Source organism: Schistocerca gregaria, chromosome 9 (assembly GCF_023897955.1).
Source record: "Schistocerca gregaria isolate iqSchGreg1 chromosome 9, iqSchGreg1.2, whole genome shotgun sequence".
Taxonomy (NCBI): domain Eukaryota; kingdom Metazoa; phylum Arthropoda; class Insecta; order Orthoptera; family Acrididae; genus Schistocerca; species Schistocerca gregaria.
In genome coordinates, this window is record NC_064928.1 from 179378354 (window position 1) to 179439301 (window position 60948).

Below are 60948 nucleotides of genomic sequence, written 5' to 3' on the forward strand. Positions count from 1 at the left end.
TTTTATGACGTTTCAATGTATTATAACTTATTTAGTAAACTCAGTCGACAAAAAATACGTTAGAAGTTCACTAGCAGGTCTTATACATGTACAACATTGCGCAATGCTGTATCATAAAGAGTAATGGAAGTGGAGCATCTGGTGAAGTTGTGATAACAGAACAGCCGAAGTATTGTATAGAATCAATTCACTGACGTCAATCATAATCGCTATGTATCTCACATGACACGATTACTCGCATTTTTCAGGAAACTAAAGGACCATCTGTTCTCTACAAGGACATTACAAGACTCATAGAAACGCTACCGAATGATGTGCGACACTGCTCTGCATGAATCGTTTTATTGCACAGAGCTTTAACACCGTTACGAGGCCAAGAATGAACGGCTAGTCTCCACTGCTTCTCTCCTAAGATCTTTTCTCCGAGACGCCTTAGAGGTTTCGACACCTTGAAGCTTTCGATGTAAGCATAGAGCCCCCCGCGGGGAGTGTGCGACATCGACAGCGAGTGATGGGCGAGATCGCCTGATCGGCTGTGCCGTGTCTGGTGCGTGAGCAAGACGAGGTCGGACCGTTTCTCGTTGGGGCGTGTGTCTGATGGCTGCCGTATTATGGTTCTGAACTCGTCTGGGAATCAGCGAACATAAAGTGGTTACAGCATCGGTGATTTCAGCCGTAAATAGAAATATTAAAAAGAGGTAGGAACATTTTTCTGTTTAGCAAAAGTGACAAAAAGCAGATTTCAAATTACTTGACGGCTCAACACAAAAGTTTTACCTCAAGTACAGATAGTGTTGAGGATCAGTGGAAGAAGTTCAAAACCATCATACAATATGCATTAGATATGTGCCAAGCAAGATCGTGAGAGATGGAAAAGAGCCACCGTGGTACAACAACCGAGTTAGAAAACTGCTACGGAAGCAAAGGGAACTGCACAGCTAACATTAACACAGCCAAAGCCTTGCAGACAAACAAAAATTACACGAAGCGAAATGTAGTGTGAGGAGGGCTATGCGAGAGGCGTTCAACGAATTCGAAAGTAAAGTTCTATGTACTGACTTGGCAGAAAATCCTTAGAAATTTTGGTCTTATGTCAAAGCGGTAAGTGGATCAAAACAAAATGTCCAGACACTCTGTGACCAAAATGGTACTGAAACAGAGGACGACAGACTAAACACCTTTTTCCAAAGGTGTTGCACAGAGGAAGACTGCACTGTAGATCCTTCTCTAGGTTGTCACACATGACAAAATGGTGGATATCGAAACAGCTGACAGAGGGATAGAAAAACAATTAAAATCGCTCGAAAGAGGAAAGGCCGCTGGACCTGATGGGATACCAGTTCGATTTTACACAGAGTACGCGAAGGAACCTGCCCCCCTTCTTGCAGCGGTGTACCGTAGGTCTCTAGAAGAGCGTAGCGTTCCAAAAGATTGGAAAAGTGCACAGGTCATCCCCGTTTTCAAGAAGGGACGTCGAACAAAAAAAAAAATGGTTCAAATGACTCTGAGTACTATTGGACTTAACATCTATCGTCATCAGTCCCCTAGAACTTAGAACTACTTAAACCTAACTAACCTAAGGACATGACACAACACCCAGCAATCACGAGGCAGAGAAAATCCCTGACCCCGCCGGGAATCGAACCCGGGAACCCGGGCGTGGGAAGCGAGAACGCTACCGCACGACCACGAGATGCGGGCGGACGTCGAACAGATGTGCAGAACTATAGACCCATATCTCTAACGTCGATCAGTTGCAGAATTTTGGAATACGTTTTATACTTGAGTCTAATAACTTTTCTGAAGACGAAATCTACTCTGTAGGGATCAGCATGGGTTTCGAAAACGCCGATCGTATGAAACCCAGCTCACGCTATTCGTCCACGAGACTCAGAGGGCATTTGGGGAAGGAGACCAGACAGCGAGGTCATCGGTCTCATCAGATTAGGGAAGGAAGTCGGCCGTGCCCTTTCAAAGGAACCATCCCGGCATTTGCCTGGAGCGATTTAGGGAAATCACGGAAAACCTAAATCAGGATGGCCGGACGCGGGATTGAACCGTCATCCTCCCTAATGCGAGTCCAGTGTCTAACCACTACGCCACCTCGCTCGGTTTTGCTGTAGTCTGGTGGTCCGATGTCTGTCGGGGGCTTAGTGTCGTCGTCCTCCAGAACCAACACAGGTTTTTTGAGCGTTTCCAGTGGCACTGCTGCTGGTGTGCTGCAAGTTTGTTTACCGTGGGACAACCCTTTCTGAGGCCCTATGTATTCTGGCTGGAGGACTGGACATATGGTGTCACACTGTTGAATGTCATTATGAATTTGGGCTTTTGGTTGCATGTGTGGTGATGCTGCCGGCACGTACATGTCCTGGATAAGTGTGTGAACACGGTACACTACTGCTGGCAAGTCAGTGTGAGCTGTGTCGATTGTAGGCAGTGCAACGTATGTGGGAGCAAGAGTATTTCGCCATATAGGATCTCGGCAAGTGGTACATGGATGCCATCTTTGTGTGCCGACTGAGGAGCACCAATGGCAGTTTCTCGGTCCAGGACCCACTGTGGCACACCAGGGACGCTTTCGTAGTCCTGTGCCACCTCTCGACCAAAAAGCTGACTATTTATAGCCTCTATGTAATACTATCCCTCATCCACATAAGGTAAAACCTAGACACCTACAGCAAGAGGCAACATAATACCCGCAGCAAAGAAGACATAAATCTACCATCCTGCCAACTGTTCAAAACAAGAGAGTTTTCCGGTGATCGCTGTGGGGATGTTCAACAAACTACCTGTTGAATTGCACACCCTTCCGCTGAACAACTTCAAGAAACAAATTGCTGAAGGCCTAAAACAACGGCCGGCCGGAGTGGGCGAGCGCTTCTAGGCGCTACAGTCTGGAATCGCGTGACCGCTACGGTTGCAGGTTCGAATCCTGCCTCGGGCCTGGATGTGTGTGATGTCCTTAGGTTAGTTAGGTTTAAGTAATTCTAAGCTCTAGGGCACTGACGACCTCAGAAGTTAAGTCCCATAGTGCTCAGAGCCATTTGAACCTAAAACAATGTCCACTATACTCGGTCCAAGAATTCTTTGACTGTGAAGAAAGCGAGTGGACACAGTGAACATGAAATAGTCTATATACATTACCTGTATAAAGTTTAGATGTTATTCTGTAATTCATTATATTGTAAATCACTTGATTGTAACTGTGATGCAGTCTGTCCAGCCATGGCTGGTGAACGACGAAGACCTGATATTCACATCACATCAAGCTCACCAATGGAGGACGTCGGATGCAGATAGGCGTAGAATACACTATACACATCCAGTATATGGAGTAATAGCGATTTCATTGTCACAAATGTACACAGACCAACTGGACATGACATAAGCACAGTGTGCACTCTACAGTCAGAGTGAGTCCACACAGTCGTTCTTGTTGATAAACGATGTTGGTGTTCGCAAAGAACTCCTCCCCCCCTCCCCTGCCTCATCCCCCATAGTGTGGAGCATGGCTGTGAGAGAGACTGGGCTGACAACTCGTCTTTTTCGCACAGATGGGCCTGACCAACCATGGTGTGGGTTGGAGTAGAAACTGGACATTGCTGGACAATTTCTCTTCTGAACAGCACCACCGTCCCTGGGATAGAAATTGGACGTGTCTGGACCGTTTCTCGTGAGTATCCTTCTCCTCTGACCGACCGACCATGTAGGTTTGGTTCTCATAGGTTCTGTTGACCTTCCACATAGACCATCGTCTTATGTCTCGAATCGTGACCAGAAAGGAACTTGGCGCACAATTCCACAATGGTGGCTTTCGGCAGACATGATGCCCCGAACACGTTCTTCAGTTCGAATGGTTCAAATGGCTCTAAGCACTATGGGACTTAACATCTGAGGTCGTCAGTCCCCTAGACTTAGAACTACTGAAACTAACTAACCTAAGGACATCACACATATCCATGCCCAAGGCAGGATTCGAACCTGCGACCGTAGCAGCAGAGCATTTCAAGACTGAACGCGTAGAACCGATAGGCCATAGCGGCCGGCTCATTCTTCAGTCTCTGATGGATGTGTACCAGCGTTTATCCTTCAGTGGCCAAGAAAAGAATAACGGCACGTTGGTCTTGTTTGGATCCCCTCAGTAATAAGTCGCGTTAGTCCACGTTTCTGCATTTACTGGACGCATGCCGGAAAGATACGAATCTTGAAGTAATCCCTTGCCTACTTTTTGGTGCTTACATTCATACATCGGTGTCGCGCTATATTGCATTATGCAGCAGCAACTGCCTCAAACGGAAATATCTTGATCTCCCCTTATATATCACTTACAGAAACCATTTTGAATATTGCTACGCTATCTGTTGCAGGGAACGGAAATTTTACATATGCATTCGGAAAAGTTCATACAGTTCATACCTAACGTTTCATTTTCGTAACATTGTTGTAGGGTGACATAAATAAAATGTCAGGCATTACTTTCTGGGCAACCTTCGCGTACTTTACATACGTTTCTATACATAAGCTACTACTCCTTCTTGTTCTCCATGTCTCTTGGGGTTGACCCTTTCAATGTTGCAACGCCATTCAGAACGAATCTGCTTCGTTTCAGGGTGCAGTCATATCGTCATCAGGTCGTTCTTCATGATTCTGCTCCATATATTTAGTGGGCGCCCGGGAATTCTTTTCAGAGCTTTTACTCTAAGTGCTATCCTTGACATACGGCTCGGTTCACGGCTCATGACATGCCGCTACCAGCCTAAGCGATTCTCTTGCTTTGTGTGCCACCTTAAACGACTCACTGATGTGATAGCTTGTTGCTGTGCCTTTCACGCTCACTTCTCCAGATCAGCTTAGTCTTTGTCTCTGTAAGCTGTAACTTTTCCTTCGTCTGGTTTGGGCATGGCCTAACTTTCTGAACCGTACATTACAAATGGTCTTACCACTGGTCTGTACATAAATGAATTGTGGAGCATCCTGTATATACATGTTACACACTTATAGAGGTTGTAGAGGGGACTTAGTAGATCGAGTTTTACATAGGAACCCATGTCCCGAAACATCATCCACCGTCAAAGTTGTAGGCACCTGTTCCTGTAAATGTAACTACTTCCAGGATGATTCCTTGATGATGTGTCTAGCTTTCAAGGATGATGGAGATAGATACATGCATGAATCTGAGGTAAGGGCCCCTGTACCGGAGACGAACGAGTCGAAAGTTCTGAGCGAAAACCGCTCTGATACCTCTGGCTTGTTGTTAACATTGCAGGATAGGCAACTTTCAGAGGTAATAGCAGATGACTCCTGTTAATGACTTCCATTTCAACACCCACTTTTATTCCGTTTTTCAATGTCTTGATCAGTCATTACTTATTGATTGATGCACTACCCCTCAAAATTACCTAGATACATCACACCATTTTTCAACATAATCAACAAGTCTCTGCAAACAACGGTCGGAGCGTTCTACGAATTGTTCAGTTCCTGGACCATTGAAGTCTTCTCCCTGGCTGCTGAGTCACTAGAGAACCGCTGTATGAACTTTCGCATCGTTCGAATACCTCTTTCTTCCTTTGTGTTCTTGCAGCTTTGCAAAAAGATGGAATTCGCTTGGTGTAAGCCATATACTCGACTATGGTGATGCTATTCTCCAAGTACTTTCATACGAAAGCTCACGCAGGTTGGAACTGGCGATGAATGCCTGTGAACGCTACATTTGTGACATTCGCTTTATCGACCATATCACTTCTACCTACAAACAATTGTAATGGCTACATGCACTAGGTGTAGAGAGTATCATACCCTATGCTCGCTCTATCGTCTTCTTATCATTGCACTACCTGTTACTTACCGTCAACTTCTATACTACTACCTGAACAGCACAGCACGAACACTAGCTCTCAACAAAGTGAAATCCTCCCTGCACCAGCACCTAACACTCACATACTCTCTAAGTAATTCTCCGTATCAGGAACCCGACTCCGGAACAATCTTCCACAGCATATCAGAGAAACCAAATCCTTTCCAAGCCTCAAAAGACAGCTAATGGCCCACCTTCTATCACAACAGCCATCTCTTCCATACTCAGATCAACAGCTTAGTCTCGCAAATTCCCTCCATCCTACAACTCCCACTCCATCGCCGCCCCCCCCCCCCCCCCCCACTTTTGCCAGCAGAGTTCTCTGTTTGTATTTTATTGTTTCCTGCCTTCTAGTGCCACTGTCATTTCAATCTTCTCCTTCATCTATATTCTTTTAGCTCCTAATAACTCTAATATAGACTCAAAGGTACCCAAAAATGTATGTAATTCCTTATGCCATTGACTATTATTATCATTATCATTGTTATTATTGTTATTATTATTATTATTATTAGTGCCATCTTTTTTATTATTACAAATCTGTTATCATTGTTAACATTATTATGACTATTATTACTGTGAATTTTTTGTGAAATCTTTGGTATGTGTTGTTCCTGGTCAGATGTAAGAGAGCGTCTTAAGGCCCTAGTCTGGTCACGCTAAATAAACAATAAATAAATAAATAAGATAAGGACTTTCCGTTCAAAGAAAAGTGTGTGAAATCTTATGGGACTTAACTGCTAAGGTCGTCAGTCCCTAAGCTTACACACTACTTAACCTAAATTGTCCTAAGGACAAACACACACACTCATGCCCGAGGGAGGACTCGAACCTTCGCCGGGATCCGTTTAAAAATTTGGAAATTTGTGGTAAGGTCTTATGGGACCAAACTGCTGAGGTCATCGGTCCCTACGCTTACACACTACTTAATCTGACTTAAACTAACTTACGCTACGGACAACACACACACACCCATGCGCGAACCGTTCAGAATCACCCACTTCTGTATGGGCTTGGTCAATTTGTTGACACCATACCACCACAGCTGGACGCGATACTGCATTTGGTCTGTATACCAACTGAAATTCACTTTGAATTTGTCTGATATCCACACGTGTTGCTCAGAAGAATCATACTGTCCCACATGCTTCAGATCTGAAGTACGTTTCCAGTTGATGAGCCATTTCGCTCTCAGCCTGCGATGCACCTGTTATCCATACCGCAGCAGAACTCTCTCCACAGGAAACTAGAAAGATGTACCTTCTCCTGATAATGCGCCTCTCCTGTTGCACTGCAGTCCTAGTGTGGGACGATAAGTATAACTAACTTTTTTCATATTTCGTCGTACAGTCAATCAGGGCGCAGTGATACATCCCATTCCCTGAATGACACACAAGAGATGGAGCCCCTCCACGCCCACACTGGCATGATGGCCAACTCAAAAGGTCTACTTCCATCTCTGTATAAGGGTTAGTTTTCACTAAAGCGAGGTGTCGCAGGATGTGGGTACTGCGATGTTTCCGACGGTCTGGTTAAGGCTACCCATTAATACGCGCTTATCTGGAGATAGATTGGGTCGAAAGTCGAACGAAGGGTAGCGGTTTGAAGGGCAGAGGGAAAAAAGTGCCAAGGCAAGAGCCAAGGGGGAAAAAAACCTCTGCGTTAGTTAGGTCGGGTAGTGAGAGCAGTAGCGGATGTCCTGCTGCCTGCGACAGTTCATGCAAGGGTAGGCTTTGTTAGTAGTGGTTATCATGCAGGTCGATACCTTTGACGTTGAGCAGTGCTGTTGCTCGGCGGTTACCGCTGGGTGCTGGCGTTGATCTCACGGTCAGCGCCAGCAACCTGTAACAGGTTCATCACAGTTTTGTGTCCGATATGTCATATATCAGATGCAGAGTGTAGGGCGATGTTGGCGATTTGTTTATGCGTCATTGGGCGAGCTCGTCTGTTTCCCTGCTGTAGCCTGTTGGTCGGCTTTAATATCAGCTGGTATATCCAGTCAACGTTGCTGATATGCAGGGGCTTGCCGACGTTTGTCGCTTGGTGTATTTTAGCTTGCCATAGGTGGTTATGCGCTAGCTAGTAGTGCCTTTGGCCGCTTATGCTTCCACCTTCGGCTGTTCCCTGAATGAGAGTTTCCCTGAGCGAGAGGTATCACGTCTTTAAATACCAGGTGGTTATAATTAAACTTCCCCATTTAACACGTTATAGCCGGCCGATGTGAGCGCTTCAGTCTGGAACCGCGTGGCCCCTACGGACGCAGGTTCGAATCCTGCCTCGGGCATGGGTGTATGTGATGTCCTCATATTAGGTTTAAGTAGTTCTAAGTTCTAGGGGACTGATGACCTCAGACGTTAACTCCCATAATGCTCAGAGCCATTTGAACCATTTTAACATGTTATAACACGGAAACTAACTACCTTACGAGTACCAAACTTGGCAGCATTAATGTCCAGAGTATAGGGCATCTGATTACCATGTGAAACAGCGCCACCGTCCAGTTCCAAGTGCGGCCACCAGGTGCCGGGATCAGTCATCTTGATTCACAGTCTCACACACCTGACCAGTCACAGTACACTTGTTGATGTGCAACATGAGTGTGGACAAAAGGAGCAGGCCACTATTAGTGAGTATCTACTATCAAAACAACAGTAATGCTCCAGCTGCACTGGAAATGGAAACGAGCGTCTGGTGTCATTGGCCGGGAGGCCCCTTGCGAGGCAAGTCTAGCCGCCTTGGTGCAGGTCTTGCTAAATTCGACGCCACATTGGGCGACCTGCGCGCCGGGTGGGGATGAAATGATGATGAAGACAATACGTCCCTGCACGAAGAAAATCTCCGATCCACCCGGGATTCGAACCGGGGCCCGTAGGACAACACTCCATCACGCTGACCACTCAGCTATCGCAGCTGCACTTCGAGAATATCACCGGCTGAAAGGATTACGGAAGGGTCCTCTCTCTCCACCTGCTGTGCGGTGCACGATGAAGAAGTTCGATTCAGCTGGAGAACTGGACGACGCTCCGGGAAGAGAGGTGGTTTATGAAATCGTTGTTGCTATGGCAGACAACGCAACGGGCAACTACCAGTCGTCAGGACGGCGCGTGCTGTGTCACGACAGTTGAATAACCATGGTCCACTGTACGGAAAGTGCTTCGAACCACTCTCAAATGGTATCCGTACAAGATCCATATCGTACAGCAGCTTGCACCACCGGACGCACAACAACGTGTTGACTTCGCCCTCCACTTTCTCGCAAGGATTGAAGTTCCGTACTATTGACAGACGAACATTTTTCTCTGGCGGGTGATGTGAACACACAGAATCGCCGAGTGTGAAAATCTGAAATCTGTACTTCCAGTCACTGTACATTAAGTTCGTGTGGTGAACGTGTCACCGTATGGTGTGGCTTCGTAGCTACGTTCATCATTGGCCCATTCTTTTTTGAACAGCTTGGCACTCAAGGATCAAGGACGTGCAGTGCGACTGGCCAGCGTTACTGCGATATTCTTCGCCAGTATGCCATACCCGCCCTACAGGAGAGAGACGCACTTAACTCAAGTTTTCATGTAATATGCCCCCCCCCCCCCCCCCTCGCCGCACATCGCTCGTGAAGTTTACCTGCTTCTCCCAAACACATCAAATTATAGCCGATCGTCTCCAAATGCTTGACCGGCACAATCACCTGAACCCAATCCTTGTGATTTCTAGTTCTGCGGCTACCTGAAGGACAGAGTTTAGCAGGGGAACATTCACTAATGCGCTGATGTGAAGCGCAGGCTGTCAAAAGAAGTAGCCAACATACCTACGGACATGCTTCGTTCTGCTGTGCAGAATGCAATCTTGCGCTTTGAAACTCTTCTGGACACTGATGGGCGCTATATCGAGCCCTTTTTGTAGCAGTAATGGTACCGGTGTGTAATGGTATAATGTACCGTAGCAGCACATTAAAAGTGTTTCAACTGAATTGATTTTGCATTATTTCTCTTCCACATGTTCTTGAAATTTATGCTACCATGTTTGGTACTCGTATGGTAACTAGTTTCCGTGTTTTAAAGTGTTAAACAGGGCAAATTTAATTTTAACCACGAGATACATAGGTCAGAGAAAACAATTTTCGTGACCGACTTAGAAAACTGCTGCGGAAGCAAAGGGAACTTCACAGAAAACATAAACATAGCCAAAGCCTTGCAGACATACAAAAATTACACGAAGCGAAATGTAGTGTGAGGAGGGCTGTGCGAGGGGCGTTCAATGAATTCGAAAGTAAAATTCTGTGTACTGACTTCGCAGAAAATCCTAAGAAATTATGGTCTTATGTCAAAGCGGTAGGTGGATCAAAACAAAATGTTCAGACACTCTGTGGCCAAAATGGTACTGAAACAGAGGTTGACAGACTAAAGGCCGAAATACCAAATGTCTTTTTCCAAAGCTGTTTCACAGAGGAAGACTGCACTTTAGTTCCTTCTCTAGATTGTCGCACAGATGACAAAATGGTAGATATCGAAATAGGCGACAGAGGGATAGAGAAACAATAAAAATCGCTCAAAAGAGGAAAGGCCGCTGGACCTGATGGGATACCAGTTCGATTTTACACAGAGTACGCGAAGGAACATGCCCCCCTTCTTGCAGCGGTGTACCGTAGGTCTCTAGAAGAGCGTAGCGTTCCAAAGGATTGGAAACGGGCGCGGGTCATCCCCGTTTTCAAGAACGGACGTCGAACAGATGTGCAGAACTATAGACCTATATCTCTAACGTCGATCAATTGTAGAATTTTGGAACACGTATTATGTTCGAGTATAATGACTTTTCTGGAGACTAGAAATCTACTCTGTAGGAATCAGCATGGGTTTCGAAAAAGACGGTCGTGTGAAACCCAGCTCGCGCTATTCGTCCACGAGACTCAGAGGGCCATAGACACGGGTTCACAGGTAGATGTCGTGTTTCTTGACTTCCGCAAGGCCTTCGATACAGTTCCCCACAGTCGTTTAATGAACAAAGTAAGAGCATATGGACTATCAGACCAATCGTGTGATTGGATTGAAGAGTTCCTAGATAACAGAACGCAGCATGTCATTCTCAATGGAGAGACGTCTTCCGAAGTAAGAGTGGTTTCAGGTGTGCCGCAGGGGAGTGTCATAGGACCGTTGCTGTTCACAATATACATAAATGACCTGGTGGATGACATCGGAAGTTCACTGAGGCTTTTTGCAGATGATGCTGTGGTGTGTCGAGGGGTTGTAACGATGGAGGATTGTACTGAAATGCAGGAGGATCTGCAGCGAATTGACGCATGGTGCAGGGAATGGCAATTGAATCTCAATGTAGACAAGTGTAATCTCATGCGAATACATAGAAAGATAGCTCCCTTATCATTTAGCTACAAAATAGCAGGTCAGCAACTGGAAGCAGTTAATTCCATAAATTATCTGGGAGTACGCATTAGGAGTGATTTAAAATGGAATGATCATATAAAGTTGATCGTCGGTAAAGCAGATGCCAGACTGAGATTCATTGGAAGAATCCTAAGGAAATGCAATCCGAAAACAAAGGCAGTAGGTTACAGTACGCTTGTTCGCCCACTGCTTGAATACTGCTCAGCAATGCGGGATCCGTACCAGATGGGGTTGATAGAAGAGATAGAGAAGATCCAACGGAGAGCAGCGCGCTTCGTTACAGGATCATTTAGTAATCGCGAAAGCGTTACGGAGATGATAGATAAACTCCAGTGGAAGGCTCTGCAGGAGAGACGCTCAGTAGGTCGGTACGGGCTTTTCTTGAAGTCTTGAGAACATATCTTCATCGAGGAGTCAAGTAGTATATTGCTCCCTCTTACGTTTATCTCGCGAAGAGACCATGAGGATAAAATCAGAGAGATTAGACCCCACACAGAAGCATACCGACAATCCTTCTTTCCACGAACAATACGAGACTGGAATAGAGGGGAGAACCGATAGAGGTACTCAGGGTAACCTCCGCCACACACCGTCAGGTGGCTTGCGGAGCATGGATGTAGATGTAGATGTAGATTAGTCGATAAATGGTGCGCGCCCACTGTTGGAAGGTCCTTTAAATCGCAGGTGCTGATACCAGTGATAATGATCCAGTGACTGTAAGAAAATGGGTAGCAGACAGACGGCTCTACGTGCTGAGATGTGGATGGGAGTTCCATGGAGCGGGCAGTGCGCAATGTGAAAAATAATAAATGTATTGCAATTGTTAATTATCAAGTTGAATATCAGATCTGTTACGTACGTAGCGCAGAGAGGCAGTATACGAGTTGGTAGCTGTCGTTTATCATGTATTGAGTTCTAATTTTGAAGATAATAAGAAGGTAAATTATTTCTGTGGAGTGAATGAGGGATGATTACTCCTTTACTCCAGAAGAGCGATTAAAGGAGCCAACATTGCTATGTCCAAAAAGGGCAATCGACGAAAATGTGGAAACTACAGAGGCATCAAGCTGCTGTCACACACCCTGAAGCTGTTAGAAAAGATCATGGAAATAAGAATTAGAAGTATAGTAGATCCTTTGCTTGAGGAAGAATAAAATGGGTTCAGGAAAGACCGAGGTATTATGTATCTTCTTTTTGCCGTAAGAATGCTGACAGAAAAGTACTGGGAATATGGAAGAAATCTTGTGATTGTATTTGTGGACATTGAAAAAGCGTATGACAGTGTTCCTCAAAACAAGGTATGGGAATGTTTGGAAGGCCTAAAGGTGTCAAAATGGTATGCCAAAAGTGTTACACCTGTGTCCAGATAGGTAACGGACGATCAAATGGTTTGAAACAAAGAGTGGTGTCCAACAAGAAAATGCCCTATCACCACTGTTGGTAATAGTAATGGACAATATCATACAACCTGTCAAGAAAATAGACAATGAACCAAATGCCCAGCTTTTGCTGATGATTTGGTAGTATGGGGACGGACAGAAGTTGAAGCACAGAAGAAACTTAATGATTGGAACAACACATTCATAAATTTCGGACTAAATGCAGCAGAAAGGACTATCAACAGGCAAGGAACAACTTCAAATACATTTCTGGAAGGAGTCAAAGTAGAATCTGTTTCACATTTCAAGTACCTAGGAAGCATGATCTCAAAAGACAACACCATTAAGTGGGAAATAATGAGCAGTATATGGAAAGCATCCAGTTTTTACAGTCAAATCAGAAATCTTCTCTGGGATGATAAAATGCCACGAAAAGCAAATGCGACCGTGTACCATACCCAATTTCGTAACAATCCTAACATATGGTTTAGAAACATGTACCCTACTAAACAAAGACCTCATCAGAATTCAGGGAACAGAATGATGATGATCAGTGAATGAGAACGAGAAGTTAATTTTCAGCAGCTTTATGTGCAACCTGAAAGGAGGCGATGTCTGAGCCAAGCTGAAGGAAGAAGGCACACGAATTCAGGGCACAGGCTAGCAGGCTGAACCCCGTCTAATAATCCTTAACCGCCATCGAATATTCAGTAAGCAACATTCATAGTACATAAAAGTAGTGGCAACTTCTTTTAGTCTGGAAACAGCCCCCAGGGTGTGGCTAAGCCATGTCTCCGCAATATCCTTTCTTTCAGGAATGCTAGTTCTGCAAGTTTAGCAGAAGAGCTTCTGTAAAGTTTGGAAGGTAGGAGACGAGGTACTGGCAGAAGTAAAGCTGTGAGGACGGGGCGTGAGTCGTGCTTGGGTAGCTCAGCTGGTCGCTGGCACGGTAACTCAGCGTGTTCGGTCCGGGGGTTCGCTGCCCTCAAAGCTCCCCAGTTCGAGTCTCGGTCCTGCACACAGTTTTAATCTGCCAGGAAGTTTCAACTTATTTAAGTGTTTGGTGCATGAGGTGAAGGATAACAAACTACCACCCGGCCCAAGCCGACCTGAAGTACTTCAAAGTTAATTTTTACCACTCAGGTTTTAAATGGCTATTGCTCTGCCTACTTACATTTTTTTTGTACTAACAATTTCATTACCTCTATGGTTTCTTGTTAGTATTTCAGTTGTATTTCCACCTTCTTACAAGCTCTCATGCTTGTGATTATCCTTTACTTGCGTTGGCTGTGAATTAAGTTGAGTACTGCCAGGCCTATACAAAATCTTGTTACTTTAAAGTAAAGCTCCAATACTGAATAAACGCTGTTTGTTTCTACTTCTTATTAACACCTGATTTCCTTCTGGCATTGTTTGAATTTACCCAGAGCAATAGATACAGGAAAAATACTATTTTTTTTATAAGATTGGTCTAGCCCTAAATGGACAGTATAACTCTGTACCAGCATTAAAACAGAAATTTTACTCTAATTGGGCATAGTCTGTGTACAATTTCTCTTTTCCAAGCGCTCAGTAACAATAGATGTAAAATGTTACATGTCTGCTGTGGTGTGTAGCTTATTTTGTATGCAGTATTTTCAAAAATGGAAAAAAGTGGCACAACGTTAACCCCACTGACTGCACGTGAGGGAGAGGAATGCTCAACATAAATAGAGCTGTGTGGTTAATAATTACTCACGAAACGGAAATAAATCTGCGTGAATCAGTGTATAAAATCAGCGAATTTCAGTTAATCCTTATAAAATGGTTGAGACATGAGTGCTTAAAATTTTCGTTTTGTAACCAAAAACCACCTTTTCTTGCTGTAACCTATTTTATTTCTTCCAGACGCGTTCCGCCTTTTACTTTAAGGCATCGTCAGTGGTCTCTAGAACCATACAGTGTTGTTTTAGTATGCGATATTTCTAGATTATGAAACAGTTCACGTCTTGTTTCTTACGTAAGTGATTGCTTAAAGTTTAATAGAGTTTTTGGTTGGCATCTGCGTTTCTTCACATCTGGTCACATGCGGGAGGTCGCACTATTACTTTACTTACAAACCATAAACATGTTTGCGTCTTATAACTCCCCTCGCAGTTTTCATATTGTTTAACTGCTGTGGAGCACTATTAGTCTCTTGTCACTACTTGTAGATATGTTACCGAAACTGGGCTTTAATGTCGTAATTACTGCCCGCAGCTGGTGGTCTAGTAGCTAGCGTTGCTGCTTCTGTACCACAGAGTCCTGGGTTCAATTCTCGAACGGGTTGGGGATTTTCTCTGCCTGGGGATTGGGTCTTCGTGTTTTCTTCATCATCATCATTAGTGAGACTGGCTACATTGGATTGAGTAAAAAAAAATAGACTGTGTAAAAATTGGGGCTTTGTACGGGCGCTGATGACGGCGCGTTTGAGCGCCCCACAAACCAAACATCATCATCGTAATTACTGTGTTCCCATTGTTTCAACCTATATTGTGCTTGTTTACGTACATGTTACCAACCTAATGAAATATATGCTGAAAACTAACGTCAAGTCATTTCTGTTCTGTTTATATCTGTGTGAGTGCGTGACCGAGCGAGGTGGCGCAGTGGATAGACACTAGACATTGGAGGACGACGGTTCAATCCCGCGTCCGACCATCCTGATTTAGTTTTTCCGTGGTTTCCCTAAATCGCTCCAGACAAATACCGGGATGGTTCCTTTGAAAGGGCACGGCCGACTTCCTTCTCCGCCCTTCCCTAGTCCGACAAGATCGATGACCTCGCTGTCTGGTCTCCTTCCCCAAAACAACGAGTGAGTGCGTGTGTTGGTTGGCTGGTTGGTTGTTTGGAGAAAGGGGCCAAACAGCGAGGTCATCGGTCCCGTTGGATTAGGGGAGAATGGGGAAGGAATCCGGCGGTGCCCTTTCGAAGGAACCATCCCGGCATTAGCCTGAAGCGATTTAGGGTAATCATGGTAAACCAAAATTAGGGTGGCCCAACGCGGGTTTGAACTGTCGTTCTCCCGAATGCGAGTCCAGTGTGCTAACCACTGCGCCACGTCGGTCGTGTGTGTGTGTGTGTGTGTGTGTGTGTGTGTGTGTGTGTGTGTGTGTGTGTCTCTCTCTCTCTCTCTCCTCTCTCTCTCGGGAGATGTAAGAGAGATAAAGAGTATATACGTACGCTTTTGTGTGCGATTTGTATGTGCGTGTGCGTGTGCGTGCGTGCTTGTGTGTGTGTGTGTGTGTGTGTGTGTGTGTGTGTGTGTGTGTGTGTGTGTGTGTTTGTATTGTTGGTTATTCAGGGCGAATTGTAGAATGTTGACTATGATTGTGTTAGCTGCCAGATGGTGGTTGAAGGTTGTTTTGGTTCAGCTGATTTGTGTTTTGGTCTACATGTTTTGTGGAGGCTTTCATGGACAAGGAGTCGAAAAGGGGTTTGTGGTAATATTATTATTATTACTCTTTGTTGGAGTGCTACTCTATTATTTTATCTGTTACCATAAGCAATGAGCTGTTTGTCATATGTACTTGCTCATCCAACAGAGTTTTCTTTCGTGTTTTGGTTTTCGGTACGTGGTGGTTTCCTTGCAGAGTTAGGAGGTGCTTTTTGTTGTTGATTCTAATTATTTTCATGTCTTTTTCTCTAGAGGTTGGTTTGTGGTTCTGTTCTGTTGGGCGTTCTGCAAATGCCAGGTGATTTGTCCCATACTTCCAGCAAATGTGTATTCTTTGTAACTAACATCCAGTGTTCTTCCTGTTTGTCCTACATATCTGCCATCACAACTGTTATTTTGTAATTGATATATACCTGCCTTCTGGTATATGTCTGTGTCTTTTGTTAGTTTTGGACCGGCCGCGGTGGTCTAGCGGTTCTAGGCGCTCAGTCCGGAACTGCGCGACTGCTACGGTAGCAGGTTCGAATACTGGCTCGGGCATGGACGTGTGTGATGTCCTTAGGTTAGTTAGGTTTAAGTAGTTTTAAGTTCTAGAGGACTAATGACCAAAGATGTTAAGTCCCATAGTGCTCAGAGCCATTTGAACCATTTGTTAGTTTTGGAGCGTATTTTTGGACAGAACTGTTGTGTACGCTATGTTTATGTTCTGTCTTTTGAAAATGTTCGTGATTTAATGTGTGAGTTTGTGTTTGTATGGCATTAGAAACCATCTTGTGTTTTCTCTTAAAATTTATGTACATCATAGGTAATTGGCCGGTCGCGGTGGCCGAGCGGTTGTAGGCCCTTCAGTCCGGAAGCACGCGGCTGCTACGGTCGCAGGTTCGAATCCTGGCTCGGGCATGGACGTGTGTGATGTCCTTAGGTTAGTTAGGTTTAAGTAGTTTTAAGTTCTAGTGGACTGATGACCAAAGATGTTAAGTCCCATAGTGCTCAGAGCCATTTGAACTATTTGTTAGTTTTGGAGCGTATTTTTGGACAGAACCGTTGTGTACGATATGTTTATGTTCTGCCTTTTGAAAATGTTGATGATTTTATGTGTGAGTTTGTGTTTGTATGACATTAGAAACTATCTTGTGTTTTCTCTTAAAATTTATGTACATCATAGGTAATTGGCCGGTCGCGGTGGCCGAGCGGTTGTAGGCCCTTCAGTCCGGAAGCACGCGGCTGCTACGGTCGCAGGTTCAAATCCTGGCTCGGGCATGGATGTGTGTGATGTCCTTAGGTTAGTTAGGTTTAAGTTTCGGGGACTGATGATCTCAGCTGTTAAGTGCCATAGTGCTTAGAGCGATTTGAACACATCGCAGGTAAATTTGAACATAGCTCGTCCGAGAGTGAACTCAGAGCGATCTGAAAATTTGGTGTTTGCCATTATGCAGCACAACCAGCCACAATATTGCGCAACACTGCGTCAATCGAAAGAAAAAAATAGAGCACTTGGCAGGTAAGTTCTGAGCGCAGTAGGAGCACTCAAAGGCATGCGGGCAGTACGACCTATCCTAGTAAGGGTGTAGACCTACTCGCGATTTATCGATATCGTGCAGACAGGTCTCAGGAAGCTAGTTTGCTTTCGTAACTTTGCGTAATAACTTGGGCAAGCGAGGAGGGAGAGATGCTGGTGGAACAGGGGCGCTGTGTCAAGAGGTACGGGGCTTAGCGTTTCCACGGCGCTGCTTTCCGGCTTTTTGGTGTTGCTGGACGGTAGGACTCAGTGCGCGGGCGTCCGTTAAGCGTACGGGTCCCGACCGCATGGCGGGCACTGCACGCGTGTGACCTTGAGGTAGTGCCAGCTCATCCTGTGCAAGGTCGCGCCGCGCGGATATATCAGCCGGGCGATCGCTGGGAGCCTCATTCCCACAGATACTGCAGTACCGATAGCACGTTACTCACCGACATCTACTGTGCCGGCGTCCGTAACAGGTTGGTTTCACTCATATTGATATTCCGCTTTGTTGTTGTTGCAGTCTTCTACTTCTACATCTATGGTCTGCAAAGTACCGTGACGTGCATGGCAGAGGGTACATTCAACTGTAGCAGTTATTAGGTTTTCTTCCCGTCCCATTCACGGATGGAGGGCGCGAATAATGATAGTGTGGTGTCACCGCCAGACACCACACTTGCTAGGTGGTAGCCTTTAAATCGGCAGCGGTACGTCGGACCCACGTGTCGCCACTATCAGGGATTGCAGACCGAGTGCCGCCACACGGCAGGTCTAGTCTAGAAAGACTCCCTAGCACTCGCCCCAGTTGGACAGCCGACTTTGCTAGCGATGGTCCACTGTCTACATACGCTCTCATTTGCAGAGCCTTCAGCTACGTCATTTGCTACGACCTAGCAAGGCGCCATATTCAGTTTCTGTTCTGAACAGATAATATTGTGAATCATGTACCGTAAAGTGCGACGTTCATCATTAATGGATTAAAGTTAAGTATGAAACTAATTACGTCCGCTTTCTGAATTCTCATTCCTTGTCATGTTCCAGACCTCACGTCAGTATAGTTCTTCCCTCCTCACGCCAGCCTGCGTGAGCTAAAACGCGTGCATTTCGCCCTCCTCTAGTAACACGGTGTTGGCTCTTCTGCCACCACAACAGAAATGTATTGAGATAACTTACAGAATCTGTAGATGTGTCATTTTGTAGTAAACTACCTCAATTTTGATTCGCATAGTGCATCAGTATCCCATTCCGCCACTATGGTTTTCATGCGTCTGTGCTGCATGAGCGATGTGTAGGGGGTTGTAGTACGTCCCGAGCCAGTTCTTGATACTTAGGGCAGACTTTCTCACAATTGTTTACGTCTCTCTTCAAGGGTCTGCCAGTTCAGTTCCTTCACCTACATCCACGTGATTACTCTTTTGTTCACAATAAAGTGCCTGGCAGAGGGTTCAATGAACCACCTTCAAGCTATCTCTCTACCGTTCCACTCTCGAACGGCACGCGGGGAAAACGAGTACATAAATTTTTCTGTGCGAGCCCTGATTTCTTTTATTTTATCGTTCTGATCATTTCTCCCTATGTTGGTGGGTGCCAACAGAATGTTTCCGGAATCGGAGGAGAAAACTGGTGATTGAAATTTCATGAGAAGATCCCGTCGCAGCGAAAAACGCCTTTGTTTTAATGATTGCCACTCCAATTCACTTATCACGTCTGTGACATTATCTCCGTTATTTCGCGATAACACAAAACGAACTGCCCTTCTTTGTACTTGGCACAGCAATACTCCAGAATAGGGCGGACAAGCGTGGTGTATGCAGTCTTTTTAGTATACCTGTTGCACCTTCTAGGTGTTCTGCCAATGAATCGGAATCTTCGGTTTGCTCTACCCAGAATATTATCTATGTGATCGTTCCAGGTTCGAATCCTGCCTCGGGCATGGATGTGTGTGATGTCCTTAGGTTAGTTAGGTTTAAGTAGTTCTAAGTTCTAGGGGACTGATGACCCATAGTGTTCAGAGCCATTTGAACCATTTTTTGATCGTTCCAATTTAGGTTATTTGTAATTTTAATCCCTAAGTATTTAGTTCAATTTACATCCTTCAGATTTGTGTGACTTCTCGCATAATCGAAATTTAGCTGATTTCTTTTAGTACTCATCTGAATAACTTCACACTTTTCCTTATTCACAGTCAATTGCCACTTTTCGCACCATAAAGATATCCTATCTAAATCATTTTGCAAGTCTGTTTGATCATCTGATGATTTTACAAGACGGTAAATGACAGCATCATCTACAAACAAGCTAAGACGGTTACTCAAATTGTCACCTATGTCGTTAATGTAGATCAGGAACAATAGAGGGCCTATAACACTTCATTGGGGAGCGCCGGTTATTACTACTGTTTTACTCGATGACTTTCCGTCTATTACTACTAACTGTGATCTTTCTGACAGGAAATCACGAATCCAGTCACACAACTTCAGTTTCTCTGTGACAGTCTCCCACGGATTAAACAAACCTGTGACCATTCGTGCAGCCCTTCTCTGTATAAGTTCAATATCCGCTGTTAGTCCTATCTGGTGCAGGTCCCATAAACTTCATTTGTGAGCAATCCCTTTTGTAGACTGATTGCACTTCGCCACTATTCTACCAACAAACCTAAGTTCACCACCTGCTTTACCCACGACTGGACCTATGTGATCATTCCATTTCCTATCCCTTCAGAGTGCTACACCCAGGTATTTGTACGAGTTGGCCGATTCCAACAGTGTTCAAAAATGGTTCAAATGGCTCCGAGCACAATGCGACTTAACTGCTGAGGTCTTCAGTCGCCTAGAACTAGGAACATATAAACCTAACTAACCTAAGGACATCACACACATCCATGCCCGAGGCAGGATTCGAACCTGCGACCGTAGTGGTCGCTCGGCTCCAGACTGCAGCGCCTAGAACCGCACGGCCACTCCGGCCGGCTCTAACAGTGTCTCATTGACATTATAGTCATAGGATACTACGTTTTTTCGTTTTGTGAAGCGCAAAATTTTACATTTCTGAACATTAAGAGCAAATTGCCAATCTCTGCACCACGTTGAAATCTTATTAAGATCTGACTGGATATTCAAGGAGCTTCTCTCAGACAATACTTCATTATAAACAACTGCATCATCTGCAAAAAGTGTAATTTCATTATTAATATTGTCTGCAAGGTCATTTATATACTACGTGATCAGCAAGGGTGCGAACACCCTCCCCTGGGGCACACCCGAAATTACTTCTACATCTGACGGGTCTTCAGTCGAACCGTTGTTTTGAAGCGGCCCTGTATCCAGTGCAAGTTTCTTCATTTCTACACAGCTTCTGCGACTTAATCCGCAGGAACCTGCTTACGAATGTCTGCATCCATTTCCTTCCATTGCCAAACTAACTATTCATTGGTGCCCAAGTACGCGTCGTATTATCGGTACCAACTTTACGTTGTTTTGTTCCACATATCCCTTTCTCATCAGCTCGATTCAGTACTTGAGCTACCCAACCACTTTAAGCATTCTTCCGTTACAACAGACTTCCAAAAGCTTTTATTCCCCTCTGGCCTATGCTGTTCATCGCACGCATTTCTCTTCCATACGAGGCAACACTTCACACACATATTTTCAAAAACACTTCCTAATATTTAAATTTATATTAGAATACGGACTCCCCTCCTCTCGGCTGCACACGGATACGTCTAAATATCTACGATAGAATGATTTGTCTGGCGTAGCGGTAATTACATTATCATAATATTACCACGTGAACACGAAAACTGAACTACCGGCTTTTTCATATTAATTATACACGGAGACCAATGAAACTTATATAATTTGAAAGGCACTTTGCCATAGATGTGCACAAGGAAAAGGTATGTACGTAGCCGCTAAGAGTGGTAAAGGGAAGCAGATGCTTCCACATTCATTACTCTGATGACACCTTCCCTACCGCGCATTAAAGTCTCCAGTACATGAACATCGAAAATTGAAGTGCTAGCAATTTCCACCCTGTGTACTGACCAGGCGCAACGATAGGGATAACACATGAAGATAAACAACGTTTCGTGAAAATGCATTCTACGGATTCTCATGTTTAAATGTTACAGTTATTTCATTTGCACTCACACAAGCTCACCGGGCATCTACAATGCCACAACTACTACGTTGCTGAAGTTGTCAGCAGTGGAAAGCGAAATGTAGTAACGAAGCGGTCAGGGGAAACAAACGTTGTTTATTGTCGTCGTTCCTTCATTTCTGTCTAAGAGTAAACGGAGCTAACCTTGTATTCGTTAGTCGTTGTCACCACAAACTTTGAAGTGTTCCTAATCTTCAGCCGGCCGGTGTGGCCGAGCTGTCCTTGGCGCCACAGTCTGGAACCGCGTGGCTGCTACGGTCGCAGGTTCGAATCCTGCCTCGGGCACGGATGTGTGTGATGTCCTTAGGTTAGTTAGGTTTAAGTAGTTCTGAGTTCTAGGGGACTGTTACTTCAGATGTTAAGTTCCATAGTGCTCAGAGCCATTTGAACCTAATTTTCAATTTCTTCACTTTGATGGCTAGGACTTCCCATATTATTTGGAGACTATATTTGTTTTAGGTTATGCCTTGAAGAAGAACACTACAGGGTCGGGCTTAAAGAAGAAGAGCTAGAGAGACACAATTTTTGCACAGACAAAATAATACGAGTAACGATAACATTTATAATGATAATTCTGTTGTCGTTTTCAAGGATACATTTAAATTTGCACTGAACGTGATTCTAAATAATTTTAACAGTTATAATTGCAGTTTCATGAATGTACAGTGCATATTTCATAACGCAAATTATTTCAAATCAGAGGCTACTGTACCGCAATACAATGGCATTCACACTACGTTGCCATAAAGGGGAAGTTAGCTTACCCCTGTTAACACACAATGTACTCTTCAACGCACTATATCAAAGACTCACTTCAAATGATCGGACAATTAAAGCGAAATCAAAGAACTGTTTCAAGAGTACTAGTAGCTACTATGCAGCATTTGCTATGGGTCAGTTCTCAGGCTAAAATTTCAGCAACAGTTTTACGTGGAGTATATCACTTTAAGATACATGGCACTTTTTATCCCAGATTGGATCCACTATCTCAGTTGGTCGAAGTTCGACCACAAGCTATACTACCACTACTAAATCCCCGACCCCTGATTCTTTAAAGAGTCGAACTGCCATGTATAAAACGCCTTCAAATGTGTGATTCCTTTACAAATGAGTCAGTGTGCTAAAGCACGAATATATATCAATTCTTGTAAATGCCTATAAACCCTTATCCTTATTTTACATTTATTGATATTCATCATATAACCTTTCTTCAAGACACAATCCATTCTGTTCATCTGATCTCCCAAGTCCTTTGCTGTCCCTGACAGAATCTCAGTGTCCTCGGAAAAAGACTGAATACTAATTACATTTACAAATTTCTTTTGTATTTCCTTTATTGCTTGCTTCATGTACACCGCGATTAGCATGAGGGATAGGTTACAACCCTGATCCACAACCTTCTCAACTTCACGTTCGCCTCAGACTCAACGCCTCTTACAACTGCTGTCTTATTTCTGCACAAGTTATAAATTAACTCCTATTCTACGTAATTCATCCCTCACAATTTCAGCATTACATAGATCATATTACATTTAACAGTGTTTCGGTGTAGGTTTGTCATTCAACCTGCGTACTAACAAGGGGAGGCCATGACATTGGGATCACGGACTTACTTTAAGCTTTGTACACGTTTAGTACGCTATTAAAACAATATAATGTGCAATTAATAAGGTGCACTACTCTAGCAAATCCGAGAAAATCGCAAGAGAAGTTTTACGCGTCTACTATAGACTGAAGAGCCAAAGAAACTGGTACACTTTCCTAATATCGTGTAGGGCTCTCGCGAGCATGATGAAGTGCCACAGCACGACGTAGGATGGACTCGATCCATGTCTGCAGTAGTGCTGGAGGAAACTGACACCATGAATTCTGCAGGTTTGTCCATAAATCCGTAAGAGTACGAAGGGGTGGATATCTCTTCTTAACATCACGTTGCAAGGCACCCAAGATATGCTCCATAATGTTCATGTCGGGAGAGTTTGGTGGCCAGCGGAAGTGTTTAAACTCGGAAGAGTGTGGCTGGCGCCACTCTGTAGCAACTCTGGTCGTGTGGGGTGTCGCATTGTCCTGCTGGAATTGCCCCAGTCCGTCGGAATGTACAATGGACATGAATGGCTGGAGGTGATCAGATAGATTGCTTACGTACGTATCACCTGTCGGAGTCGTATCTACGCGTATCAGGGGTCCAAATCACTCCAAAGGGACACGCCCCACACCATTACAGAGCCTCCACCAGCCTGAACAGTCCCCTACTGACAAGCAGGGTCCATGGATTCGTGAGGTTGTCTCCATACCCGTACACGTCCATCCGTTTGATACAATTTGAAACGAGATTCATTCGACCAGGGAACATGTCTTCAGTCATCAACAGGCCACTGTCGGAGTTCACGGGCCGAGGCAAGACGTCAAGCTTTCTGTCGTGCAGTCATCACGGGTGCACGAGTGGGTCTTAAACTCCGAAAGCACATGTCGATGATGTTTCGTTGAATAGTTTGCGCGCTGACACTCGTTGATGGCCCGCCATTGAGATCTGTAGCAGTTTGCTGAAGGGTTGCACTTCTGTCACGCTGAACGATTCTCTTCAGTTACCGTTGATCCCTTCTTTGCAAGATATTTTTCAGGACCCAGCGATGTCGGAGATTTGATGTTTTACCGGAATCCTGATATTCACGGTACGCTCGTGAATGGTCGTACGGGAAAATACCCTCTTGATCGCTAACTCGGAGATGTTGTGTCCCATCGCTCGTGCGGCGACTATAACAAAGCATTTAAACTCTCTTAAATCTTGATAACCTGCCATTGCAGCAGCAGTAACCAATCTAACAACTGCGCCACTTGTCTTATAGCGGCACTGCCAGCCGCAGCACCTTATTCTGTCTGTTTACATATATCTGTATTCGAATACAAATGTCTATACCAGTTGCTTTGGCGCTTTAGTGTACGATTGCTGTACCTTTGCGAAGATACTGGCCGTAAGGAGTCACTGTGGTTATATGGTTAACGTTCGCGCTTTGGGAGAGGAGTGTGGACGTGGCGAAGGTTTGCAATTGATATTTTTTCACCACTTGTCACATTATTAAATTTACATGACATTTGAGAGGTAATATAACAGAAAAAAACTCTAGTGAATATAATACATTATTTGATTAATCAGTAATATAGTAAGTACAGTGTGCCAAACCACAAGAGTAATATACAATTACTCGTCGGATGTGCTCTCGACATCACACATTGCAGGATGTTATTTTGTCACACAGACATGGAAAACATATATTGAAACCTCATGCAAACAAACGTGGGTTTTTGCATTATATTACCTCTCAAATGTCACATAAATTGAACAATATGACCAGCGATAAAAAGCTACACTTGACCACCATGAATTCTAATGTGCCGCACTTAGGCACTGATACTTAAGTCACATAACCTACGCGCGAAACTTCTCTTGAGGTTTTCTCGCAATTTTCAGAGTAGTGCACCCTACTGGTTGCATATTATGTTGTTTTAATGGCCTACTAAATGTGTACAAAGTTTAAAGTAAGCCTGTGATCCCAACGTCCTGTCCTCCCCTCGTTGTATTATTCGAAAGTTCTGTGCTGTCTCACGTGTACTGTCTCCTACATTTCTCCTGAACCCAAACTCATCATCCCCGACGTCGCCTCCTACCAATCATTCCCTGTTTCGGCCAATCGTGTGTATATTTGCCTCATTAAAACGTCCGCTGCTCGTGGTCTTGCGGTCTTCCCGAGCACGGGGTCCGGGGTTCGATTCCCGACGGGGTCAGGAATTTTCACTTGCCTCGAGATGACTGGGTATAATTGTGTCGTGTTCATCATCATTATTCATCCCCACTACGTTCGGAGGAAGGCAATGGTAAACCTCCTCCACTAGTACCTTGCCTAGTACGGCGGTGCGGGTCTCCTGCATCGTCCCCTACGCTCTGTTACGGAGTATGGGACTTCATCATCACCTTATTAAAACGCAGATTTTTCGCGACATATACCTTCCTCGAAATCAGACCGATTCATGGAATTAAATTTCAACACTGCCTGGGAAACAGGAATAGAGAAAAGTTATACCAGGTCTTAGTCTCATCAAGTAAACTATGCAGTCGTGTTATAAATTTCAAGCTGCAGCCTGTCAGTGACAGAGTTTATGCTCTATTATGAACATGTAAATTTCCCAGACACACCGATTGAACGTGGCACTCAGTTCTTGCGAAATCATCCTTTTACAAATGCACTTGGTATTGAAATCACTTTACACATTTTAGTGGAAACTCAATCTTTCACAGATTTGTATCATGTCTGCCATCAAGAGACGGCTGACGGCAGCCTGTCAGTGACAGAGTTTATGCTCTATTATGAACATGTAAATTTCCCAGACACACCGATTGAACGTGGCACTCAGTTCTTGCGAAATCATCCTTTTACAAATGCACTTGGTATTGAAATCACTTTACACATTTTAGTGGAAACTCAATCTTTCACAGATTTGTATCATGTCTGCCATCAAGAGACGGCTGACGGCAGCCTGTCAGTGACAGAGTTTATGCTCTATTATGAACATGTAAATTTCCCAGACACATCGATTGAACGTGGCACTCAGTTCTTGCGAAATCATCCTTTTACAAATTCACTTGGTATTGAAATCACTTTACACATTTTAGTGGAAACTCAGTCATTCACAGATATGTATCATGTCTGCCATCAAGAGACGGCTGACTGCCCGGATCAATGTGTGACACTCATAGAACAGCTGGGAAGAATTCCGTCCTCACCATTTTAGCACACAGGGGCCACAGAATTTTAGTAGTCTGTAATATATAATCAAAATTAAAACAATTGTTTACGTTCATCTCCATTTTATCTCACGTAACTGATGCCTCTATTGCACGTGATCAGGCATCCTTGCAGATTCTGATAATAGTTCATTGGAACCTGCATATAGCATAAGTTGAAAACAATAACAATAATAATACAATTTATTGCAATGTGAACACAGATATCACATATTTACTCCTATTAAGATAGTGGAATGTATACAGTATTCCTTTCTAGTGCAATGATGATATAGTAGCAGAAAAGCACTGCGTCAAATACAAGGAATCAAGTCTCCCGAAGAAGTCAATATAGTAGAGCAAGAAAGGTAAACAGCAGGGAGAATTTTGAGGAACTAAAAATAATAGCATAAATTTAGAAGAACGAAATAATAGGATAAAGTTAGAATAACGAGAGGTAATAGGACAAAACTGAAAGAAACAGTGATTAGAAAAACTGGGTGGAGTATTGGCGATGTGAGAGAAAGGACAGAGGCCACGTAACTTGGATAAGCTGATAAAGAAGCTACGTCATTGATAACAGGAAATGCAGTTGTGAAACTTACATCTCTGATAACATGAGAACATTTAGTTTCGTCTTCTGTGCACCGTGGTTTTGGATATGAAGCAGTTAGGTCAGTAAGTTGTGCTACACGCGCAAAGCAGAAATAGGGAATGAGGTGCAAAATGATTTTGCGTCATGAATAGGTACATTAAATGTTGTTACAGAATGACGACAGTCATTTGATGTGCAAAGTGAAACACTGCATTGACAGATTGGTTGTACGGTATTGTCTTGCAATAATGCTTGCACGTACGTAACGCAACCAGATGTTTAATTTTTCTCGAAGCATTTCGACCCATTAGTGTTAATCCTCGGATTTCAAGACGTAGATGTAACTAGGGTATTATAAAGTATTAATTAGATCCTCATTAGTCTATTGAGATACAACAGTCTTGACAAGATTATAAAATCTCACTTTCCAAAAAGCTACATTTATAGCGACACTTATCTTTTATAATCTCCAAGATGTTGCAGGTAACTTAATAATGGTTCAGCACTCATCTCTTAGGCTTATTTCATTGTACTGTAGTAGCGTTATTTACAATTAATTAAGCATGTGACAAAATTTAGTGGAAAGTGAGGCAGATAACAAAATTTGATTCTAACTACCTATCTCCAGTGATTGCGGCTCGTAGTTAATTTGCGGATACAGCCATGGTGTTGATGTCTAAGAGTTCCCCAAGTTTCAATTGTTTTAAATAAAATTCTAATTGTAATTTCATTATTTATTCACAGTCTGTTCACATTTTATAGGAAACACACTTCACACTTCCTTTTTAACAAATAACACAGGACAAAGAGATGAAGACAAAAGACATACAGCTGTTGCGTCTGAAATTTGAGCAATAAATGGCCTGGTTTTTGTAGGTATTAGAGCAACGAATCAACTGACTTACACTTAGCGCTCAGTCAACCATTACAAAAACTCTGCTTTGGCGCGAGAACGATCAAAAAAATAACTTACTCAAATGTTGACAAATTATAAAACATATGTTAACCTAAAGTGTTTATGATAACTTTATAAATTTACAGTTCCAATACAACGAAACAGTAATATTTATTATGTAATTTAACATTGTTTCGTTTACGAAATTTCTAGAATATAAAATATATGCATATTTGTTTACATTAATATTTTGAAGAACATTTCTTTAAATAAATTATTTCCAATAAATTTACCCGCGTTGTTCCAGTTAGCAAGATGAACAAAAAGTAATGAATAATAAATTAAAATATTTAATATTTGAAATAAAACTTCGACTATAATTACGAATTACTCAATTCATACGTGGAAGGGAGCATAAAAGAAAAATTATTACTACTGCCACAAAAGCTACAATTCTTCCATGTTTGAATGTTTATTTGTTCCAAATGAGATAATAGCATGACGAACTTTGTTTGAGAAATCTTACGTTTAAGTATCGTACAAGGTATAACAAATGACTACTGACATTAAGTGCTGATGGGAACAGATGTAACATCTGTGTTAGCCTAAATCGTAATTCAGCTGTAAACAAGCGCTTACACTACTAATCCCAAACTGTGATACCGATATCATGATATTGTTAATTTAGTCTGTCCCCTGCTGCGTTACATGGTCGATATCGTATCGCTCTCTACAAGAAATGGAAAGAATAACACACGTACAGTATAAATATTATATATACAGTGTGGAAAAGAAACCGCACAACTATTTAGAAGTAATTAATTACATATTTAGTACTAAAAATGTTCCCAAAACTACGAACGCAATTGATATCCTCATAAACACCTGTAAATCTTATTTCTAGGCTTCGTTTTTCTATATTTGAGTTTCTGGAGCACTATTACATCTTGGTGACTGGTTCATCTACGTTGCAGGATTTGACACACACAGTGAACGGTGTAGATGATGTGTGCGTTTCTAGATAACAGGACACTCAAAATTTACATCTTCCACTGCAACTATGAAGCAAAATCACAATGAAGACCAAAAGCTATTGCAAGTTAACATTAAACTTAATTATGGTTTTAGAACATTTTAGTGACTTACACACAGGAAGAGTAGCAATGAATATGTAAGATATAAAAATAAATGTTAACCCGCCAGGTAACGTGCTGCTTCCTGGATTCGGGTAAGCGCGCCGACTCGGATTAACAACGACAGCTGGTGTGCTGACCAGCCTGGGTGTTGTTTTTATGCGGTTTTCCACATCCTCCTAGGTGAATGCCGGGCTTGGCTCCACGCCCCGCCTCCGTTACACGACTCGCAGACATCTGAAACACTTTTACGCTATTTCACGTTTTGCACTAGACGCAGACAGCTGGGCTACACTACTTCTGCCCGGGGGGGTATGGTGGCAGTAAGAGCGTCCGACCACCCCTTTACATTAACCATGCCAGTTCCGTCTTAATCCTGCCGACCCTGCACACAATGCGGGATAAAGGCAGTAGCAAAAGAAAGATACAAAAATAAATGCCATCCATGTGGAGCACGTATTGGTCTCACCGCCGACTTCTAGTCACACACAATTCATATCATCAAAGTGTATGGGCCTGAAGATGGCGTTGACGCAACGTCGAAACTAGTAGTCAAATAAATATGAAATCTTAAGTACAGCAGGAGGAGTTTCATTTTTAATAAAAATTATACCAGCTGATGTCCCACCATCATCCAATTTAAATATGGATGTATGAAGAAGCTCAGTGTCGACAGTAGCTCTACTCTCTATATGCATGTGCCATTTGTTGATGGCCCTAATGCAATGTCTCGATTTCAGGATGGAGATGACCCACATCTCGGTAGGTGCCCTGGTGCTGGTGCTGATGTCACTCTCAGAGCCGTGCGAGTCGGCTAAGATCCTGGGCCTGATGAGCACGGCGTCGCCGAGCCACTACCACTTCAACCGCGCCCTCATGCTCGAGCTGGCCCGCAGGGGCCACCAGGTGACCGTCTTCACCCCAGACGTGGAGAAGAGCCCGGTCCCCAACTACCGGCTCATCCTCTCCGAGAGGGGCTACGAGGGCCTGCGGGAGGGGGAGGAAGAGCAGTTCGAGGACCTGGCGGAACGCAGCCACTGGTACCTGGCCAAACAGCTGTTCGACTGGGGAGAGATGTGCTGCGACCACGCCATCAACTCCGAAGGCGGCCGCCGGCTGATGGAGCTCACCAAAAACGAAACCTTCGACTTGATCATCGCGGAAGTGATGATACAGGAGTGCCTCTTGGGATTCGTACACGAGTTCGGAAATCCCCCTCTCATCGGGATCATAGCCTACGGGAGCCCTCCGTGGGCCAACGAGCTGGTGGGGAACTTCCACAACCCGGCCTACGTGAACACCTACACCTTGCAGCATACGGACCACATGACGTTCCTGCAGAGGGTCCACAACTTCGTGTTCGACACAGCTGTCGGCCTCTACCGCAAATACCACTACTTGCCAGTGCAGGACGAGATCGCTCGGAAGTTCTTTGGCAAGTCCGTGCCTCCGCCCAGTGAAATAGAGAAGAATTTTCAGTTTGTGATGGTGAACTCGCACTTCAGCTTCGACTACCCGAAGCCTCTGGTGCCGGCCATTATAGAGATTGGTGGATTGCAAGTGGAACCACCGAAGCCACTGCCTAAGGTAAAGAAAAACCTAAGATATTTTACTTAAATATTTCGAATGCGGCTGCGCTTCAGCAACGGCTAGAGATCAGTAAACGAATGAAAAGCAGCCCACCTGTCGCAATGAAAGGTGGTTTTATTCAACCTTTTACCATGGTTTAGACGGATGTAAACCAGCCCTCTTCAGAAAAACGTGTAGACCGAAGACAATGCAACAGCAATAACTACATACTCGGAAACATACCGGGTGACAACTGTTGAACTACATGAAATAAAACCTCATAACTTCAGAACGGTTAGCTTTAGGACGTTCAAATTGCACGGCTCGTCGCGTGGCATAGGCAATCAGTATGCGCTGTATGGTTTGGGTTAGCGACGAAGCCCATTTTCATTCGGATGGGTTCGTTAATAAGCAAAATCGTAAAGTTTTGAAAAATACTTTGTGTTCCAAAATAAATATCTAATTCGTAAAATCAGACTTAGAGGATTCAGTGTAAGAAACTGGGAAACTAGAATTTTTTAACCTTCCTTACATAAAATATCGATTTTCAGTGTATTCTATATCTACATGGATACTCTGAACATCACACTTAAATGCTTGGCAGAGGGTTCATCAAACCACCTTCACAATATCTGTTACGATACGTTGTCTTGGGCTGACTGCGATCTGATTACAAAGCATTATTTACAAAGCATCTTCTGTGGTTACTGGTGTTTCTTTACATAATTTGCTCCTTCCCCTCTTGCTAGCAGCCGACAGGCTCCACTTCACACCTGCACTTGGCAGTTTTTGGCATTCCGCGTTATTTATTGTGCTGCACTATTTACAGTTGATTTCTTAACTGTTTAGAAATTCTTCCAATCCATATGTGGCATACAGCAAACCAGTGCTTAACAGTATTGGTTAAAAACAGTCTTGGTTGCAATTTTAGTTTTTTTTATTTTTCAACGACGCGTTTCACCTTATTTAGGCATCTTCAGGTTATCGCGTCCATCTAGAAAAAAATAACCTGTAGATGCCTAAATAAGGCGAAACGCGTTGTTGAAACATAAAAAAATAAAATTGCAACCAAGACTGTTTCTAACCAATAATCTTAACTTTTTTTCATTATTCACTGCCACAGATAAACACTGTGACAATGAAGAATAAAAAACAGTTAAGAACGTCCCTATATAAGTTGCGTCCAAATATTTTCGAATTCGGAGGGGCAAGCTGGTGACTGAAATTTCGTGAGAAAATTCCACCGCAGCGGAAAACGCCACCATAAATCCTGTATCATCTCAGTGACAGTCTCTCCGCTATTTCGTGATAATACAAAACGTGCTGCTCTTCTTTGTACGTTCTCAATGTACTCCGTTAATCCTATCTGGTAAGGATTCCAGACTGCACAGCAGTACAGTACTCATGTATATATCTGCCACTATATTGCGATTTCTGAGGCCGTGTGCGTCATTTCTCCGGTTCGGGGTTACTGCGACCATTGGCCATTGTTACCCCAGGATTACAGATACACAGTTTAATAAACATCGTTGGTGTAAGGACAGTATGGATTTAAAGTATACAAAAATTAACCATCGGGAAAGCTCATTTGTAAGTGTTAATCTGTGTACAACTAAGAAAGACAAATGCCAGTCATGTATTGCTCAAATTGCAAGTTGTTGTAGTTCAGGCAGTGATTCAGGTACAACATATAATGTCGAATATCTCCGGAAACATGGAATGAAGTTTGTTTGTCCACAAATGCCAGATATTATCTCGACGAGTGAAGAACAGACAGCATTATTCTAACTACAATGGATGTTCTGAAACGAGGATTTAGGTCTAATATGAAAGAAAATGAAGGTATAATCCTTAGCTAAATTTGGAGCTATGTGTGTGCTATTCCATCTTAGTATCTTTCATTGTATTTATATACCGTACTAGGTCTTCCCTTTCATAAGACTTAATAAAACAGTTAAGAAAACTTTAGATCGAAGTATTTATTTCTGGGTGGTCAAAGTATCATTTCGTTCATTTCAGTACACATGGAGCGGTAGCTGAGGGTAGTGGTGGAAGAATAGGGCGGTCATTGTATCCCCAAATCCATGCTAATTTTGCCCGCATACATTTTTTCCAATTTCTTCCTCCGCATATTAGAAAATGTACTGTCCTAATTAGTATGTAATCCTTTCATTCAAGCCCCTATGTTCACTAACATAAATACCATAGAAGCTAAAAAAAACTGACCGATTTTCACATTTAAATGTGATAATCATGACTAAGTATACCTGGTTTACGTTAATTTCTGAATGCGTCTGCCGTATTATTAACGAGCAAAGAGTATGAAGTCGCATAACTAGCAAACCTTGTGGGTTTGGAACATTTCTTCTCAGTTCTTTCTCCGTGTAAAACTAATGTATCCCTCACGTAGTACGTTAATAGGTGTAGTTGTAATAACACAAAAATACAAGTAATGAATCAAATATATGCAAAATTTGGTTGAAATTGATCAGTTCATCCCTGACTCGTGCTTCTAGGTCGCCACCCCCAATTCCTATGGGAGGTTGGTGTTTCTTATCCAAATGATGCTCCTTTCCAGGCGTTTAAGTGATAAACGTACCAACCAAATTTTTCTGAAATGGATCCAATGGAAAATTGTAAGGCGAAGAAATGTAGTTACTGCTGTTGCAAGCCCGATACCAACAGACAAACACATTTCCGGCTTGTGGCGGACTTTTCACATCATTTTCTCTCTCTTTGCCCTTTCCTCTTTTGCTAGTGGTAGAGGTGTATAAAACAGATACTATGTGATCAAAAGTATCCGGACACCCCCAAAACATAAGTTTTTCATATTAGGTGCATTGTGCTGCCACCTGCTGTCAGGTATTCCATATCAGCGACCGCAGTAGTCATTAAACATCAACAGAGAGCAGAATGGGGCGCTCCGCGGAACTGACGGACTTCGAACGTGGTAAGGCGATTGGGTGTCACTTCCACACTCCTAAACATCCCTAGGTCCACTGTTTCCGATGTGATAGTGAAGTGGAAACGTTCAAGGGACACGCGCAGCACAAAAGCGTACAGGCCGACCACGTCTGTTGACTGACAGAGACCGCCGAAAGCTGAAGAGGGTCGTAATGTGTAATAGGCAGACATCTATCCAGACCGTCACACAGGAATTCCAAACTGCATTAGGATCCACTGCAAATGCTATGACAGTTAGGCGGGAGGTGAGAAAACTTGGATTTCATGGTCGAGCGGCTGCTCATAAGCCACACATGAGGCTGGTAAATGCCAAACGACGCCTCGCTTGGGGAAGGAGCGATTGAACAGTGGAAAAAAGGTGGGTGACGAGTCACGGTACACAATGTGGTGATGCGATGGCAGGGTGTGGGTACGGCGAGTGTCCGGTGAATGTCACATGCCAGCGTGTGTAAAATTCGGAGGCGGTGGTGTAACGGTGTGGTGGTGTTTTTAATGGATCCCTTGTTGTTTTTCGTGGCACTATCGCAGCTCAGACCTACATTGATGTTTTAAGCACCTTCTTGCTTCCCACTGTTGAAGAGCAATTCAGGGATGGCGACTGCATCTTTCAACACGATCGAGCGGCTGTTCATAATGCACAGCCTGTGGTGGAGTGGTTACATGGAATAACATCCCTGTAATTGACTGGCCTGCATAGAGCCCTGACCTGATTCCTACAGAACAGCCGGCTGCGGTGGTCTCGCGGTTCTAGGCGCGCAGTCCGGAACCGTGCGACTGCTACGGTAACAGGTTCGAATCCTGCCTCGGGCATGGATGTGTGTGATGTGCTTAGGTTAGTTAGGTTTAAGTAGTTCTAAGTTCTAGGGGACTAATGACCACAGCAGTTGCGTCCCATAGTGCTCAGAACCATCTGAACCTACAGAACACCTTCGGGATGTTTTGGAACGCGGACATCGATACCTCTGCTCAGTGCAGCACTCCGTGAAGAATGGGCTGCCATTCCCCAAGAAAAACTTCAATCACCTGATTGAATGTATGCCTGCGAGAGTTGAAGCTGTTAACAAGGCTAAGAGTGGGCCAACACCATACTGAATTGCAGCATTACTGATGGAGGGCGCCACGAACCTGTAAGTCATTTTCAGCCAGGTGTCCGGATACTTTTGATCACATAGTGTAAGGTTTCCAAGCGTGTCTAGCAAGAGTTCAAGGCTTCATTTGGCCGCCCAGAATAAATTTGTTGTGGTTTCTGTAAATCGCTTACCGCATTCACTGGTGTGACTCATCTACAAAGAATATCGCCAAATTTTTCCCGGCCCCCGCCCTTCCCGTTATTGTGCTCCGTCAATGACAATGTCGTTGAAACGTTAAGCTCTGCTTTCATTCCATTTCTGTTTTTTGAATTATGTTCCATTGTGGCGACTAAATTATTTACTCTTATTCGCAACATTTGTTTTGTCACATTATTAACAGACATTAAGTTGTGGGCTGTCTGGGACTGTAACTTCTAGGTTACTGGTTTATATTTCAATAATCTAATTCCGTCTCCAGTCACAATATGTTGATTTTTTAAATATCGTCCAACACGTTTCGGAGTCAGACCTCTAATTTCAAGGACCGTATAGGCGTAAAGGGGGCTTACGCCTGCTTCATCGTTTCACCTAACAGTAACACAACGACACGAGTTTCTCAGGTGCGATTAATGAGAGAAATGCAAGAGAAATGAGAGCACTAAAGTCTAGAAACATATTACCTACATTACGCTACTTCGTCTTTTGCTTTGGTAAAATACTGCCACATTTTGAACGAATTAGCTTATTTATAACATAACTACATGATCAAAATGACGCTTACTTCACGTGTTGTCCAGTTCTGTCATGGAGTATTGAATTTATTTTTATTTCCGGTTACGTAGAGTGACAAAAGAAAATAAAAAATTAAAATATTAGTTGGAGGAGGCACATTTAACAATTTTAGTTTCACATTATTACGCATGCAACTCGAGTTTTGACGTGCTTACTAACATACAGAGTAGCTGAAAATACTCATTACAATTTACTGGTTCTAGTGTCAAGTGTGTAATTTATATTTGTTGATCTCGTAACATAGTAATAACTTCATACTATTCTAGTAATCCAAAGAAATTACGCATACAAATGAAATGAAACCGCCTGCAAAGTGACTGTGGGAGCTAGAGAGAGGGTGGAAGGATGTAAAGAGAGAGAGAGACAGAGAGAGAGACTGAGACAGAGACAGAGTTAGAGAGGGAAAGGAAAGAGAGAAAGAGACCAGGGTAGTTGGAATGCCATGTGGTCGCCGGCCGCAGTGGCCGTGCGGTTCTAGCCGCTACAGTCTGGAACCGCATGACCGCTACGCTCGCAGGTTCGAATCCTGCCTCGGGCATGGCTGTGTGTGATGTTCTTAGGTAGGTTTAATTAGTTCTAAGTTCTAGGGGACTGATGACCTCAGCAGTTGAGTCCCATAGTGCTCAGAGCCATTTGAACCATTTGAGCCATGTGGTCACCAAACACATATAATGTTACATTACTTGATTTCTCCTATTTCTTTACCATTCCTCTCAGTAGTACCGAGTGAGAATGTCTTCTCGTTAAGTCTAATAATTCTGTCGTTCTGCTTCTGATAAATGAAAAACTAAAGGATTTGTGACTCCCATTGTGTTTGAACAGTCCTTGAAAATGGAGTTCTGGATCCGAAACGCGTTGGATAATAATCAGAAAATAAGAATACTGGAACTGAAGACCGAATTTATCCAATATAATTATTTTGTCTGATTCGTTAAGCTGGATGCACATTTGGAAGAATAATTTGCTTAGCAGTGAAGCTAACTGAACGTTCTTGCGTCTCTTTTGAAGGACATAAAGCAGTTCCTCGACGCGGCGACGGAAGGCGTCATCTACATGAACCTGGGCACCAACATCCGCAGCGACATGCTCAAGGACTACCAGCGGAGTGCCTTCCTCGAAGCGTTTGCAGAGCTGCCCTACAAGGTCCTCTGGAAGTTCGAGGCTGAAGACTTGCCGGGGAAGCCGGCGAACGTCAAGATCATGAAGTGGATTCCGCAGAACGATGTCCTGGGTAAGTTAACAATTTGAAATTTTGATTTTTTTCCTTGACGAAGTAATGTCAGTACGTGAGGGTAAGCCACTTATTACACTACTGGCCATTAAAATTGCTACACCACGAAGATGACGTGCTACAGACGCGAAATTTAACCGACAGGAAGAAGATGCTGTGATGCTTTTCAGAGCATTCACACAAGGTTGGTGCCGGTGGCGACACCTACAACGTGCTCACATGAGGAAAGTTTCCAACTGATTTCTCAAACACAAACAGCAGTTGATCGGCGTTGCCTGGTGGAACGTTGTTGTGATGCCTCGTGTAAGGAGGACAAATGTGTACCATCACGTTTCCGACTTTGATAAAGGTCGGCTTCTCGCCTATCGCGATTGCGTTTTATCGTAACGCGACATTGCTGCTCGCGTTGGTCGAGATCCAATGACTGTTAGCAGATTATGGAATCGGTGGGTTCAGGAGGGTAATACGGAACGCCGTGCTGGATCCCAACGGCCTCGTATCACTAGCAGTCGAGATGACAGGCATCTTATCCGCATGGCTGTAACGGATCGTGCAGCCACACATCGCTGCTGCCACATGTAGAAGGAAGAAGAACCACGGCGTAACCACAGCAAGGGCAGGAAACCGAACACAGATAGACAGCCAAGATCACGAAAACGCATAATTGGGAGTGAGCACGGCTCACAAGTTAAAACATGTATTGCTTCTAGAGACTGTGGACTTTGGCGCATTTATATTTTAAACAAAGTGGCAGCACAAATTTTAAAGTGAATTCGACACATGGTTCGACTAACTGAATCACACCGGACCACAAAAAGCAAACCCTTCTAAACGCTCAGGGCATGCTCCACTTAATTTACAATAGCAACAGCTCTAATCTTTAGGTTAAATCGGCGTAGTGGCCTTATAGTTTAAGAAACCAGGCTCTACTAAGAGCCGCTTGAGGACCACGTGAATACTTCTAAAGACTCAGTTCATGCTAAACTTAAATTACAAATAGAGCAACAGTGCCGGCTGCCGTGGCTGAGTGGTTCAAGGCGCTGCAGTTCGGAACCGCGCTGCTGCTACGGTCGAAGGTTCGAACCCTGTCTCGGGCATGGATGTGTGTGACGTCCTTAGGTTAGTTAGGTTTAAGTAGTTCTAAGTCTAGGGGACTGATGACCTCAGATGTTAAGTCCCATAGTTCTTAGAGCCATTTGAACCATTTAGAGCAACGGTTCTAATTTTTAGACTAAATCGGTGCGACGGCCGTTTAGTTGAGGCAACCAGGTTCTACTAAGAGCCACTAGGAAACAAGTCAACAGTTCTAAAGCTTCCGTACATATCACTTTTAAATTATAAATAGAGCAATAGTTTTAATTTTCAAGTTACACACTGGACAGTTTTAAGCAAGTAACCATTAGAAATTACTCAAGGCGAGCTTGAATTTTACCCGGGTCTCCAGCCGAATAACAACCTTCACTACTGGCCATTAAAATTGTTACACCACGAAGATGACGTGCTACAGACGTGAAATTTAACCGACAGGAAGAAGATGCTGTGATAAGCAAATGATTAGCTTTACAGAGCATTCACACAAGGTTGGCGCCGGTGGCGACACCTACAACGTGCTGACATGAGGGTAATAGGAAAGGCGTGCTAGATCCCAAAAGGCCTCTTATCACTAGCAGTCGAGATGACAGTTATCTTATCCGCATTGCTGTAACGGATCGTGCAGCGACGTCTCGATCACTGAGTCAACAGATGGGGACGTTTGCAAGACAACAACCGTCTGCACGTACAGTTGGACGACGTTTGCAGCAGCATGGACTATCACCTCGGAGAGAATGGCTGCGGTTACCATTGACGCTGCATCACAGACAGGAGCGCCTGCGATGGTGTACTCAACGACGAACCTGGCTACACGAATAGCAAAACATCATTTTTTCAGATGAATCCAGGTTCTGTTTATAGCATCATGATGGTCTCATCGTGGTGAACGCACATTGGAAGCGTGTATTCGTCATCGCCATACTGGCGTATCACTCGGCGTGATGGTATGGGGTGTCATTGGTTACACGTCTCGGTCACCTCTTATTCGCATTAACGGCACTTTGAACAGTGGATGTTACATTTCAGATGTGTTACGACCCGGGGCTCTACCCTTCATTCGATCCCTGCGAAACCCTACATTTCAGCAGGGTAATGCACGACCGCATGTTGCATTTCCTGTACGGGCCTTTCTGGATACAGAAAATGTTCGACTGCTGCCTTGGCCAGCACATTCTCCAGATCTCTCACCAATTGAAGACGTCTGGTCAATCGTGGCCGAGCAACTAGCTCGCCACAATACGCCAGTCACTACTCTTTATGAACTGTGGTATCATGTTGAAGCTGCATGGGTAGCTGTACCTGTACACGCCACCCAAGCTCTGTTTGAATCAATGCCCAGGCGTATAAAGGCCGTTATTACGGGTACTGATTTCTCAGGACCTATGCACGCAAATTGCGTGAAAATTTAATCACATGAAAATGTAATCACATCTCAGTTCTAGTATAATATATTTCTCCAATGAATACCCGTTTATCATCTGCATTTCTTCTTGGTGTAGCAATTTTAATGGCCAGTAGTTTAGTTACACAATTTTATTGCAATGAAATAGGAAACTTACAAGAGCATCATTTTTCGACATAGTCTCCTTGCGTTTCGACGCACTTGGTCCATCGTTGTACAAGCTTCCTGATGCCCTCATAAAGGAAGTTTCACGGTTGAGCGGTGAGCCAGGAATGCACCGTTTCTTTCACTGCAAATCGACGGCCCCTTAATGCCTGTTTGAGTGGACCAAACAAGTGATAGAAAGGGAAAGATTGGGACTATATGGAGGATGATCCAGTTTCTGGAGCAGTTTGGGCAGCAGTATGCAGACGGGCATTGTGCAACAACAACACACCTTTTGAGAGCAATCCTCGGTGTTTGCTTCGAGTTGCAGGCTATAAGCTGGCAGTAAGCATTTCACTGTAACGTACATTGTTTATTGTTGTGCCCCTTTCCCCATAATGTTCCAGTACTGGACCTTGTGCGTCCCAAAAAATCAGAAGCATCAGTTTTCCTGCGGACGGTTGGGACTTGAACTTTTTCTTGCTGGCGAATTTGGATGTTTCTATCATTTCCTCTCCGTCTCGTAATGATGGATCCATGTCGGGTCACCAGTAATGACCTTGTCTAAGAAGATGTCCCCATCGTTGCCATAGCGATCCAAATGTTTTCTGCAGATGTTCAAGCGCGACTGTTGTTTTGGGACCCATATTGCACAAACTTTCTGATACCCAAGTCTGATGTCGATGATTTCGTAGGCAGAACTATGACTAATTTGCAGACGATGTGCCACTTCATCAATAGTTAATCGTCTGTCTTACAGAATCATCTCATGTGAACGCTCAATAGTTTCTTCATTTGTGGCGGTAAACGGTCGTCCGGCTCCTTTATCGTGCATAACACTTGTGGGACCATTTCGGATTTTTTCAGTCCATTCGTGCACACTCCTTTGTGGCAAAACACTGTTCCCGTACTGTACCGAAAGTCTATGATGAATTACGACCCCTGACACGCCTTCCGACAACAAAAAACCGATCACTGAAAGTTGCTCTTCTTTGGTGCAAATAGACAGCGGAGCAGCCATGATTAACAGCACGGCAGCGATAACGAAACTAATCTAGCAGCTTGAAAATTGCAAAGATATAACAACAAATAAACAAAGCAGTGTCATCCACGTAGAACGACAGTACTACCAACATAAACAAAAATCTAGCTAAATTGCAAATAATAATTGATTTACCGTCGAATACCGCTTGAGTGCCTCTCCGAGGAGGCTTCACGTAGATTTTCTCTGGTGGTATTTGCAGATCTTTTTTTTTTTTTTGTGACGTGAAGAAAGAGTCAGCACTAAAAGTGTACTAATCAACACGTATTTCATGGGGCCACCAGTGGAAATGTACACATGACAAAAGTCACGTGATCCATCCTAATACCATGTCTGATCTCACTGCAACTCGACATGGCATGGACTCAACAAGCCTTGGAACACTCCAGCAGAAATATTGAGCCATGCTGCCCCTACAACCGTCCGTTATTTCGGAAATGTCGCCAGTGTAGGGTTTTGTGCGCGAACTGACCTCTACATCTGCATCTACATTTATACTCCGCAAGCCACCCAACGGTGTGTGGCGGAGGGCACTTTACCTGCCACTGTCATTACCTCCCTTTCCTGTGCCAGTCGCATATGGTTCGCGGGAAGATCGCCCGCCGGAAAACCTCCGTGCGCGCTCGAATCTCTCTAATTTTACATTCGTGATCTCCTCGGGAGGTATAAGTAGGGAGAAGCAATATATTCGATACCTCATCCAGAAACGTACCCTCTCGAAACCTAGACAGCAAGCTACACCGCGATGCACAGCGACTCTCTTGCAGACTCTGCCACTTGAGTTTGCTAAACATCTCCGTAACGTTATCACGGTTACCAAATAACCCTGTGACGAAACGCACCGCTCTTCTTTGGATCTTCTCTGTCTCCTCTGTCAACCCGACCTGGTACGGATCCCACACTGATGAGCAGTACTCAAGTATAGGTCGTACGAGTGTTTTGTAAGCCACCTCGTTTGTTGATAGTCTACATTTTCTAAGGACTCTCCCAATGAATCTCAACCTGGTACCCGCCTTACCAACAATTAATTTTATATGATCATTCCACTTCAATAAGCTTAGTGTGTGTTTATTTTTATTTCTTGACAATGTTCTTTCAACTAAGAAATTTTACATCGTTATTCGACTTATAACTCATTGGTTACTAATGATATCATACTGTCATAAGTGGACGGAGTCTCCATTATATATAGTAAGACGTGCACTGGTTTCTCCAGTAGTGATTCTCCAGCGTCAGAAGGAGGTTCTTACTCATTGGTAATTCATCATTTTATAGTTTTATAACTTTATGTATTTTCTCTAATGTATGTAGCCCTCTAATTAAAGCTTTGTATACGACTTGTAGGTCTGAAGATGACCACAGTAGTGGTCGCAACCGGTCACCATTATACATAAATTGTGATCAAGACTGTTTTTTAATAGTAAATATTTGACATACTGGATAAATGGCTTCGTGGAGTATGCACCACAATCGAAGCCTACCATCAGCTCTTACCGAGTGAAATCGCTACCTATTTGACCGGACTATGGTTTTCCAGTCGTCTAGGAACAAACTGAAAAGGTCACAAGCCCAGGAGAGGCGCTGCAGGCGATTTCGTGCTGTTAGCGTAAGCACATCGTCTGACGTGACAGTCTTTGCCATTCCATTTTCGCAACTACTTCGTTAGGAAGAAGCCTCTTTACACTGGCGTTTATCCTCAGCATGGCAACCACTAGTTTGCCTATCGATTTTACAACAGCTTCAGTGGAAAGAAGCCTGCTGCTGATCATCTGTTACCATAGCTCATTAACGCCACATTTCGCAGCGCTGTCCTAACGGCTACGTTCATCGTACGTCCCACGTTAATTTCTGCGGTTATTTCACGCAGCGTTGCTTGTCTATCAGCACTGACAACTTACGCAAATGCCACAACTCTTTAGGGAAGGCCGTCGGCCACTGCGTTTTTCGTCGTGGGAGGTAATGCCTAAGATCAGGCATTCTCGTCACACTCTCGACGCTGTGGATCTCGGAATAATGATTTCCGTAACAAATTCCGAAATGGAATGTCCCATACTTCTAGGTCCAACCACCATTCCACGTCCAGAGTCTGTTAATTCTCGTCGTACGGCCATAATCACGTAGGACACCTTTTCACGTGAATCACCTGAGTACAAATGGCTGTTCCGCCAATGCACTGTCCTTTTATACGTTGTGGACTGGGGACTGATGACCTCAGAAGTTAAGTCCCATAATTCTCAGAGCCACAGACACACACACACACTTATTTACAATGAACACATTACTGCACTGAAATTGTGCAGAAGTTAGTTCTACTGAGAAATTCATCAATGGTGTAGAAGGAGTTGGCCACCTATAAATCCTTTAGGCTTCTCTTAAACTCAATTTCAGCTTTTTATGGCTGCTAGTAAGTTATTGAAAATGTGTGTTTCTAAATAATGCACACCTTTTTGTACCAGACTAAGTGACTTTAAATCTTTGTGAATATTATTCTTATTTCTAGTATTGATTCCATGAATTGAGTTGTTGGTTTGAAAATGTGATATATTTTTAACGACAAATTTCATTAAGGAATATTTATTATATATATATATATATATATATATATATATATATATATATATATATTAACGACAAATTTCATTAAGGAATATATATATATATATATATTGGGAAGCAGTAGTTAGTATCCCTAGTTCCCTAAATAGGCCCCTGCAGGATGTTCTTGAGTTCACACCACATATAACTCTTACTGCACGTTTTTGTGCCCGGAAAACTTTAGCTTGGCTTGATAAATGATGAGGAAATTCAGCCATTCACCTATCCGCGATAGGGAGGGGCAACAACTACATGTAACGATACTGCATGCAGACGGCTGACGATTGATGTCTCCCGTGATAAAAATTCCTCTGCCAACTGCCGGCAGTGTCATCGGAGAATGGATGAGCCGGCGGAGGTTCCACGGCACCGTATTGCCCTTGAGGTGAGAAATCGCTCCTAGAACCGACTGGATTTGGTCAACGGCACTAAGATGTAGAAACCAGCGGTAAGCCACTGCATTATTATCCCTTTTGTAGCAATCATGCAATCTTCTCCATTTGAGAATTGGTATTGATAGTATACGAGCACAACGATGTGGTCACTCAAGAGAGTAGGTCTACAATGTAGATCAGAAGGACTTCTGTCATCACTTAGTAGGCCTTCATTAATAAGAAACAGCTCCTGAGGGGCGGGCACATGAGAATTAAAACTAGGGAAGTATTCATCAAAACATTTGTCTACAGTGCAGTGAAACGTTGGTCCTAATGAAATGCGATGTACAACACCTGGTAGCAATGGAAATACTGTGAGGGGACAATGTCGAACGAGTGGGATCTCAAGGAAGTGGATGAACCAGCTCAATTGATCACAGCCATCTGATACACTCCTGGAAATGGAAAAAAGAACACATTGACACCGGTGTGTCAGACCCACCATACTTGCTCCGGACACTGCGAGAAGGCTGTACAAGCAATGATCACACGCACGGCACCACGGACACACCAGGAACCGCGGTGTTGGCCGTCGAATGGCGCTAGCTGCGCAGCATTTGTGCACCGCCGCCGTCAGTGTCAGCCAGTTTGCCGTGGCATACGGAGCTCCATCGCAGTCTTTAACACTGGTAGCATGCCGCAACAGCGTGGACGTGAACCGTATATGCAGTTGACGGACTTTCAGCGAGGGCGTATAGTGGGCATGCGGGAGGCCGGGTGGACGTACAGCCGAATTGCTCAACACGTGGGGCGTGAGGTCTCCTCAGTACATCGATGTTGTCGCCAGTGGTTGGCGGAAGGTGCACGTGCCCGTCGACCTGGGACCGGACCGCAGCGACGCACGGATGCACGCCAAGACCGTAGGATCCTACCCAGTGCCGTAGGGGACCGCACCGCCACTTCCCAGCAAATTAGGGACACTGTTGCTCCTGGGGTATCGGCGAGGACCATTCGCAACCGTCTCCATGAAGCTGGGCTACGGTCCCGCACACCGTTAGGCTGTCTTCCGCTCACGCCCCAACATCGTGCAGCCCGCCTCCAGTGGTGTCGCGACAGGCGTGAATGGAGGGACGAATGGAGACGTGTCGTCTTCAGCGATGAGACTCGCTTCTGCCTTGGTGCCAATGATGGTCGTATGCGTGTTTGGCGCCGTGCAGGTGAGCGCTACAATCAGGACTGCATACGACCAAGGCACACAGGGCCAACACCCGGCATCATGGTGTGGGGAGCGATCTCCTACACTGGCCGTACACCTCTGGTGATCGTCGAGGGGACACTGAATAGTGCACGGTACATCCAAACCGTCATCGAACCCATCGTTCTACCATTCCTAGACCGGCAAGGGAACTTGCTGTTCCAACAGGATAATGCACGTCCGCATGTATCCCGTGCCACCCAACGTGCTCTAGAAGGTGTAAGTCAACTACCCTGGCCAGCAAGATCTCCGGATCTGTCCCCCATTGAGCATGTTTGGGACTGGATGAAGCGTCGTCTCACGCGGTCTGCACGTCCAGCACGAACGCTGGTCCAACTGAGGCGCCAGGTGGAAATGGCATGGCAAGCCGTTCCACAGGACTACATCCAGCATCTCTACGATCGTCTCCATGGGAGAATAGCAGCCTGCATTGCTGCGAAAGGTGGATATACACTGTACTAGTGCCGACATTGTGCATGCTCTGTTGCCTGTGTCTATGTGCCTGTGGTTTTGTCAGAGTGATCATGTGATGTATCTGACCCCAGTAATGTGTCAATAAACTTTCCCCTTCCTGGGACAATGAATTCACGGTGTTCTTATTTCAATTTCCAGGAGTGTATGATCACTGCCATGGTAAGGAAAAAAACAAAATTTATCCGCCACACGGTATGTCGCAACGAATTGACGACCGTCCTGCAAGGGAAGGTTTTAGGGAAGAAGAAGAGGAAGACCGAAGAAATATAATCTGGCTTCTGTGATGGATGGACTTAAATTGAAGCAGTACGCTGAACTGCAATGTTCACAAAGGAGAGAAAAATTAGGTTGCTGCTCAAAGGCCTAGCCTTTAGAAGGTTATGATGATACAATTCCCTATGGGCACATATTTTGCCACGTTTACACACATTTCTTATTTTTCAGCCTTTGTTTCGGAGCATAAGCTGATTACGGAGCGTGTCAAACGCTTCTGACAGCCCACGGGATATATCGGTTCCTTCTAACGCATTTGCTACCAAATTAAGTGTATTACCACTATACCTATCAACTAGCTTAACGCCCACTGCTTCGCTCGAATAGACTAAAAGGTCTGCACAGATTTCTTATATTTTTATTTACTTAAAGTTTTACATTGTTCACATATTGCAATACGTTTAAATCTTCCACAATAATTAAAGCCATGAGAGCATGGTCTTTTCTGAATTTACTTCAGCCCCAAAAAGCGATTCTGGTAGCTGCTGTGCTAGGTTTTTGTTCATTATGCCTTTTGCCTCCTTGTAGTGAATTTCCATCGAAATTTTCATCTCCTAACATGTATTTCTTTATATTTAACCGAGAAGTGTAACACCACTTTCGTAGAATTAGGTTTAAAAGCTTTTTAATACAACGAAATATTTTCTTAAAAATTTTCAACCACTGTTTCACTCCCTTAGGGGTGAGTTTCCAAAAACAGTGAAACACGTATTTTTTTATTTCTAACAGAGAATCCAAATACAGAATTAATAGATTTAGCGTCTAAAATGCTTTCATAATCAAATAATTTCATAAAACTTTTCATCTCCTATTTCACTCGCTTACGAGATGGAATTCCCAAAATCATCGAAATATGTATTTTTTTATTTCCAACCGAGAAGTCAAACACCATTTTTCATAGATGTAGCATTAAAATGCTTTAGTAGTTATTTAATGATTCATTTTAAAAAACTTGTCACCCTCTACGTATTTTACTCCCTTAGTTGTTGAATTTTAAAAAATGCTAAAACATGTATTTCAACAATATTATGAAAAGGATAGATTGCTACTCACCGTATAGTGGAGATGTCGAGACGAAAAGGCCTTCTTCCGAATCACACACACACACACACACACACTTTGCAACTCACACACGCTTGACCGCAATCTTGGCTGTGTATTTGTGTTTGGTCGAAATCTTACTTGTTTAGCAGTCTTTTTATTGTGCCTATCTTCGAATCGACATCTCCGCTATATACTGAACAGCAGTCTGCTCTTTTCACAATACTGTCAGTATTCCATCCTGGATTCTCCACTCTTTGAAACGTGTAGTTTTTTATTTATTACTGAGAAACCAATACTAATTTTCGTAGTTCTAGCTTCAAAATCACCTTAATTCCAACATGTTTTAAAACTCCTTTCATCCCCCATTTCTTCCTCTTAGGAGTGGAATTTCGAACAATCGTTCCGAAAAGATGCCTACAGTACAAGATCCACACTCTCTCCTAATTACAAGTTTGTATCCTTAGGGGTTTGGACTCGACCGATGAATCAGCCTTTCCCTAATTTACTCACTTACGTACTGAATTTCCAAAATAGTGAAACACATATTTTTTCATTTCTAAATGAGAAGCCAAATAACAATTTTCATAGTTGTATATTTAAAAATGCTTTAGTAGTCCTTTAATAATTTATTTTCAAAACCCTAGCTTTAAAAATGCTTTCACTATGAAATATTTTCATAAACCATTTCACACCCTTAGTGGGTGAATATACAAAAACAGTAAAACATGGATTTTTTCACTTCCAAATGAAATGCCGAATACTAATTTCACAACTTTAGCTTTAAAAATACTTTCACAATGAAATATGTTCACAAAACATTTCACCGCCTTAGGGGCTCAATTTCCGGAAACAGTGACACATGTTTTTTTAAAAAAAAAAAAATTCCAACGGAGAAGCCAAATTCAAATTTTCATAGATTTAGGTTTAAAAATGCTCTCATGATGAAATACTTCGTAAAACATTGGTTGAATTTCCAAAAACACTGCAACATGTATTTCTTTCCCTTCTAACTGAGAAGTCAGATTCCAAATTTCATAGATGTAGCTTTAAAATGCTTAAGTATTTCTTTAATAATTACTTATTTAAAAATAACTGTCACCCACTACTTTACCCCCATAAGGGCTAGATTTTCCAAAATGATGAAACAAGCACCTCTTTTCTCGACTGAGAAACCAAATACCTATTTTCGTAGGTCTACCTTCACAGTAGCAAACTGGACAGGCATTTGTGAGGATGACGGTTCAATCCCGCGTCCGACCATCCTCGTTTACGTTTTCCGTGACTTCCCTAAATCACTTCAGGCAAATACGAGGATGAGTCCTTTGAAAGGGCACGGCTGACTTCTTTCCCTAATCCGATGAGACCGATGACCTCGCTGTTTGGTCTCCTCCCCCAAATCAACCCGACCCTTTACCTTCAGAATTACTTTAATAGTGACATACACTACTGGCCAATAAAATTGCTACACCCGACGAATATATTATAGTACCCAGAACAACCACCTCCGGCCGTAATAACGGCCTTGATTCGCCTGGGCATTCAGTTAAACAGAGCTTGGATGGCGTGTGCAGGTACAGCTGCCCATGCAGCTTCAACACGATACCACAGTTCATCAAGACTAGTGACTGGCGTACTTTGACGAGCCAGTTGCTCGCCCACCATTGACCAGACGTTTTCAATTGGTGAGAGTTCTGGAAAATGTACTGGCCAGGGCAGCAGTCGAACATTTTCTGTATCCAGAAAGGCCCGTACAGGACCTGCAACATGCGGTCGTGCATTATCCTGCTGAAATGTAGGGTTTCGCAGGGATCGAATGAAGGGTAGAACCACCGATCGTAACACATCTGAAATGTAACGTCCACTGTTCAAAGTGCCGTCAATGCGAACAAGAGGTGACCGAGACGTGTAACCAATGACACCCCATACCATCACGACTGGTGATACGCCAGTGTGGCGATAACGAATACTTCCTTCCAATGTACATTCACCGCGCTGTCACCAAATACGGATGCGACCATCGTGATGCTGTAAACATAAAAAATGACGTTTTGCCATTCGTGCACCCAGGTTCGTCGTTGAATACACCATCGCAGGCGCTCCTGTCTGGGATGCAGCGACGAGGGTAACCGCAGCCACGGTCTCCGAGGTGATAGTCCATGCTGCTGCAAACGTCGTCGAACTGTTCGTGCAAATGGTTGTTCTCTTGCAAACGTCCCCATGTGTTGATTCAGTGATCGAGACGTGGCTGCACCATCAGTTACAGCCATGCGGATAAGATGCCTGTCATCTCGACTGCTAGTGAAACGGGGCCGTTGGGATCCAACACGGCGTTCCGTATGACCCTCCTGAACTCACAGATTCCATATTCTGCTACCAGTTATTGGATATCGACCAACGCGAGCAGCAATGTCGCGATACCCATAAACCGCAATTGCGATAGGCTACAATCCGACCTTTATCAAAATCGGAAACGTGATGGTACGCATTTCTCCTCTTTACACGAGGTATCACAACAACGTTCCACCAGGCAACGCCCGTCAACTGCTGTTTGTGTATGAGAAATCGGTTGGAAACTTTACACATGTCAGGACGTTGTAGGTGTCGCCACCGGCGCCAACCTTGTGTGAATGCTCTGACAAGCTAATCATTTGCATATCACAGGATCTTCTTCCTGTCGGTTAAATTTCGCGTCTGTAGCACGTCATCTTTGTGGTGTAGCAATTTTAAAGGCCAGTAGCGTACTTTCAAAAAACCTTTCTTTGCCTCTTTCGCCCGCTTAGGGATGGAATTTCCAAAAAACTCCTCTTAGACAACGCCTACAGTCTAAGATCGACACCACCTGCAAATTGCACTTTTCTATCCTTGAAGGTTTGGGCTTGACGATGAGGAGTCATTGGGTGAGTCAGTCAGTCAAAACACAGCTTTTTATATGCAGCGATAACGTTCTCAATAAACAATCGTTTCGGTGAAGATGTTGCGTGCAGAGCTACCTGGAGCCTAGTTAGCACGCCTCTTTCCACTGCCCGCAGCCCACCCCAACGTGAGGGTGTTCCTGGCGCACGGCGGCCTGCTGGGGACCTTCGAGACGCTGTACCACGGGGTGCCGGCAGTGGTGGTGCCGTACATGCTGGACCAGGCGCTCAACATGCACAAGCTGGTCGCCCACGGCGTCGCTGTGGAGCTGGACCCTCTGACTCTGACCAAAGAGAAGGTCTTGGACGCTCTCAACAGAGTCCTCAAGGATCCCAGGTATGTCGAGAACATCTCCTCTACACAAAGCGTCCCAAGATTCTGCAGACGGTAGGCGATCCTACAGGGTTTGCTTCGAGAGCAGGTGATAACACAGGTTTTCGTGCTTTAATGGCTGTTGCCACTGAAGGTAAAATCTTCTGTTAGGTAACGTCATTTCCATCTTCAAACTTCAACACTGGGCGTTTCGATCCGCCTACAGGGATTTTCTTCATGAATCTTCTTCAGAAATAGTATGGTATAACTGGGAGGCTGAATAAAACCAGGGGATATCATAAGAGACCCAAACAGAGGACTTGATGCGTCCAGTATTGCAGAAGTTTGAAGAGGCATATGACACGACCTAACAACTCAAGACTTCATATCGAAGAAACAATACAGCCCAGAAGACCAAAAATGGTCGTTTAGGAGAAATAAATCGTATAGTTGCAAATTTTGCATAGTGCTAGGAGGGAGTGTCCTGAACAACATAATAAAAATCCTGACCAGTGAGTGCTACGGTCGCAGGTTCGAACCCTGCCTCGGACATGGATGTGTGTGATGTCCTTAGGTTAGTTTGGTTTAAGTAGTTCTAAGTTCTAGGGGACTGATGACCTCAGAAGTTAAGTCCCATAGGGCTCAGAGCCATTTGAATCGTTTTTTGAAAGGTGAGGTGTGAGCGTCGTGATGAGGGGGGGATTGTAAGAAGGTCACTTCATAAAGATATTCTTGAGTACCTTGAAAACCGCGGCTTCTAGCAAAAATGTTTCCCAGCACAAAATTAAACTACATCAAATTTTCCTGCAAAAAAAGTCCAAATCTTTTTTTCTTTAGGACTAGTAGTTTCCACACTGCATATTGTGCTGTCTGATTACAGTTAATGTTTGTCCTCCAATGAAGTGCGTTAGGACCAATATTAAATGTGTGTACCACATTTAAGTGCAGTAGAGCCATAATAAGGGATAAATTGTAATCCAGGGGTGTAACAGTGTGGAGAGGGTAGATGTGTGGCATAAAAGCACAAGGAAAGGCAGGTCGCCGGGTTGTGTTCGTACACCTGTCCTCACTCAAGAACTCCAAAGGTCGAACAAGTGATTCCTCACACATGTTCCTCACTGCGTCATAAGAAGCAGCTACAGGGTGTTTCACAAAGTTATACGGACACTCCACAAGGCACCTTGTGAACCACTGGTGCAGACATGCCTGCTGAGTGTTTATTTTCCACAAGGTGCGTTAACGAAAGATCGAAGGTAGACATGATTTACTAACAGCACTAACGCAAGTAATGCATATGTACAGAATCTACGTAATTTTATACACTGTATTGTATGTTAACCGTGGCCTAGAAACGACGGAGAGGCTCCGTCCCCGCCGCAGCCGCAGTGGTCCACAACCCCACGACGACTACCGCAGTCCACTTCACCCCTCCGCCGCCCCACACCGAATCCAGGGTTATTGTGCGGTTCGGCCCCCGGTGGACCCCCCCAGGGAACGTCTCACATCAGACGAGCGTAACCCCTATGTTTGCTTGGTAGAGTAAGGGTGGTGTACGCGTACGTGGAGAACTTGTTTGCACAGCAATCGCCGACATAGTGTAGCTGAGGCGCAATAAGAGGAACCAGCCCGCATTCGCCGAGGCAGATGGAAAACCGCCTAAAAACCATCCACAGTCAGGCCGGCTCAGTGGACCTCGACACAAGTCCGCCGGGCGGATTCGTGCCGGGGACCAGGCGCTCCTTCCCAATCCTGAAAGCCACGCGGTAGACGGTACGGCTAACCGGGCGGGAATTCTATACGTACTATTCTACACTGCCAGAGGGGAAATTTATGTTTAGCCATCCTGTATGGAAGCTGTAGTGTTCTTCTGGGACAAATGACTTCCTCCACAAAGACCGCTGCTCGATTCTCAGTTTACAGACTGCATCCCCCAAATTTTTCTCCAGTTCTCTTATTTGCTGTTGTGAAGTGGTTTTTTTATGTAAAATACGTTCCCGTGTGTTTAATTTCTGTTAAAATTATTCCAGATGAGATCTACGAGGGTTGTCCAGAAAATAATGCACCACATTTTTTCGTCAGCAATATTTTATTGGACATAATGAGAATTACGTACATGAAAGGATGGTGATTTCTCTACATTCCTATATTTCCACGTAATCCCCATCCCATTCTATGGCCTTCCTCCAGCGAAAACAAGGGCGTGTCTGACATGTACATAGCAATCCTTGTCCTGATGTCGGAGCCAGTGCTTCACTGTGTAAATCACTTCGTCCTCAAAATGTCTTCCACGAATGGCATCCTTTAATGGCCCACACAAGTGGAAGTCAGATGTGACAGCCAAGGATGGTCCCTTCGACCGCTGCAAATCGTGGAGCTCCGCCGAACCGCCTTCTGATGACCTCACCCTCCGTGCCCAGCGACTGTACTTCTGTCGACAGCAGATGCTCCATACACTTTGCACAAGCGTTTGTGAATATTCCCCACAGTTTCTTTCTCTGCAGTGAGAAATTCAATGACGCCACGTTGCTTGTAACGTACAGCACTTACACCATTTTGAAGCTGCAGCTACGCTATCCGTCGGAAGTGCGGAAACTTGACGCACTCACTCAGGAGACTTCAAATAATACATACGTAACGTTTCGCATTCGTAGCATTGTTTTCGGCTGAGAAAAAAAATGCAGTGCAATACTTCATGGGCAACCCTCGTACATCGTCGGATACATGTTGACAGCATTCTGCACTCGGAAAGCCGGCCGCGGTGGCCGAGCGGTTCTAGGCGCGAAGTCCGGAACAGCGCGTCTGCTACGGTCGCATGTTCGAATCCTGTCTCGGGCATGGATGTGTGTTATGTCCTAGGGGATTGATGAACTCAGATGTTAAGTCCCATAGTGCTCAGAGCCATTTGAACCATTTTTCCACTCGGAAAAGGCTCTTCAGTGTGGTAGACACTTGACTCAACCAGCTGTTGAGTTTTTTCACCCAACATCTGATTTAACAACTGCTAAGAGTACCTACTTAACAAGCTGAATTTTAACTCCACTGTATAAACGTGAGCTCGGTGGAGTTATTTTGTCTATTCGCAAAAGAAAACTGGACAGTAAAGGTTTGGGAGGTGAGGTCTGTCTGTAAATTGAAAACCGAACACCACTGATGAAGGGGGAACTTGCCTTTCCCAGAAGAATCCTACAGCTGCCGCACAGGATGACAAAGAATCTATTTCCCCTCTAGCAGTGCAGAATAGCGTGCAGTGTGCAGAGATTTACATAGATTCTGTAGACATGCATTACTTGCGTTAGTGTTACTAGGAACACGTCCCTGCATTCAATGTAGCGTTAACACATTTTGTGCAAATTAACATTCGGACGGCATGTCTGCATGTGCGCCGCCAGTGATCCATAAGGCATGTTGTGGATGGCCATATAACTTTGTTAAACAACCTGAAGCTGCTTCTTGTGACGTAGTGGGGTAGATAGAGGGGGAATCACGTGCTCGACACTTAGTTTTCGCATCTGTGAAAGAGGATTCGTGAATGAACTCAGACGACATGCCAACCGCCCCATGTCTGCGCCAGTGTCTGCACTCCACACTGTTTCTCTCCCAGGACACAGTCTGTCTCTTAGTACGGTTCTACTGCACTTAGGTGTGGTACACTCATTTAATAATTGTTTTATATCCCACTTCATTCACAGATAAACATTCATTTTATACCGTTAGAGCAGTATTTCTGTTCATCTGGCATTGTTAAGAGTATCCTACGAGCTCCACATCGCTGGCAACGTGTTATACACAATGCTGGTGACTACTTTGAAGGTCAGTAAAACTTTGAAACACATATCTATTTTGTACGAGCTGCAAATAAATAGTTGCCACTATTAAAGTTCCAGCCCTCGTATATAAATGATCTAGTAGAAAGCGTCGGATACTCTTTAAGGCTATTCACAGATGATGCAGTTGTCTATAACAAAGTAGCAACGCCAGAAGATAGTCAGAATTTGCAGAACGACCTGCATAGAATTGATGATTGGTGCAGGCTCTGCCAGTTGACCCTGAATGTAGATAAGTGTACCATATTGCGCATACATAGGAAAAGAAATCCACTTCTGTACAGCTACCCTATTGATGGCGGGAGAATCTTAAGGAAATGTAATTCATCCACAAATGAAGTGGCTTATAAGGCGTTTGTTTGCCCGACTCTTCAGTATTGTTCATCCACTTGGGATCCCTATAAGGTAGGACTGATAGAGGAAATGGATAAAATGCAACGAAGAGCGTCGTGTTTCGTCACGGGATCGTTTAGCTGGCGAGAGAGCGTTACGGAGATGCTAAACAAACTCCACTGACAGACGGTACAAGAGAGGCGTTGTGCATCACGGAGAGATTTACTATTGAAATTTCGGGACAGCTGTTTTCAGAAGAAGTCGGACAACATATTGCTTCCCACCACAGAAGTCCCACGTATGACCACGAGGTGAAAATTCAAGAAATTAGAGCCATTACAGTAGCTTACCAACAATCATTCTTCTCACGCACTATTCGCTAATGCAACAGGGTTGGAGGGATCAGATACTGGGTGGAGCACGAAATGTGTTACCATTTTGTTTTTGAATATAAACTTTATTGTCAATACAATCTGAAAGGAACATATACTACAATGAAGAGCCGTCATGGAGATTTGTTCTAACTCAGCACATGCTCAATATGTCCACCATTTCGTTTCCTAACTTCCTTCAAACGAACACTGAAGTTAGTGATTACCCTGCGGCACATGTCTTCCGTAAATTCACTGCAAGCTTGGAGAATAAGTCTTCTGAGCTCCATTAAATTCCACAGCTTCTTGCTACTGCCTTGCTCTTCAACACGCAGTGGTTCATGCAAGATGGAGCATGGCCACATACTGTGTTGTTACACGATCATTTCGACATGCGGATCATTTCACTCACGTTTCCAGGTCGCTTCAGTGACGGACAAAATTGGTCCCGCAATAGTCCAGATCTCAATCCATGTGACTTTTTTCTTTGGGGGTACCTAAAGGAAAAAAAATTCCCGAAACGTCCACGTGATTTAATGGAGCTCAGAAGACTTATTCTTCAAGCTTGCGGTCAAATTACGGAAGACATGTGTCGTAGGGTAATCACTAACTTCACTATTCGTTTGAATGAAGTTAGAAAACGAAATGGTGGGCATATTGAGAATGTGCTGAGTTAGAACAAATCTCCATGGACGCCTCCTCATTGTAGTATATGTTCCTTTCAGATTGTATTGACTATAAAGTTTATATTCAAAAACAAAATGGTAACACATTTTGTGCGCCACCCTGTAGTTGCACCGAAAGTACCCTCCACCACACACCATTAGGTGGCTTGCAGAGTATGATGTAGATGTAGATATCTACTTTTTTGCTGTTATAAAGCCAAGTCACAATATTTCACATTGTTATATATTATGGAGAGTCTCATGTAATTTCCTCAGGAAACTATCGGTTATCTTAAGTATGTCGCCGACGGTCGAGACCTGTAACTCATTGATGAAATTACACGTGACACTGCAGGAAGTATACAGCTTTAAGAAGCATTTCAACAATCACTGACGTTTCAATCACGATCGAAATAATATTTTCAAAACCTGCATCCACGAACTTAGTAGATTTAGTGACAACTTACGGCATTATTGAGTTGAATTCGTTGTCTGAATAGCTGGAATTAGCAGAGACAGAATACAGCAAGTGAAAGGCGATCTAAAACTTAACGGAAATCAGACAAAGCTAAAAAAAAGTCGACAGACGTTAAAGGGTAACAGTATTTGAGAAGGAAGCAAGACAAGATTGTAGCTTATGCCCCATGTTGTTCAGTCCGTGCCTACTGGTGGTTTAGACGGCGCATTAACTTATACGCTCAGGAGAATGGTCTCTCATTTAAGCACCTCACTTAAATGATCTTTCGGACGCCAGAACATCCATCTGACACAGATAATTATGTACAGCATGTTGCATCAACTCCTAAAACTTAACGTTTCTAAAATTGATATAAATTTTGTTTAAATTGGCTTGCTCACATTAGGTTTAAATAGATCTGGGACGTAATAAAAATATGTCTAATTTTTTGAAAAAATGTAGCTCGTTGCCGTAACCGTCTGAAAATAATGAAATACTCTATATTCATAACTCCTAAGAAAAAAACATTTCTTACATTTTCTATCTACATAAATATTCCTTTCAATTACTATTTGTAAGTTACAGAGTGTAGATCACGCAGTAAAGAAAACCAGGGATTAATTTGTAAATCAAATTAAAGTAATGAGGCAAGAAAACAAAAAGTCAATGTTTGCTGACAGCATGGTAATTCTAACAGTGGTGGCGAAGGACTTGGAAGAACAATTGAAAGAAATGGTCAAAGTCCTGAGAAGAAGTTAAAAGATGAACTTCATAGCAATAGAAACTGAGTGATTGAGGTATTTCAATTCAGTCATGTAACGGAAATATTCGTGATAAGTTAAAAAATGGCTGTGAACACTATGGGACTTACCATCTGAGGTCATCAGTCCCCTAGAACTTAGAACTACTTAAACCTAACTAACCTAAAGACATCACACACATCCATGCCCGAGGCAGGATTCGAACCTGCGACCGTAGCAGTCTCGCGGCTCAGGACTGAAGCGCCTAGAACCGCACGGCCACCGCGGCTCGCACCAGATAAGTACATATACCCAAAAGTAATATGCTGAATAAAACCGTCACAGGGTACTTCCAAATATCGTGTTGGACCCGGCGTAGTGCAGCAGATTGACGTGGCGTGGGTGCAACAAGTCGTTGGAAGTCCCCTACAGCAATATTGAGCCATGCTGCCTCTATAGCTGTACATACCTGCAAAACCGTTGCCGGTGCAGGATTTAGTGTACGAACTGATCTCTCAACTATATCCATAAATGTTTGATGGTATTCATGGCGGACGACCTCGGTGGCCAAACCATTCACTCTACTTGTCCATAATGTTCTTCAAAAGCAATCATGAACAGTTGTGACCTGGTGGCAGGGCGCATTGTCATCCATCAATTGTTGTTTGGGAAAATGAATCCCATGAAGTGCTGCAAATGATCTCCAGGTAGACGAACATAACCATTTACGGTCAATGATCGGTTCGGTTGGATGAGAGAACCCAGTCCATTCCATGTAGACACAGCCCACACTATCATGGAGCCACCACCAGCTTGCACAGTGCCTTGTTGACAACTTGGATCCATGGCTTCGTGGGGTTGGCGCCACACTCGAACTCTACCATCAGCTCTCACCAACTGAAATGGGGACTAGTCTCACCAGGCAGCGGTTTTCCAGTCGTCTAGCGCTTAACCAACAAGGCCACGAGCACACAAGAGGCGCTGCAGGCGATGTCGAGCTGTTGGAGAACGCACTCGCGTCGGTCGTCTGCTGCCACAGTCCATTAACGCCATATTTCATCGCACTGTCCTAACCCATACGTTCGTCGTACGCCCTGCATTGAGTTCTGCGGTTATTTCACGGAGTGTTCCTGGTCTCTTAACACTTACAACTGTACACAAAGGCCACTGTTCTCGGTCGTTAAGTGAAGTCCGTCGGCCACTGCGTTCTCTGTGGTAAGCAGTAATGCGTGAAATTTGGCACTCTCGGCACACTCTCGACACTGTGGATCTCACGATACTGAATTCCCCAAAGATTTTGAAAATGGGATGTGACCAACCACCAGGCCCCATTCAGAGTTCGTTAATTCCTGCCGTGGGACCATAATGATGTCGGAAACTATGTCACATCCATTATCTGAGTACTAATCCGCCAATTCATTGCCCTTTTATACCCTATGTATTCGACACTAACACCATCCGCATGTGTGCAATATTGTTACCCCATAACTTTTGTCGCTTCAGTGTATATGCACATCTGCATGTTATTAGCAGTTGTCTTTCTCATCTGCTAAGAAAGCAGCATGAAGGATTGGCATTTGCGTAATAATAGTCTGGCGAGAAATAGATAACAGTAACTCTACCTGAATTCGGCAGTTTACGTCAATATATATACAGGGTGTTTATAAATGAATTTCGGGGTTTTAACGCTTTATAATATTTATTATATTAAACTTACAATTATAAATGATATGTCAAATGAAAGACCAACTCAAACAGTTTTACCAAGTACCTTATATATGTTTAGTGTGAGCACCATTTGTCACACGGCACCCATCAAGTCTATAGCCGAGTTCTTCCCAAACGCGGTAGCGTTCTCGCTTCCCACGCCCGGGTTCCCGGGTTCCCGGGTTCGATTCCCGGCGGGGTCAGGGATTTTCTCTGCCTCGTGATGGCTGGGTGTTGTGTGCTGTCCTTAGGTTAGTTAGGTTTAAGTAGTTCTAAGTTCTAGGGGACTGATGACCATAGATGTTAAGTCCCATAGTGCTCAGAGCCATTTGAACCATTTTTTCTTCCCAAACGTTGATAACTGTGTCTTCAGTGATTGTAGCAACAGCTGCTTCAATCCGGTTTCTTAATTCAGGGAGGTCTTCTGGTAGCGAAGGCACGTACACACGATCCTTGATGAAGCCCCAAAGGAAAAAATCGCATAGCGTTAGGTCGGGTGAACGTGGAGGTCATGCAAAGCAAGCCCTGTCAGTGGGCCCCTTGCGACCTATCCAGCACTTGGGTACAGTGAAGTTCAACCAATCGCATACTTCACTACGCTATGCCAAATACAACTGTTTGAGTTGCTCTTCCCCAATATTCATTTATAAACAGCATATATATATATATATATATATATATATATATATATATATATATATATATATATATACCCATCCCTTGCAAATACACACCCACACCCATCCCGATATATATATATATATATATATATATATATATATATATATATATATATATATATATCCCTAGCAAATACACACCCACACCCATCCCGATATATATATATATATATATTAGTCCGCAGCTCGTGGTCTCGCGGTAGCGTTCTCGCTTCCCGAGCACGGGGTCCCGGGTTCGATTCCCGGCGGGGTCAGGGATTTTTCACCTGCCTCGTGATGACTGGGTGTTTGTGTCGTCTTCATCATCATCAATCATCCCCATTACGGTCGGAGGAAGGCAATGGCAAACCACCTCCACTAGGACCTTGCCTAGTATGGCGGCGCGGGTCTCCCGCGTCGCTCCCCTACGCTCGGTAAACGGAGTATGGGACTCATCATCATCATATATATATATATATATATATATATATATATATATATATATATATATATATATATCGGGATGGGTGTGGGTGTGTATTTGCAAGGTACAGATCTCGAGTTGCTCGAGATATACCGCCAGGTAATGAGGGACTTAGTAAATGAGACGCTTGTCTAACTAAACCATGTGACGCTGAGGAATTTTGATTAGGAAATCTCTTACTAAAAATAATAGACCAGTCGCGCTATTTTTGAAGCAAACTAACTCATAATGGCAGAAGTAAAGACGACACACGAGTACAATGCAAACTGGCTTTTCTGGAAAGGATGAATGCATCGAAGTCTAACAGAGATGTCAATGATAGGACGATTTTACTGAATTTATTTGTCTGGAGAGAACCTTTAAATGGAAGCAACGTGTTGCTGATAAATAAGATGCACAATAAGAGTGTGGAAGCTTTTGAAATATGCTATTACAGTAAAATCCCCTAGGTAGGTGGGTAGTTAAGATAACTAATGAAGAGGTACTGAAACGAGTAAACTGAGGAACAACAAGTCTAAGATGATGGCTGACTGATAGCGCCCATTCTAAGGCACCAGTTAATAGAAAAATTGGTAATGGGAGGAAGTGGGAGAAGGGGAAATTGTTGAGGTTCCAGAGAATGTGAATTACAGTAGTCATGCAAAGATGAAGAAACATACAACATGGATGGCTGGTACCCATAGTCTGGTGCATCCATCAAGAAGTTTAAACAGTTGTGTTATTTGATAGTGGTGGTAATGATTCCACTGTTGTTCAGACGTATTAGTCCATTGTGAATAGCAAACTGTTATTTTTTTGGAAGATCACGTCTTAATGTTTTGCTTGTGTCTTCAGTTACAGGGAAAACATGAAGCGGCTGTCAGCCATCTATCGGGACAAGCCGCAGACAGCCCTGGAGACGGCCGTCTGGTGGACAGAGTACGCTCTGAGGCACCAGGGGGCGCCACACATGCGCTCCGCCTCCCTGGACCTCTACTGGTACCAGAGGTGGTTGCTGGACATCATCGCCTTCGTCCTCCTGGTCGCTGCCTCAGGCTGTGCTGCTGTCTACCTTCTAGTCAAGAAGCTCATCTCTTCACTCTGGCCCAACAGTGGGAAGGTCAAGACCCACTGATGGGCAAATAGGGCTAATCAAAACGTGTGGACGATGCTGTATCTCTGTCGGTCTTGTAGTGAAGAAGCTCGTAACTTCACTCTGAGCCAACTGTAGAAACGTCAACACCTGTCATGACATATGAGAAGCTCAAGACCAACTGATACGCATGTGACCAGATGGGATTGTAATCAGTGCATGTGGTGGATGATATTGACAGTGCACAGTGCTCCCAAAGAGCAGCATCTTTATACTGTGATCTCTCGCATGGTTTACGTTTTCTAGTCAGTCTATTGCTTCTAGTAATTCCATGCAGATTAAAAATCTAACTGTGAAAGACTATAAACCTGAGAATAATGAACTGTAATGTGTGTCGTGGTGGTTCCTAGACTGGAAAACCTTAATTCCTGGAACACATGTAGGTATAGTAGTAGAAAAGTCGTTCCCTGGTTTGGAAGCACATTCTTTTTGGATTTATGGTCCACAGTTCCAGGGTGAAGGATTATAAAGGAAACATACTGGGGACAGGAGAGCCATTATACCAGAACTGATCATGAGTAGAGTTTTGACATATACGAGATCACAAGAATGAGTCCTCTGTTTCCTACCCACCGTTTGTTTTCCTGTTAGGTCAGGACGATTATTGGCATCTATCTAGACGTAAGCAAGAATGTTCCTGTAATTTGTACTGTTAATAAATAAACGTCATATTGATGTAATTTTTTCGGATTAATAAATGATTACTTTATAATTACTGTTGTTGATCACAAATATCATTTTATAAACTCTACACCACTCCTACTTACCACGGCCATAAAGCTTGTGTGCCTCAACGATATAGATTTATCCAGACGCTATATTATCGTTCCCAAAAGATAATCTGCCATCTTATCAGTAGCAGCAGAGGCAACAGTTTGATTGATTGATGTGGCCTTCTAACATTAGCCGACATGGCCTTGCTAG

At 43.8% G+C, this 60948-nt stretch overlaps 1 protein-coding gene across 1 annotated transcript; it reads left to right on the forward strand.

Moving 5' to 3' along the window:
* Positions 1-17955: 17955 nt before the first annotated feature.
* Positions 17956-60736, forward strand: LOC126291743 (UDP-glucosyltransferase 2-like). Its single transcript, XM_049985420.1, has 5 exons — positions 17956-18024; positions 29847-30693; positions 36510-36732; positions 49457-49676; positions 59727-60736. The coding sequence occupies exons 2-5, from the start codon at positions 29848-29850 to the stop codon at positions 60004-60006; spliced, it is 1569 nt and encodes a 522-aa protein (XP_049841377.1). The 5' UTR covers positions 17956-18024; position 29847; the 3' UTR covers positions 60007-60736.
* Positions 60737-60948: the final 212 nt, after the last annotated feature.

Excerpts from the sequence above, each read along its gene's own strand:
- LOC126291743 (XM_049985420.1), top strand. The coding sequence starts at position 29,848 with ATGGAGATGACCCACATCTCGGTAGGTGCCCTGGTGCTGGTGCTGATG. Across the intron at positions 30,694-36,509 it reads CACCGAAGCCACTGCCTAAG|GACATAAAGCAGTTCCTCGA; the intron begins GTAAAGAAAAAC and ends TCTCTTTTGAAG. Across the intron at positions 49,677-59,726 it reads AGAGTCCTCAAGGATCCCAG|TTACAGGGAAAACATGAAGC; the intron begins GTATGTCGAGAA and ends TTGTGTCTTCAG.